The sequence below is a fragment of the Phyllostomus hastatus genome, unplaced genomic scaffold (genome assembly GCF_019186645.2).
Source record: "Phyllostomus hastatus isolate PE091 unplaced genomic scaffold, TTU_PhHast_1.1 phas_scaffold_216, whole genome shotgun sequence".
In the NCBI taxonomy this organism is placed as follows: domain Eukaryota; kingdom Metazoa; phylum Chordata; class Mammalia; order Chiroptera; family Phyllostomidae; genus Phyllostomus; species Phyllostomus hastatus.
The window spans coordinates 15,296,295-15,368,028 of record NW_025334018.1 but is presented as its reverse complement, the minus strand read 5'-3'; the positions used below and the strand labels follow the sequence as shown (position 1 = coordinate 15,368,028).

The following is a 71,734-nucleotide window of genomic DNA, read 5'->3' as shown; positions in this document are numbered from 1 at the left end:
TATCTCCTCCCTCCCTGTCATGTCCAGTCCTCTCACTGCACCCCCAAACTCATCCCTCAAGTCTTTCTTCCTTTCCACCTTCCCTCCCGATGGCTCCAGACCATGCCAGCACCTCTCCTTTGTGGTGTGTGCTTCTACTGTAGTGACCTTCCAACCAAGGGGCCATATGTAATTACTTGGCCTTTGTCTTTACATGCAAACAAGAGAGGATGTGAACATGAATGGCGGAAGGAAGGATCTTAAGTTAGACTTAAAAATCAAAACAATTTCTTGTCAAAACAGTGGTTACGTGTGTCTGTGTGTGAGGGGGGGCATTGACTGAGAAGCATGACGGGAATTCCTGGGCTGCTAGAAATGCCCCGTGTCTTGATCTGAGTGGTGGTTATGTGGGTGCATACATGCTAGCCCTCGGTTTTTAAAGTTAAAAAAAAAGAGGAAAGAAAGAAACAGGAAAGGACTTCATGCCAAAATTCTGAAGACGGCTTGGCAGCACATCAAGGGGTGTTGTGGAATCCACATCTCCTGGCTTCCTCTCAGAACGGCGTGGAGGGCTGGCTGCCCAGAGCTGAAGAGGTGTAATCGGAAATCACATTCGTTCAGCTTAATTCCACCCTTGGCCCCGTGCTAGGTGCATCGTGATGAATATTTAATGTGTCACTTAGCATTTTGTCACAGAAGAGTATCTGAGGACATGATGAATCACGGACATGCTGAGTGCAGAGGCGTTTGGGAGCAGCCAGCCCGGGCCATCCTCACTGTGGAGCCAAACGATGAGGGGACCCTGTGAGGTCACAGACAGCCATCTGTCTGTCAGGCCTTTCCTGGAGATGCGCGAATGCCACGGTGTCCTTCGGCGTCAGAAATAAACCAGCCCGAGGCAAACCAGGCTCTGGGGATAGGAGGATGTCTTGGCAAGGCCTATTTATGCGGGAACACACTTGGGGGCACCCCAAGGGAGCCAGGTTGACGTTCCCTTTCTCAGCAATGGGGCCAACTGACCAACTCGCCGGCATGCAGCCGAGCAGACATGACCCAGGTATGCCGCCAGCTGCAGGCAGGCACTGTGCTTGCCAGATTGGGTGGGATGGGCGTGCGGGAGCAGGTGTGCAGTGTGACAATGTGGCGGTGAAAGCATGCGCTGCGGAGTTCAAGGCCCACTGGGGCCACCTCCAAGGTGTGGAACTTCGGGCAAGCTTCCAAATCCCTGTGCCTAAAGTAACCACTGGCAAAAGATCCTACCTCCTGGGGCCGTTTTAATGGTTTTAGGTGTTAGTACGTGTCATTAAAACAGTCCTGGGCACATGATGTGGTTTTCACAGGTAAGGAAACTAAGGTAAGCTAAATAACCTGGAAGGCACAGGGCACAACCTCAGGCCCCTCGGATCCCAAGCCTGTGCGTGTGACCACTGCTCTGCACTCCCTCTGTGACGGCTTTGGATCCTGGGAGAGGAGGGCTGGGTGCCGAGGTCAGGGGCAGGCTGACATGTTGTCTGTAGGGAAGGAAGGAGGCCTCCTGGCATCGGTCATATGTGCATCATGTGACCCAGGTGTGGGGGTGTGGAAATGCCATCCAGAGACCTGAGTTTGTAGCCCGGCCCTGTCACACCCCAGCTGTGTGACCTTGAGCAGGACACTCGCCTCTCGGCCTCAGCTGTGCAGTGGGGACTGGCCGGGGCCTCTAAGATCCCTCTAACCCCGACACTTCACAGTCTGGAGGCCCCACTCTCAGCTCTGCCCCTGGCAGGCGCTCTGGGATGAGTCAGCGGCTGCGATGGGAAAACACGGGCTGTGTGAGTACATCTGAAGGCACCTCGAATGACAAACATGTCTGAGCAAATCTTGTCCTCGCCAACATCGATTTTTTCCAAGTGTGGGATCGATGCGCTGCTGGGATGGGCGGGGGCAGGGCACACGGTGTTCCTCCCTGAGCCTGGGGGCGGGGTGGGGGCCTTGGAGAGGTGTCTGCTGTACCACCTGCTTCGGGACCCCTCCCGGGGCCTCTGAAGGCACCGCCCTGACACGTGGTCTGGAGGAGGGGGCAGCTGAGGGGAGAGTGCAGAAGCTCGTTTTCCCTGGCGTCCACCCCAGGGACCGATGCCACCTGACCTCTAGTCACAGCCTCTCTGCTTCTCGTCTCTGGAACCCTGTGTCAGTCCCTCTCGGGGCCTTGGCCTCCTCATCTGTCAGAGAAGGTAATCATATCTTCAGCCAGTTTGCAATATGAAAGGGCGCAGTGTCAACTTCATGAGATGGATGTGGTTACCCTGTTCTTGGAGAACTTCCAGTGCTCAACAGACACCATTTACAAATACCTCCAGGCTTTGGGATGGAGACTAGAAGCTCTGGTTTCTCAAGAGTACAGGGTGGCAGGAGGAACGAGAGTATCGCCATGGCTTTTTGCTTGACATTCAGAGCAGGGTCCAGGTGAAGAGCAGGTAAATCTGTACTAACGCCCAGCAGGGGACACAGTGTGATGAGGACCAGAGCACTGTGCTTGGCTTTGGATATGCTAAGACAAGAGATGGCCCAGAAGGGAAGACAAACGGGTCAGACAATGGCAATCTGTGGTGCAGGGCAAATGGACAGTGGGCGTGTAGAACAGGGACATCGAACCCAGGGAGGCCTGGTGGGGTGCGAGTAGGGGGACCCCCTCGGACAAGGAAGTCCTGAGGGTCCGCTGGAGTTGGGGGTGGGGAGGCACATTTTAAGAAAGAGAATTCAGAGCAGGAATCGGGGCAGGAAAGAATGGCTACTCCTGTGAAGACAAGCAGTTGGGAATGGCTGGAGTGCAGAACCCTGCTGTGGGGGACCCGCGGGGAAGGAGCAAGGAGAAGGGAGAGCCAGGAGGAGAAGCGAGGGAGCAGGAGAGAACTTTCTTCTGGCTTCCAATTTAAAAACACTGTAAACACCCACTGGGTGAGTGATTTGCCCAAGATCGTATTGGGAAAAACACGGCCCAACAGTGTGCTGGGGGTGAGGTGGGCACGTCTGTGCCCAAGACGCTGCCCTCGCCTGCCAGAGACTGTCCCTGGAGACGTTGCGAAAGGTGACGATCGCAACAAGAGGCATCGCATAGCAGGTTAATAATATACTAAACGAGAGGTACTTGCAGGGTAGGCCACCGGATTCCAGATTTCGCCCCCTTTCCTGCGCCAGGAGAGACTAGTTAGACTGCAGGGGCAGGAGATGGACGTGCGTGCGTGCGTGAACAGAGGGCGAGAGCAGCTAATCTGGCATTTCACACCCTTCCCGTGACCTTGGCAGATACCTCTCATCCTTCATGCAGAGATCTTCTGAAGGCCTGAGCAGGAAGCATTTAGAAATGGAGCAGCCAAATCCCAGATTTACAAACAAACAAACAAACAAACAAACAAACAAACAAACAAACTCCTCTCCCCAGCAGTACTGCACTACAGGAGCAAGTGTTTTCAAACGAAAGAAACTAAAGCCTAATTCCCTGTTTCCTGGCCCAAGATGCTTGTCCCATGCCTCCCTGGCAGGGAGGCGCTGTCTTATACAGCCCATGTGGGAGGGAGCCAGAAAGTCCTGTCACACGGGTGGGACCACCCTGGGCCACAGAGAACCAACCCCACCTCTTAATCCCCTGTAGGGGCCCTGCCGTTCAGATGCTTCTGCCACCTTCTCCCCAAACCCCACTCTGCCCTTTGTTTTCATAATCAACAGGACTAAAAGGTAGAGTAAGACAGGGGAGTGAGGACACAGGGGTGCTGTTTTAGGAACGATGCCGCTTTCCGCAAGCTGCTAAAGGATTGCCCCAATGCGCTGCGACTCAGTCCGCCCAGGTGGGAGCGCTCGCAGAGCGCCAAGGCTTTCGGGTGCCTAAAATGGGAAAACGTGGCCGCAGCAGAGAGGGCCAAACCAGCCCCTCGTCTTGATTTCCTTTGCATCCATCGAACCGGGCTCAATATCCAGGAGGACCAGGCAGTGACACTCGTGGGCCTTTTAAGATGCCGGGCTGATAGCAGCGTCCCTCTGCCCCACCCTCACACTCTCCTCCCTCACCCCTTTCCTTTTTATCAGGCAAGTGGCGGCTGGGACAGAAACCTGGACGCCCGCATGGGCTTGGCCTGGGGTGAGGAGCCTCAGCGGGTGGAGTGTCTGTGATTATAAATTGATCTCCTGGGTCAAGCAGCGAAACTGAATTAGGAAAACCTGTAAGGGGGGGTGGGGGTGGGGGGCATTGCGACTCAAGATTTCTCATGGTGACGCTCTGCCCTCTGGTGGTGAATCTGTAGAGATGCTTGCGTCTCCTTGGGTGCCTGATTCCAACAGCGTCTGGGACTTGAACCCCAAACCAGAGCTAGGTTCTCTGGAACGCCCCCGGAGACGGGCCCTGTTCCTGCAGACAGGCCCGGAGAGGAGGAGCCTGCGGGGGAAAGAATGCTGAAGCGGGCCCCGGGGCACGCGGCCCTGCCGCATGAACCACAGCAGGCGTTCTCCAGTGAGGTGGTTTCCCCAGGCCCTGTGGTGCGCAGGGGGCAGTGAACGTCCCTAACCCATGGGGTCCATGAGGCCCTTTTTCCACCCTTCCCGCCTCCTCATTCCTCTGTTTCCCTTCATCTGTCTCCCAGGCCCACGGTGTCAGGGAACGCCATTGGTGGATTGGGAGAACACGATCATTAGCCACACTCGTGGGAGGGAGGAATGCTCCAGGCTGGTCAGGTGGAGTCCATGCTCTGTTGACCCCCTGTAAAGTTCACGGTAATAACCCCCAGCTGGTGTGGCTCAGCGGCTTGGAGCGTCGTCCTGTAGACTGGAGGGTCATGGGTTCGATCCCTGGTCAGGACACACGCCCAGGTTGCAGCTTCAGGGTCAGGGCATGTGCCCCAGTTGGGGTGCATATGAGAAGGCAACCAATAGATGTTTCTCCCTCACATCGATGTCTCTCTCTTTCTCTCCTCCTCCCCCTCTCGCTAAAAGCAATGAAAAAATGTCTTCGGTTGAGGATAAAAAATACAGTTCATAGTAATCATAAGAGCAAATTCTTCCATAGCCCCGACTCTGTGCCAGGCAATGTTCTAGTCTATTGTTATGCATTTACTCATTTAATGCTAACGACAGCCCTCTAAAGCCGTAGGAACGGCTTTATCCCCATTTTACAGATGAGGAAAGAGCTTAAGAAGCTTGTCAAGTGGAACCTAGAATGTCTTAACTATTCTACTATGATGCTTCTTGCGCTTCTCTTGCCTCAAAATAGTGGGTCACTGGAGGCAGAGAGCCTGGATGCAGAGAGGCGATTAGAGTTAGAAGCCCCCAAGGAAACAGTAGGATGCCTAACTCTCACGAAGGAAAGAAGTGGAACGTTGGGTGACCTGTCTGAGACAGATTCTGCAGAGAAAGTGTTACCTGAGATGGACCCTCCAAGAGTCCTTCTTCCAATAACATCATAATGATAGTGGCTTCCATGAGATGATTCAAGAGTTGACCAATACTAACCTGGAAACTCCTAAGCACCTTGAGAACAGGAATTGTTTTAATAGTGACCAGAGTCTAGCCATGCTTTGCACTTGGTAGGTGCATAATAAATGTTAGGGATCGAGAATGAATAACAATAATAACTAACATTCAATAAGCGATTGCAGTATGCCAGGCAACCTTAAGGTCTTTGCCTGGATTACCTCTTGTGACATTCACAACATCTCTATCATTGTCATCATTTCCATTCCCATTTCATAGATAAGGAACCGAGGCTCTGAAAGTTAAGCAACTTTCCTGTGGTTGGTCACACAGTGAGGGTTTTGATGCAGAAAATGTGTCTCCAGTGTCCGGTGTCCTAACCACTGGGTTTGCTGTCTCTCTGAGTCAGAAGATTCAGAAGAATCTAGTAGAAATAAAGAAGTCCTCAAGATGCCCACGCTGGATCTGTCTTCCCTAGAAGATCAGTGAAGGGATTCGGGCATTTGACATGTATTTTTCTAGAAAGAAAGACCTGACAATAGTGGATGCCCTTCACTTGCTTACGTGAAGTACTTTTGGACTGAGTAGTTTTAAACCTCAGAGCTCCCTTATGTAGAAGGGCCAGGTGGTTGGATCAATCCTTCTTGGGCAGATGTCACAGGAAGACTCTGAGAGGAGAGAGCTGAGGATGCTGAAGACAGAGAGTTCATTGTGATGAACTTGGAGGAGGTCTCGGGTGGAGAGAGGTGAATGCAAACGTTGGAGGGTGCTACTCACCTTTGAAGACAAGGAGGAGGCAGAGGCAAAGTGCTGGGGTGCCGTTATCAGAGGAGAGGGCTAGGTGCTCACAAGGCTTTAGTCATCAGCGCTCACCTCTTCGGAGCTGGAGGAAGTGTAACATATACGATGTGGTCAGGAATGCAAGGGCTGAAAGAAAGAGGAAGTCAAGAAATTGGGGTGCTAGGGGGTTTTGACACTGAAGTTCTCATGAAAGTTAAAATGGCACTGGTGAGTCAAGTGCCAAAGCTGGGGTCCATGTGAGGCAGACCCCACCCTGGCTGAGACGTAAGGAGGGGTCTCCTGAGGAATTCTGGGAAGAGCTTCCCTCCTGATGAGGGATGTGGAGAAACCTTGGCCTCTCCATTCCTGCTTTTGTGTATTGTTGTTCAAGGGATTGTTCTAATGCCTCAAGGCGCTGCAGAATTCTTGTGACCATTGGACAAAGAACTGTTGAGAAGGCTTCTCAGAGACTAGCATGGTTGATCTGCTGGAGAAACCCTGCCATTACCTACTTGTCCCCCATAAAGGTACAGCTCAGGAAATCATTCAGAACCTTCCTAACCCGCACTTGTAAACAAAGAAGGAACGTTGGTAAATAGAGCTTGGTTGAAGAAGAGAGCAGAGTTGACTGCTCTTAAAAATTGATAATCTTAGAAAATGCCAGCAGAAGGGAGAGGGATTAGATAATTAATGATAATGAGTTTCATGAATCATTGTTTAAAAGTTTCATACATTTCTCTTTGTTTAAATTGACCTTAAAGCCTGAGGGACTTCATTAAAAGTTGAGTGTTTAACACCAAGGGGATGGAGATTTGTTTAGACTCCCATGGTTTTAATGAGAAAATGGTCCAGTTGTGTAATTAGGATGTGGAAACCAGCTCTTCCCCTGCACATGACTGGATGTACTGGATGTAATCCTCTATGGGTAGGTTCTTTGTAGTACAATAATATGGGTCCCTGGAGGAGTGTGGATAGTGGAACAGGTCCTGTGAGGGACCTTCCTTCTTTGAAGAGATGACATATTCCTCCCATGTCAAGGGGACACACCCCCTCAGGAATATGAACTTAGACACGTGGCAGCATGCTCTGTGGTGGGTTGCTCTGGCACTAATGAGGTTGCTGCATCATGACTCTCAGGGTTGGACTCTGGTTCTCTGGGACACACATCACTCATACAACCGACAAGTCTGTTGGTGGCTAGAATGGAATGTGGCTAAGCAGGATTTGTTTAGATATCTGATGTTGACAGTCATTTGGGGAGAAACTGACTACGCATTGGCCCAATATCAGAATGGTGCTGCTGAAGCACAGCTGTTCCACGAAGTCTTTCCTGATTCACGCCATCTGTTCCCCCATCTTCCAGAACAATCCATGATTCATCTCTTCCCTAATGCATGTAGGCAGTAACCACATTTTCATGCTTATGTTCTAATAATAATAATAATAATACCTCAGAGTTTGAACACTTAGCTCACACCAGTGACACTTTTGGGTGCCTTTGGTACATTAGGACACTAATCCACACAATGGCTCTCTGAGGTAGGTACTACTCTCATTCCCATTTTACAGATGAAGAAACGGAGGTTTAGAAGGTCAACTTACTAACTCAAGGTCTTACAATTCACATGTGATAGAGCCAGAATCTGAACCTCGTATTCTGGTTCTGGAACCCATACTCCTAACCACTGTTATGCCAACTGTCTTTATTAGACCAAAGAATCCAAGGATTCTTAAAGAGTATCCTCCTCTCTTTAAATTTTCCCCCAAGCTCATAGTACCCTGCTGTTGCTCTGCAACCCTACAAAGACCGATAAGACATACAAATACCTATACCACCACAGCCTCCAAAAGTTAGAGTGGCAAGGCAGGCACACTCAGAAAACTCAGAACAACCTTCTTTGAATCTGTAGCATGTCACACAGTGCCTAGCATATAGAAGGGACATAATAAATAAATAAACACTAAGTACTTAATGAACCCAGTTCTACAATAGTGGCCATCCTACATTCTTAGAAGAATGCACTTAACTTTAATTTAGAGAAACTCTGTAAAGTGCCTTTAAAAAGTTCTAGATTTATTGTTCTAAAATACTGAGAAGTCTAGAAGTAAACAACCCAGAGATGATACTGTGGATCAGAGACAGCACAAAGGCTCAGGCTCATTTGTATCTTTTTGATCCACAAAACTTAGCATAAAGTTTCTTTCCTCCTTGCAGCATGGTTTGGGGGCTGTGTTGGCTAATATATATATAGCCTTGGAGACTTAAGATTTCTCCCTTGTAAACTATGATTAGTCAACTTATTTTATAAGGAGAAACTATTTAAATGGCTCTCTGTATCTAAAAAAATTTTTCATCTTCAAAACTCTAGTAAACACAAAACTCCATTCTTGTTTACCTTGGCCTCTTTTAGTATGATGATACCATAGCACCACCATTAGGGCAGTTATAGTACAAATCCATAAAAAGTTCAGCTTCATCAGTATTTCTTTCACAGTGACCTCAGAGAAAGGAAAGTTACTATAAAAAAAAAGACAAGGGAAAAAGGAAGGAAAGGAGGAAGAAAAAATAACTCTTTATCAAGGTTGCTACTGAAGTCTGAATAACATTCTAAGACCTTACATGTCCAGGGGTTAGACTAGCCGATGACATCTAGAATGGTTTCTAGTTAAAACAACAAATCTGAAACATTGTGTTTCAGTTAAGAGGTGCAAAAATTCCTGCAACAATTACCTTACTTTTCAAGATGCTGGTTGTTGTTTACCAACATCTTCCTTTGGTTTAATCTCCTTGCTTCTGACCTTTAATCTACAGAATTGGCCCGTTTAAAGAAAAGCTTGAAAAGATGATATTTATTTTGTATCTTCAAGGGGAAACACTGGCAAAAGCAGGCAATAATGCACTAATAATAAAGTTGCTTTAGTCGGATATAGCCAACCACGTAAATCTCACATTCTTAGGATGAAAGGATTCCACATGCCAGCCGCCATAATTTTGGTGAGCTGTCCAGGGTACTGAACTCACTCGGCCTTGAATTCTCTTTGATCCAGAAGAGCAGAATCTTTGGTCTTTGTGCCTGCCCTAGTTATGCTATGAATGCAGTATTGAATTCTATTTTTAGAAAAACTTTTAAGGTAAAGTTTCTGTTCTGATTGTAAGAGTAAAAAAGAAAGACTTCATCCACAAATGTATTACCTCCAAACCACTATAAATATCTAGTTTAATTTCTCTCTAGTCTTTTTATCTCCATATATTTTTACAAGTTTGAGACCATTCTGCATATGCAATTCAATTTTGTATATTGCTCTTTTTCATAGTGGCACATGTATTCATCGTTACTATAAACTCTTTGAATACATCTTTTTAAGAAGATGTATAACACTTTGCCAAGTTCTGTTCTATAATTGACAAGATCATGCTTATGTAATTGGACATTATTTTTACTCAAAATGTTATTTATAATAAATAACTTTATTCTCTGGATGAATCTCCAGAAAATTAATGAAACAAATCCAAAAATATTAGGTATCATATAATACCATTTATATAACATCCTTAAAATTATAAAAATAAAGATACAATTATAGAATTATAGAACATGTTAGTGGTTGCCAGGGTGGAGGTAAAAAAGGATGTGGTTATAGCTACAAAAAGGCAACATTAAGAATTCTTGTGGTTCCTAGCCAGTTAGCTCAGTTGGTTAGAGCATCATCCTGATAAGCCAAGGCTGCAAGTTCAATCCACAGTCAGGACACATATAAGAAACAACCAACAGATGCATAAATAAGTGTAACAACAAACCAATCTCTCTCTCTCTCTCTCTCTTCCTCTCTCTCTCTCAAAATCAATTAAAAAAATGCTTGTGGTGATGTAAATATTCTTTATCTTATCAAAGGCAGTATCACAGTTCTGATATTTTGCTGCAGTTTTGCAAGATGTGTTCCTTGAAGGAAACTAGAGAAAGGGTACATGGAATCTCTGTATATTACTTCTTACAAATTCATATGAATCTAGAATTATCTCAAGATAAATGAACTTTTAAAGAAGAAAAAATAAAACAAAATTTGATTTGCTCCTCTGATGAAGTATTTGCTATCTAGTGATGACCTTGGGGGTGGAAGGCCCTGCTGGGCTTCACCAACAGAGATCAAGGTCACTAAGGCAGCCATGAGCACTAGGGACTCATGGTTCTACCAGGGCACAGAACTCAAGCAGGAGGACTAGAGTGGCAAGCGTGTGAGGACCTGCCTTCTGCCTCTGGCTACCAAATAGGGGGAGAGTATTTTGTAGGCTCCCTTTGGCAAATGTTTCTACAATTTCCAGGAAGGAAACTGATGACAAGACATTTAGAAAGTACATAATCAATTATCTCGTTATGGCCATATGTTGCTTAACAATGGGGATACATTCTAAGAAATGCATTGTTAGGTGATTTCATCACTGTGTCAACATCATAGATTTCACTTATACAAACCTAGATGGCATAGCCTACTACACACCTAGGCGATGGTTCCAGCCTATTGCTCCTAGGCTACAAAATTGTAGAGCATGTTTCTGTACTGTATACTGTAGATAGTTGTAACAAAATGGTAATTATTTGTGCCCAAACATGTAAATGGTACAGTAAGATACAGTATAAATAATAAATTGTCTGTATGTGCAGGCTCATTGATGAGCAGTGGAAGATATCCTTAGAGGGATAGTAAATGTCAGAAAGAAGGAGAGAGTAAAGGAAGAGAAGGAGAGAGAAGAGACTGAGAGAGACCCAGACAGATTAGCTTGAAACAAGATACAATAAATGGGAGAGGGGGATGAGAGAGAAGGAGGGGGATTAGGGAGAGAGAGGAATGGGAGGGAAGAGAGATAAAGGGAGGCAGAGGGAAGAGAAGTGAGTCTGTGCTCAGCAGGGTGGGCATGGGCAGGTGGAGGGCAGGCATGGGCTCCCCTCTCCTCCAACTCTCTCCCCTCGCTCCCTCGCCAGCTCCTAGCCCCAGCCTCTGTCTGGCTGGCACATACGATTAGTGGACAGCATGCTGAGACTTCTTCTAGTGCTAATTTGCTGAGCAAGAGAAAGAGAGACCACACGCACAAAACTTTTATTGCTGCATATTGTTACAGTCATTCTATTTCACTATTAGTTATTGTTGTTAATCATTTATGGTGCCTCCATTAAACTTTAGATAGGTAGGTACGGGAGGGTTCAGTATTCTCTGTGGTCACAGGTGTCCACTGGGGGTCTCGGATAAGGGGGGACCACTGTACCCACAAAGTCACATTCCCAGTCATGTTGAATAACTAAAGTTAACACATTAGGCTCAACAATGTTTTTGTTTTAACCCCGTTTATTTTCTTTTTGGATTTTTTTAACCTTTTTAAGGCTTACAGTTTGTAGACATTGTAAACTAAATCTTCTCTGAAGTCAAAGAATCAGAGTTATAATTGTTCTTTGGGCTGTATTCTATAAGTTAAGAGTTGAAATACTGGTATTTAGCCAACTCTCTACCAGCTGTAGAACATATTTGCAGCTTATATTCTTGAGTAAATCTGTATCAGTGGCTTGGTTTCCAAAAAAATAAATATCTTCTCTCTTTTTTAAGAGTAACAGTGGTTTTACAGCCTCTTAGAAATTGCAGAATAGCCTGGCTGCAAAATAACTAATTGACTCAAATACTGAAGTGGGCTTCTCTCAGGTGGTCTTGCTCTAAATAAAATAACCTTTGTTGTTTTTCTTAGTGGCCTTTTGCTTTCTCATGAATAACTTGACATTAAAAAATTTAACATCAGTAGCCACTTCTACCTTGTATTCAGCTTCTACCTGGGTTCTAGAGCCCTTCCGTTTCCTCGGCAGGTAACAGTACCACTTTGTGAGTTGGAGGAAAGGCATTTGCTAAAATGCAGAGCACATTGATTTGACGTCAGACATTTGCGCACGTATTTATTCATTCCTTTTCCTTTTTAAATAAATATTTACTTAAAATCTTACTATGTGCCAGGCTCTGAGACAGACAGACTCTGTCCCCATGGAACTTCTGGTCCGACCCCAGTTCCCTCCCGTGCTCCTGCCCGAGTAATTTTGAACAAGTCACTTTATCTCTCCAAGCCTGGACTTGCTCATTTATAAGGTGGCACCATGCACAGGAATTGTGAGGGTTGCAGAGAGCAGAGGCTGCTCAGAGCCTATGCCTGGCACAGGGGCCACTTAGTGGATTTCAATCCCAACATCCTGCGCAGAGCCTCGCATATGCGAATATTTGTTGGTGAATTCAATATTGGTGAGTACCAAGGCCTAAGGAAGGTGGGTCTCTTGATCTTACAGAAAATAGTTCCATGTTAAAGAACAAACAGGGTAGTTCCAATTCACCAATATTTTATTACTGTGTCATTTGATACACTTATTGGACAGCTATATTACTGTGTTACTTTAAGTGAGTATCTCTCCAGTTCATGAGTGCCTGTCAGTTAATGAGAACTTCAATTCCATTGTGTTGTCCCTCACAAACTGACAATTCCAAGAGCAGGACAAGCCTCAGTTGCTATTTTTAATCAGTGACCACAATCCAGGAGTTCACAGGCTCTTTAGAATCCCAACTAACAGCTCTAACAATCAATGTTCACTATCACAGGTATTTGCTCCAGCTCCTTCCCAGACCTACAACTGTGAGGACACACACGATGATTTCACTTCCTGTGGATAGGAACAAATTGACTACTTCCTTCAAAATATTATTCAATCCACCCTAGAACATAATATAATAGAGCATTTTTAATCACTAAATTAAAGTTCTTTCCAAAGGTCATATAAATACAGTCACAATGAAAGTGGAGCTTAACACACAGCAAGGAGGAAAAAGAGCTTTCCTCTAAGGTGGAGGTAACTTGGTTTCATATAATTTGTGAGATAAACAGCAATTCACCACCAGAGCCATTTGGGAAATGCCCGTAAGTCCTCGTGTCAGGGGATGCTATGGCTTTGGCCACAGAGGGACACAAGTTTACAAAGAGGAAGGAGGTTGAACACTGGGACCAAAACACAACCGGCCTCCCAGGCTCATGGGTTAAGACTGCCCTAACTTAGTTTGGGGCGAGTCCACAGGGTGGTGTATCTGTGGATAAAAGCGGGATTGCAGGGTCTAGCCCAGTGCTCTGAATCCAGGAGAGATGGTCGTGCTGTTGTGTCTGCAGCCTGGCTCTCTGAAGGAGGCATGACCCTCTGTGAGGCACTGACAGGTGAAGCTCATTTGTTCTGCTCTGTTCCACTTTTTCTGTTTTAAGTCTGCCCTTTGCTAGACGAGGCCAGGGGTGCCGTTTCCTAGCACACACAATCAACTATTAGTTTCGTGACAAAGCCTGACTACTGAGATGTGTCTACTGGGTTGATCAACTGGTCACCTGACTCAACCAGCAGCTGGCAAGAGTCAACAGTCCTTGCCCATAAGCCAAATGCTGGCTGCATCGATTGGTGAACTGGGCATTTAATTCAGCCAGAGAATGGATCCATTCAGACAGCACCTAGGTCTCTTCATGTCCTTCCTTGCTTGTTGTTGCTGTTGTTGTTGTTTTTGTTGTTGTTAGTGCAAGCAACACAACCTGTGCTTATTCACTGAGTATTTATGTTTTCACTTTGCTTTGTGATAAACCTCTTTGCTTTCCTGCGTCCTCGCTCCATGTTTGTGTCCTGGGGAAATGGAGTGTTTCCCAGTTAGACAAAAATCAAGTTTAAAAGGGATGTTAAATATGACCCAATCCAGTGCTTCCGTCTCCTTTCATTGTATTTAGAAGCTATTCCTGCTGGACATGTGCAGGGAAGGGGGACAGATACCTTCCTAAGAGCCTGTCTACCTGTAACTGGGAGGAAAGGCAGGAGCAGAAGAGAAAAAGTAATAAAGAGGGGAAGAAAGAACTCTGCCATCCACTGAGCCCTCAGCCCGTGCCCATGTGACTGGCAGACATCTGCCTGGTTTGGGCTTATGGCTCTAGACTCCTGCAGCCTAGATGAGCAATGTTAACGCAGGAGCAGGTAAGCAAAGCACACACCTCTAGCTTTTTCCATACTGTGTGTGTGTGTGTGTGTGTGTGTGTGTGTGTGTGTGTGTGTGTGTGTTTGCAATTCTTCCCTTCCACTGAGAAGGCAGAGGAAGGGCAGTGGCTGCTTGCCAGGGCCGTCAGGGGAGGGTCCTCAGCCTCCCTGCTGCTGGGGAAAGACTCTCTCATACCAACCTGGAGGCCACAGGGCAGCGCTTCCCTTCAGGTGGTGAAATGAATGCCTTTGCTCCCCCGTCTCTGTGGGAGAGCAGGGGCTTGAATCCAGGCTGTGCTCCCAGGCCGGAGTCTCTGCCTGTCTGGTCCGCCTGCCTTTCACCTGCTTCCCACTCTGTCTGTCCCGCATTTCTGCACATCCCTTGGTGGAAATGCAAGGGCCTGCTGGACCGAAGCAGCCGCTCCCTGTGCGCGCTCTCAAAAAGGAACTCTTCGGTTTCTTCAAGGTAATAGGCTGAACTGTTTTTTTTTTTAAGATGCTAAAGAAAGGACACAGAAGTAGCAGTGGGAAAGCCAGTCTGCAGGAAGGCAGAGAAGGCTCTCAGAGGTGGGGAGTCTTTCAGGGTGGCTGTCTCATTGACCAGGGGAGCGAGCCTCCCTTGCCCTGAAGTTAAAACCTGGACAAGAGGCTGCCCTGTGGGACCTTCCTGCTGTCTTCCCACCACTGTGAGATAATGCAAACTAGCTGAGGTAGGTACCCAGGGTGGGGCAGCAGCATTAGTGGTTAGGAGCAATGGGTCCAGGGTGAGCCTGAATCTCGCCTCAGCCACTTCCCAGCTGATGAGCACAGGTAAGTGAATGAGCGTCTCTGTGACTCCATCAGGAAAGAAAGGACATAGCACTGTGGTGATGCTTAAGTGAGTTATACCTTTTCAGCAGTTAGCATAGTGCTTGGGATCAAGTAATATCATCATGAGCAGTGTTGGGGAGCAGGACAGGCAGCCCCCAAATATCCCACAACAGCATAGTGATTACTTTGAATCAAAATTACTTGATTAGCAGTCGGCACAAGAAAGGCACAGTGACCCTCTGTCAATGCGCTCCAGGAAACTGATCTCCCTGGGACAGGTGCCCTCCTCGCTGTGGGGGGCTTAAGAGACAGACCCCTATGGCTAGAGTTAGGGAGCCCCGAGCCTAACAGAAACATGGAACAGACTGACAGCAACCCGAAGGGTGGGGAAGGGGGATAATGCTGGAAGAAGGGGAAAGGACTAGTCAAAGAACGTGTATGAATGACCCATGGCCATGGACAGCGGTGTGGGGGCTGACTGTGGGAGCAGGAGGCGGGCTGGGCAGAAAAGGACAAAGGGGGAAAAATTGGGACAACTGTAATAAAATAACAATAAAATCTTTTTAAAAAGCATCTCAGGGCCTAAAAGCTCGCAGACATAAACCCTGTTACTCCTTCACTAAGTCACTGCACAAGCGCACTTTGTGGACATTCCCAGTAATGAGCACCGGAACCTACGGGTCTTTGTCCTGTGATTTCTTCACACAGTTCTTGTTTCTTTGTCTAAAAAATAGGAAAAGCTGGCTGCTTCGTCACTTTGGAAGAGCACATCATTTTTGATCTCCCATGCACATGTATCCCATTGCTTTCTCCCCTGGTAGTCAATCTGGTCTTGTGCCAGTTTTATGATTAGGCCATCCATAAGACCTCAAGAAGGGTCTTGGGGAGTCCTGCCCTCTGCTGCTTCCCCAGCAGCAGCAAAGAAGCAGAAGCAGCCAGGAGTGGGAACCGAAGCCCTCCCTCTGAGAGCTCAGATCCTCAGCTGTGCTTGCAGGGGGTGAAGAGGCCTCTCTCTGTGCCTTCCCCACTCGGGGAGCTCAGGGCCTGGGCATCCTCAGGGCACCGGCATGGTCGGTCAGCACAGGTTCCAGACTAGTTCCTTGAGCCACTTGGAAAGGTGAAACTAGGGCTCCCCAGAATGGTACCCAGGTCACTAGATCAATTTTTAAAGGGGATCAATGTATTGCCAAAGGCTATTAGTACAATGAGAGGAAGGAGGAAGAGCTGAATTACCCACACAATCACACACACAAACATCGCAGGATGCGGCAAAAGACACTGGGATTTGTTGCCAGTGCCCCCTTCAAAGCGAGGGCTATCAGTCCTCAGAGAACTTAAGTGATGTTGGCAGCAGGAATAGCAGTGGTTTTCCAGTTTAGTGTCTGTGGGCTTGTTGCACAGGCCAGGCACATGTGAAGTTCTTCACCCACCCTGAATCCTAAGACACAGACCAGAAACTCTGCCTCAGAGAAGTTAAACACTTGTTCAGAGTCTGACTCATGAAGCAGAGCCCCTGGCTTTGAGGGGGTTATCGGCTGCCCCTGACAACTGCCTCATCATCACACCCCATGGTGCCTTCTTTGCCTGCATGGGGGCTGTCCCATCCCCACCAGCTTACCTGCATCCATCCCGTCCCTCCGCAGGTAAGGAGGAGCAGGTCCAGCACACAGCGGGTCAGAACAGCAGTGGTTTCAGCCTCTGACTCTGAGTAGCAGTATTTTAGGGGGCAGTTTCTCCATCTGCCCTGAGCTCAGTGGAGGTGAAAATGGCTCGAACCAAGATGGAGCTAAAGAGACTTGGCCTTCCTTAGCTTTCTGAAAAGAATCGGAGGCACTTATGCTTGATTGGTCCGTTGTATGCAATGCCTTAGGCCACCTCATTCTGAATCTTCTTTTCCCATTTACTAGCGTTCTAGATAAAGTCTTTTTAAATGGTCTGATTTTACCTATTTAAAATTGTGAGAGAAAGCCCTCCTGCCCTTGGGTGACACTAGCCCGGGCTGTCACCGAAGAGGTGGAGAATCTCAAATTTCATACTCACATGATTTTCTCTTGCTAAGATGGTGGACACCAAAACAGAGGTAATAAACTTACCTCTCAAGTCACTAAGAAACTGAATACATACTAAATATGACAGGGACCATTTCCCTAAATGTAAATAGTGCCTAAAGTCGGTGGTGGAGTGGGGCGGGGGGTTCCTCCTAAGAGTTCACAAACCCTCCGGACTGGGCCCACTTTCCTTCTAGATTTCCTTCCTCTTCTCCCATGCCTCCCAGACTACCACAGTACATTCAGGAAGGGATAGAGCTGGTGCTTCTCCTTCTTCCTTTTTTCTCCCTCCTTTCTCCTCTTCATATTCCTCTTCCTGTTTTTTCCACTTCCGCTGGCATCGTTCCTGGTGAAGACAAAAACTGGTGGGAGAAGAAGATGAGGAAGTTGAAGCGGTCACAAGTTCTTCGTCCAAATTCTTTTGTTTCCCATCTCAGACCTTGAAAAAAAGATGCCACATCTGCACCCAGATAAAAGGAACTCGCAAACACCTGAGTGGGGCATGAATACTGTCGACGGTCAGGCCATGCTCTAGGGGTAAGCTAGAACTGCCTGCATTTTGCCTGCTTTGTTGCTGGGTGTTATGCTCCTCAGGAAGGAAGCCCAGGCATGGTGGTCCCGCCCTGGGCAAATCAAACAGCCGTGGTGGAGTTTGTGCTCAGAGGATTTTCTTCCATCCGGCAGCTAAATATTTTCCTCTTTATGATGTTTTTAGTTTTCTTCATCTTAATTGTTTCTGGAAACATCCTCATCATTCTGCTAGTTTTGTTCAACTACCACCTCCACACCCCCATGTACTTCTTCCTGGTGAACTTGTCCTTTCTGGAGATCTGGTATACCACCAACATCATCCCCAAGATGTTGCTGATTATCATAGCTGAACAGAACACCATCTCTGTGGCTGGGTGCCTGGCACAATTCTATTTCTTTGGGTCCCTGGCTGCCACCGAGTGTCTCTTGCTTGCTGTGATGTCCTATGACCGCTACCTGGCCATCTGTCAGCCTCTCCACTATCCCATCCTCATGACTGGCCCCCTCTGCGCTCGGCTGGTGGCCAGCTCTTGGTTCTGCTGCTTCCTCCTGACAGCAATCACGATGGCCCTGCTGTCTCGACTGCCCTTCTGTGGACCCAATGAAATCGATCACTTCTTTTGTGACTTTACTCCTCTCGTTCGTCTCTCCTGCACGGACACCTCACTGACCGAGACCATTGCTTATGCCACCTCTTCTGCAGTGACTCTGGTCCCATTTCTCCTCATCACAGCTTCTTACTCCTGCATTCTTGCTGCTGTCCTAAGAATCCCATCTGGCACAGGCCGGCAGAAGGCCTTCTCCACCTGCTCCTCCCACCTCACCTCAGTCACGGTGTTTTATGGGACACTGATGGCCACCTACCTTGTGCCCTCAGCCAATTCACCCCAACTCTTGCGCAAAGGGTCCTCTCTGCTCTACACCATCCTAACGCCCATGTTCAATCCCATCATCTACAGCCTGAGAAACAGAGACATTCACGAAGCCCTGAAGAACTGCTTAAGGAAGAGGCCAGGTTTCCTCAGATAAAGCAAAAGGGAAGAGCCCTACTTGCCTGAACAGGTGGCTCAGTTGTTTGGAGCATCGTCCCATACACCAAAAGGTTGCAGGTTCGATAACCAGTCAGAGCACATAACTAGATTGTGGGTTCAGTCCCCAGTGGGGGGTTTTTATAGGAGGCAACTGATCAATGTTTTTCTCTCTCACATTGATGATTCATTCTTTCTCCGTTTCTCTGTCTCTACCTCTCCCTTCCTCTCTCTCTCTAAAATCAGTGAATGTATCCTCGGGCGAGGATTTTTTAAAAAGGCAACCACCTAAACCAAGAGCTACCAAAGCCAGATGACCAAATGCCCCTGAACACAGCTGAGGATACTGTTGAGTTCTTGCAGCTTCAGGTGAACTGATGGCCCAGAAATGGTCTAAGTCGGTCAGGTTCTGCTCCACCACACTCAGTAGACCTGGGCCCTTGCATTAAAGCTCACATCCAGAAGAGCTGGTGAGGCTGGCTACTCACTCACTCATTCCAATAGTCGCCAGAAGTCGACTATGTCCAGAGCATCTTACCACATCTAAGTGATAAAATAAGCAAAAACAGAGGCCGCCTTTGCTCTCACTGAACTCACGGCCTACAGGGGGAAGATCATCGTATGGCAAATAACTAATGTGAAACTACATATACAAATTACACGTGTGATTCAAAATTTAAAATAATGAGACAACCACTACACACTTATTTGAATGACCAAAATCCAGAACACTGACAACAGCAAATATGTGGAGGGACAGGAACTCTCATTCATCGCTGGCGGGAATGAGAACTGATGTGGACACTTTGGAAGACAGTTTGTAAGTTTCTTACAAAGCTAAACATACTTTGACTGTATGACTCAGCAACTGCATCCCTTGGTATTTATCCAAATGAGCTAAAAACATATGCATATATCTATGCAAAAATTGCTTATCACAGCTTTATGCATAATGACCTTCCAATAAAAGAATGGAAACATAAACTGGTCCACCCAGACAAAGAAATATTATTCAGCACTGAAAAGAAATGAGCTATTAAGCCATGAAAAGGTATAGAGGAAGTTTAAATGTATATTGTTAAGTGAAAGAAGCCAATCTGAAAGGCTTCATACTCTATGATCCCAGCTGTCTGACGTTCTGGAAAGGCAAGACTCGGAAGGCGGCGAAAAGGTCAGCGGTGGCCGGAGGTCAGGGCCCCGAGGAGGATACACGGGCAGAGCACCGAGGACTCCCAGGGCAGCGAAACAACCGTGTGTGGTGCTGTGATGGTGGATACGTGTCCTTGCACGTTTGTCGAAACCCTTGGGATGTGCAACCCCAAGAGCGAAGCTTAAGGTGAGCTCTGGACTTCGGGTGGTGACTTGCCCGTGTGACTTCACTGACTGCACCCAGCGTGCCGCTCTGCTGCAGGATGTCGATCACTGGGGAGGCTGTGCGAGTGCGGGGGCAGAGGGCGCACGGAAAATCTCTGTACTTTCCACTCCATTTTGCTGAGAACCTAAACGTACTCTGAAAAAAATAAACTGACTTAAAGAGAATAACAGTGATGATAAGATGTTAATCATACCTCAAAAACATAGAGCTTCGGTTCCTTTCTCAGGACGAGATTTTGCATTTTCTTCTTGTTTTAAGATTTTATTTATTTATTTATTTTAAACAGAAAGGAAGGGAGGGAGAAAGAGAGGGAGAGAAACATCAATGTGTGGTTGCCTCTTGTGTGCCCACCGACTGGGAACCTGGCCTGCCACCCAGGCATGTGCCCTGACTGGGACAATAACCAGTGACCTCTCGGTTCACAGGCCGGCACTCAGTCCACTGAGCCGCACCGGCCAGGGCTGATTTGGCATTTTCTAACCCTTTGCACTCTGAGCCTTGGAGGCGGGCAAGGAAGATCTGGGGAAACGAGGTGAGGCCCACACCGGTGTCTGCACTGCTCTGTCTCCCAGCTGCAATGGGGTCAGCTGCGGCTTCGTTTTTATGGAGTGCCAGTGCCTCTGCCCGGCTCTCTGCCAGGATCTTACTGGAACTCGCTCCCTGCCCTACTGGCACGTGCTGTCCAGTCAGCTCTGAGGGTGTGGTGGGCCTGTGCTTGCTCTCTGGCAGCTTGGAAGGCTGAGTTGACTTCAGCCAAGAGAAGCTGAGGTCAGCACTACACAGGCGTTCTCCGCCTGCCTCCTCACCCAGCTCCTACAGACCACACTCCCCCAGAGCAGAGGAGGATGGGAGTGTCTCTTGCCTAAACATTTCTGTGGGGGCTTTCTTCTCTTGTTTGAGGTAAGCAGAGAGATTATGCTCACCACTCATGGGGGTTACTCAAAACCTTGGGAATCTGCCAACATCCTCAGGCTTTGCCTTAGGAGGAAACAATTGCCCTGTTCTTGCTCCTCTTGTAAACTAGACGAATATGGGGAGGTCATCTTAGGGTACCCCGAAGAAGGTAAAAACTCTCAATTATCCACTGATGCCTCCTCTATGGCAAGTGTTCCTGCCTGAGTAGCTCCGGGGGAGGTTGGACGGCTGGATAGGACCACAGGCTCCCATGCCACTCTCAGGTAAAATGCAGGCGCGGCCGACTCCTGGCGGTGTGCTTGGGGCTAGTGACCGTGGCTCCCCGAGCTTGGCCTTTCCCATCTGTGGGGCAGGGAAGGCCCGCCCGCCCGTCTCGCTGTGCCTAAGTGAGGTCAGGAACCTCACAGTCTGGCCCATGTAGTCAGAGTTCATTGTTTAAATCATAAAGTAATAAATATTCAGAATTTTTAAGGCCCAGAAAGAATGTATGAATTAGCTTGTCTCTCTTCTTTCACAGATAGGGAAGTGATCCCCTGGGGTACTAAGTGGACTTTCCCGAGTTAATTATAAAACAAAGACTAGAATCCAGCACTTCTGTTTCTGAGTCTGGGCCTGTCTCCCGGTGCCACACCGCTTACCCACTCAGTGGCTTTTCTCCTTGCCCAGGGATACCAGGAGCTCCCCTGTAGAGGCCAGGGTTACCCCTAGGACCACAGTTTTGTTACCCTGGGCCAGGAGGGAGTATGGCGTATGTATTGTAGCCCATGCCAGAGCTGCCAGCACCCCCTGCCAGCCCCAAGAGCCACACTGCACCTACTACAAGCTCACTGACTCCAACCAGGTGTCAGAGCGTCAGGATGTTGGTGGTCAACAGCACTGCCACTGGAGAAACACTTCCCCACATTCCTTCGTTCCTTCGGCAGGAAGCCCCCACTTCCGCCTCCCAGATGGGAAGAAGAGCTATTGGGTGCAGAACTGCCTTCTTACTTCCACCGAGACATGAAAATAAGACACACAGCCCGAGGAGTCTCTTTCCAAGTGAGTGAGGCTGCGGGACTGGAGAAGCCACAGCCCCGGTCCCACAACTGGAAATAAACCCCCACGGTGACAAAGAACTCAGGGCTCTGGCCACCGGGACCAGCAATTTTCTATTCTTAGAGTCGGGCAGAGGAGCCCGAGAAGCCACCAAAGAGGGGAAGAGGGGAGCAGCCTCGGAGCCTCACCAGTTCTGCTTTCACCCATTGTATTTATTGCTGTTCTATTTAAAACTTTATTTGAATAAAGACTTTTGCTGCTGTGTAGGCCCAAATATACATACATTTATTTTAAGTAGACCTTTCATTATAGCCTCCCTTATTTTCTGTACTGGAAAAATATACAAAAACACAGAGGTCACATTGGGGTAGATTTGTGTCCTGTAAAGTCAAGGACAGTGGATGTGCCCCAGGAGTAGAAAAAGGGAGGGGAATATTTGGAGAAGGCCGTACCTTCTGGTATGGCCAACTTCTGTAGGTGATCTTGGATGTCACGCTTACCTGCACTACATTTTGCAAGCCTCTGAGTGTCTGTAACTGACTTCTCTTCTACAAGCTGAGTCTCCAAGTCACACCGACCAGTGGCTTCCCTGGGCTTAGGAAGGACCCTGTCCTTGTCGGGCCTTGGATACCCCCAGTTAGCATGGCCACTTGTGACATATTTGTTTTTTGAGGCTCAGAAACGGGTGGCCAAAGAAAGGAGCCCCTTGTCATCCAGACTTGGTCAGACCCCTTCTGAAGAGAAGCAAGGGGAAGGCTGCACAAGGCCCTACGAGTTCCTGATTCTGTCCCAGTGCCATGCAGTCTTTTGCTGATGGACAGGAGAGGATAGAGTTGCACAGTCAAGGCTGCATGGTGGGTGGAGGAGAGGACATCACAGCCACTTCCGGCATCACAGAGAGTAGTTGTGTGAGCAGAGAGACTGGTCACCCCTCCCTTTCCGAGCTCAGGCAAGAGGATGAATGAAAAAGCCCATCTAGTCAGGGTGACAGCATCGTACGATCCTAGTGGTTTCCCACGATCCACACACACCTGAGCTCAATGAGAATGGGGCCTTAGTAAGAGTCACTTTTCCTGCAGAAATCTAGAGTCTTCAGCACAAAAGGACTGCTCTGTGTGTATCCCCCGGCGTCTGATCATCTCCCTGACCACTGAGGGAGCCAAGGGTTGTGTCCTGACCAACTGACAGGCCTGAGGCAAGTCTCTTGACTGCTTGAGGTCTCAGACTCCAAATCTGAAAAATCTGGAAGACTAGCTCGGCGCTCTCTGGGGAACCCACTGAGGATAATAACCAAAATTCATATCATACTTTAAGGCTTAGAAAGCTTTTCACATTTTCTCATTTGGCCCTTATTTTGCTATGAAGTAGAAATGATCCCCAGAGCACAGATGAAGAGACCAAGACACAAAGACATGCACAACTTCCTTGAAGTATCTGTGTGGATGCCTTCTGGTTGCCCACCTGCTATTATTTCCAGTACATCATACTCCCAGCTCAGAGATTCTATAATTCAGCTTTTTTATGGGTTTGTGCTGCAGACCATGTGTGTGTTCCCCAAATTCGCACATTGGCACATAATCCCCGATGTGCTGGTCTTGGGGAGATAAGTGGGTCATGAGGGTGGAGCCCTCCAGAGTGAGATTAGCACCCTTCTGAGAGAGACCCCAGGTGGCAGCCTCTATGTGGGGACTGTTTATGTCATGAAGGGCTGGATAAGGTTTGCTTCTATCACCTACATTGTCTTCCTTAGTCAGCTTTAAAGAATAACATGTGGTGGTGTGAGAGAGAGTAGCTTCAGAGGGTGCCAGGTTTCTGACTTGGGTACCTGGGAGGTGAGTTAGGGCTTTCCCTTCAGGGGCTATTGGGGAAGGCAGGGAAAGCAGGCTCCAGTGGGAGGAGGCTGAGTTTGCTGAGCTGATCTGGATGCTGGGCTTCGGGTGCCCGTGTGGAGCTCGAATGAGAGCAGGTGTGCACATGGGGATGTGTGAAGCTTGGGCACAGAGCTGTGGCAATCAGAGGCATGGGGGTGAAGGAGATGACGGAAAGCAGGAGCCAAGCAGGAGTCTTCCTCCCATCCTCCACAGCAGGGGCCATCAGTGTGATGTCGGAGGAGCAAAGGAGAGTCTCTACAGCGTTTGTTAAGGTGGAGTTACAGTGAAGAATGGTCCCATGGGAAAGCGACATGTGCACTCACAGGCACACACATTGTTCTATGATCAAATAAGTTCGGGGGAATCTGCCTATTTAGAGAATATCAAAGGCTGACAAGCTCTGCAGAAAAGAACCATTGCATCTTTGATAACTCAGCTCTCCCCATGAGCCAGCTGTAGTCAGAGGTTATTCCAGAATCTGAATGTCTTGGGGTGAAGGAAAAGACACAGAGCAAGGACAGTGCCCAACTCTTTATTGGTCAGATGAAACCATTGTGGCTCAACAATTGATTCTAAGTTCACAGCTGGCTACAGATACACGAGGGTCATGGTTGCCACCTAGTCCCTTGACTCAGTCTAAGAAAATTCCAGTTGATACAGCAGAATGAAAGCTGGTGCCATACTTTTCAAAATCGACTCATCATAGTGGTTCTAGAACAGCATTGTCTTTGACCTTGAATTTGCATTCTGGCTCTGTCATTTCTTAGTTGTATAATCTCGGACAAATCAGCTAACTTCTATGAGCCTCTGTTTTTTTCATCTGCAAAGGGGGCTATAACAGTAACTGTTTAATAGGATTATAATTAGATGTGACTGTTAACCTAAAAATAAAAGGCCAAAGTGAGAGGCAGTAAGAGTTTATGTGAGATCTGAAAGAACAGCTACTCGTAAAGCACTGATACAGGCAGAAATCCAGACAGTGTTCTGATTAGGAGGTGAAGGCAAGGGGCATTTATGAGAAAGGCAAGGGGAGCTTTCACATGAAAGAAGGAAGGACTTTCCATAGCTGCAGATAAGCCAACACCGTGATGCAATTTCTAGGGAATGCTTTTCAGTTTCAGTGGGTGGTCATGCTGTCCTCCTGGTTGTCACAGCAGACAGATATTTGGAATGCAATGTTGCTTCAGGCCCAGTCCAAAGATTATATTGCCCAGTTTTAACATTCCAAAGGTTTAAGGAGTAAGACCAGCTAGGCAGTTCCTCTGGGATGGCAGCTCCGGCTCCATTTTAAAGTGGTTCCCTTTTTGTTATCTTTTACATTACTCTTAAGAAACGGAAGCTTTGAGGGGGGACCTGCTTGGAACTGCACAGCTAACAGAGATAAGGCTGGGGCTGCAACCCAGATCTTTGGGCTCTAAATCTGGGGTTTCCTCCATTAACCCAATCATGTCTACCAGGATCCTTTGACTTGGGCCTTAGGGTTTACCTCCAACAATACCCTGGCATAAGGACAGCCCAACTTCCAAGATGCAGAAGGCTGGGGATGGTGGCCCAATCAAACGGGAGACTAGAGATCTTCTGGAAGGCAGCCAGAGGGAGGGTGGGCAGGGGGTGGAGTAGCTTAACAGACATTCCTAAGTCTCAGTCCTAGAAAACTTTTAAAAATACTGATTCTGAGATTGTACACCAGTCTCAGTCTACCTGAATAGCAAGTTGGGGTGATGAGGCAGACCAACTCATCTTTGAACAGATCCACAGGCAATTCTGAGGTGCCGCCTGAATCAAGAAGCTCTGTCCTTTTCTGGGCAAAGAAATCATGCCCAGATCATCCAAGAGTCCACGGTGCTTACAGATCAGTGCCTGAACCCACCTGCTCTTTGAGTTTTCCTGTGTTTCATAGAATCCAATGTAGGTATATTTGGGTGGGTCGTGGGAGCAAGCTTCTAAAAAGCCACAGGGGAAGAATTGTATCTCCGAGTGTGAAGAGGGCGGGCCCAGCTTCGCTTCCTCCTTCTCCTCCTCCTATGGACTTCCTGTCGTCACAGCGTGATGACATTTATTCCCCCTCACTTCTCCCTTTACACACACAGTCTCAGACATCCTTGTTGCCAACCTTGCCGCAGCCACCTTCTAGGATAAGCACCAATTCTGCCTAAAGGACTGAGGAAAAGCACCTGCAAAAGGTAAGATTGGTGACATTTTAACCTGGGTTGAGAGTGGAGACCTGAACCATACAACGTGGGAGAAGTTATCTACTCAGGAGTCTCCACACACTTCTCTAGTCACCCTAAAGTCGCCTGCTTCTGTTTCACAAATATTGTGCAAGAGGGTAAAAGGTCAGCACAATCCTAGTAACCCTCAGGAGGCAATCTGGCCAGGAAGACTTTTAATGAACCGGGTTCTCACTATCTGATACCACTTTGGGTCAGGGCATTCCTATGCTTAAACTGCCTCTGAACTTGTATTTCTGAGTGTGCTCATTTCTGATGCCTGGAGCCTTCTGTGAGAGATGGAGTTGAGGAGGTTTTTGTTTATGCTCTGGTCTTTCAAAGACAGGTCTTATGATTTTCAGGTGAGGAGAGAACCAGTTCTAAATGGCCAGGGCCATTCAGAAAGTCACCTGGGAGAGCAGGTCTTCTGTATGCGAGAAAATTTAAAAAGTTAGTGACTTCCTTTAGAGCCACTAAAGAAAAGGATTGCTACAAATCACGACACCCAGCCCAGCCAAGAGCACAGGATGTGCTCAGTACCTGTGTTTCACGTGCTGAAAGGTAGACATTTCTAAGGGCTACTTAGATCAGTTGTTCTCAGATGGCAGGGAGGGCATTGGGATCCTCAGAGTTCCACCAAATAAGCTTATTCTTGGTGTACAAACCATGAATATGAATAAATATGACTTGCACCAGCCAATGAAATATAATATGGAAAGGGTTCCTAACTTATGCCCTGTAACTAAAGATCAGGTCTCAAGGACACAGAAAGTCACAACCAAGCTTTGGTCCTGGCTTTCTATGACTGTCATACTGGCTGGGGGTCGGGTCACGATGGGAACTCTAGATCAGACCCTTCTCCTTCCAGGACCTGTGAGAATTTCTCCTGGAGGGGACAGGAAAGTTCCCTAGGACCACAACCAACTATGTAACAGTGGGGGATGGGAATTCAGCCAAGGGATCCAGGTCCCCAAAGCTCCTCAGGGCCTATTGAACCTTGAATTTAACAATAAAAACAAGCCTTAAAAATAAATAAAGTCATTTAATAATCAGGAGTTAAGCACCTTCTGGGGCCAGACATTGTGCTGTGGAAGATGCTGGTGGGGAGGGGGCTGGGTGGCAAGATAGGAAGCTATTTGGCCAGCAAACCGTCCCGCCCTTCAGGAACTCCCATGAGCTAAGTGATGTGAGACATGTATGCAAGTGCTTCAGAAAAACGTTGAGCAAAAGCAGAATCTTAGCTGCTGGCTAATGAAGAAGTTTCGCTTTCTCAATTTCCACCAGAATATGCACTGTTTTGAAATTGTGGTTGAATTGGAGCAGAGGCTGAGCTAAAACTTGATTTCCTGTGGTGTTTCCTGTGTGGGCGGTTAAGAATATCTAGCCTTTAAATGAGGGGACCTTTCTACCCCTGACAAGGAATGATTCAAAGCCCATCTCTTCACAACTACCACCACCTAAGGGACTCAGCTTTGACAAATGATGAGAGTTGCCACCTGGGAAGATCAGACTCTATGGTCTTAAGTTTCTGTGTCCTCAGTTTGACCTGTTACTGCTCAGAAGGCTCCAGACTTCCTCCCAGTGGCTGTGCATTGTGCTCAGTGCTGGGGGCCGAGGATAACGGATGTGGTCATCCAATTCAGGGCATGCATAGAGCCTAGCGTGGAGGACAGACACAAATACAACACACAAACACAACACAATGTCTTCTACAATAAGTGGGAGAGTGTGCACCAAACGTGGGCATTCAGGAGTGTGCCAAAGGCTCCCTGGGAGAGGAGGTAACTGCTTGAGCTCATTTTCAAAGAAGTATGAGTTTGCTGTGGAGACTGGGGTAATGGCATTCCAGACAGAAGACAGTGTACGCAAACTCAGAGACGTGTGAGCCCCCAGGTGCGTTAGAAAGGAGAGCAAGCAAGACTCAAATAGAACCAGCCATGGTTGCAGGACCACAGGAAGTGAAACTCCCTTTCTTACTTGGTTCTAGAGTCCCAGCTCCTGAAGGTGGAAAGCAAGCTCACTAAGCTGGTGGTTCCTTAGCCTGGCCTTGGAGGGGGCCACACCTGAGACATCCACAGGGCAGAACTGAGGGGATGTGAACTGAAATGAGGGTGAAGAGGCACCTATTTTCCTCCTCGACCTAGATTGTGGGCTCTAGTAGAGTGAAGGATAGGGCTTTGTGCAAGGTTACGACTTCTCTCCCTTTCTCCCTCTCTCTCGGCTTCTGTGAGAATGCTGCAGCTTCAGGAAATGCTGTGTTGATTCTGTTACAGTGGTTTGGTTTATGTTCCTATATTAGTCAGTCCACAGTACTTCCCATACCATGTGAGCATTGGATGTAGGCAGACCACTCTGGGCCTAGACACTGGGCACTTGCTCTCAGGGAGCTCCAGGACCAAGCTGCCACTGCAGGTGCAGAGCGCTGAAGCAAAGTCACCTGTGGAAACTAGTCAGCTATGTGCAGAGTGGGACTCTGGGGCGGCTGCTGGGTCACAGGAACAGAGGATGGTGGCCAGAGCTTGGGTGGTCAGCGTGGGTGGACTGTGGGAAAGAGGGAGATGATGTGTTTCTAAAGTCATAGGGTGGGCACTCAGAGCAGAGGCCACGCGTCCCTGTGTCAAGACACAGAGGCGAGGCCACTCTTCCTTCCCCATTTCTCAAGCACACCACGGACTTCCTAACCAAGCAGTAGCATTAATATATCATATGCATTGGCCAAGAATTGTGGTAAAGAAAAGATGCCACCGGGATACGTTTCTAGAATCATTTAAAATAAGAGTGTTGTATTCCAAGGGTTAGAGTTGCTCTTTAAAGAGAACTTGGAGATTGTTTCCGTTCAAATAATGCAACTCATAGCGAGAGCCCAATACATATTAGCTATTATAATATTCCAGTTGACTTTTCAGTTAAGGTGACGTGTCCAAAGTCATAAAATTGCTTAACTATTTAGAATATTTCCTAATTTTCTGTGGAATGCCCTTTCCTTCACATTACACTATACTCCCTCTTCTTATGGACTTCCTATTAAAGAGCATCACTAGACCATGTTCCTTGTTCACATAAAGAAATTTCCTGTGCATCTTAACCTAAGCCAAATAAAAATATAATTCAGTTACAAACCCAACTGATCTGAAATCCATTTATTTAATGTGTTTAATATCATATATTTAATATATATTTAATTTGTCAAACTTTGGTTTGATATTCCCCCTCTCAACTACTTGAGGAATAATGGGGAGAAAGGATTTTGACAACTTGCATCTTTTGAAAGTTGTTCAAGTAAATGTGGGCTCATGGCTTAACATTCATTCTATATCAGGAGTAAATAGAGGCATTAAAGAATTGTCCCACCCTGACTGGCGTAGCTCAGTGGATTGAGCGCAGGCTGTGAACCAAAGCATCGCAGGTTCGATTCCCAGTCAGGGCACATGCCTGGGTTGCAGGCCATGACCCCCAGCAACTGCACATTGATGTTTCTCTCTCTCTCTCTTTCTCCCTCCCTTCCCTCTCTAAAAATAAATAAATAAAATATTAAAAAAAAGAATTGTTCCATGGTGCCCTGGACTGTGTGGCTCCATTGGTTGGGCATCATACAGTAGACCAAAGGGTCATGTGTTCGATTCCCAGTCAGGGCACCTGCCTGGGTTGCAAGTTTGGCCTCTGGTAGGGCAACCAGTGGATGTTTCTCTCTCACATTAGTGTTTCTCTGTCCCTCTCTTTCTCCCTTCCCTTCTGTCTCTCTCAAAAATGAAAACAATAAGCTTGTCCTCAGTAGTCCTCGGTAGGATTATTAATCATCATCATCATCATCATCCCACAGTTTGTTCTTCTAAAAGGTTCTCTGATAGAATCTCAGTCCTTTATACTACCAGAGACTTAGGTTGTCATGATTTTGAGGTCAGAATCCCTTAGATCCTTTATTCATATTCAATTCTTAAACTTTTTATTTTGACAAAAGTTCATAGTTACAGAAAAATTGTAAAAATAGTACCAAGAATTTCCGAACTCCCTTGACCCAGATTTCCCAAATATTCACATTTCACCACACTTCCTTCACCTTTCCCTGGCTGTCCTGGTGGGCTTTCCTGGTGGGCTGTCTCCTTCCCTCTAAGTCTCTGGGTGTGTTTTTTCCACAAACAAAAACATTCTCTCACACATCCGCTTTACAGGGATCAAAACCAAGAAACCAACACACTGATATGGTACTATTAACCGTCTACAGATTTTATTCAGAGCCCACCAACTGCCCCTTTAATATTCTCTATAGAAAAAGGACATGGCTGGTCACGTGTTGTTTTTGACTGCCGCGTCTCTTTCGTTTCCTTTTATCTGCAATAGTTCCTGAGTCTTTCTTGGTATTTCATGACATTGATATCCTTGCAGAGTACAAGCACCTTATCTTCTAGAATGTTCATCTATTTGGGTTTGTCTGATGCTCCTTCATGTCTGGATTCTGGTTAGTCAAACTTTTTATGGAAATACCACCAGGGTGGCTTTTCTTATCCCAGGGAGAGCCTTGCCCACACCAGGCACAGCCTGTGCACACCATAGACAGGCCTCGCAGACAGGAACCTTCTACCACAAAGTTCTCTGTATTTTTAGGGTGAGGAAAGAGAACCTCTGGTCAACTGACTGTGTAGCAGCAGTAACCGTTCCTGATTTAGAGTGGCCTTGTTGTAAAGTCTACTGGCTCTGTAACAGCAGACTGGCCTTGTCTGAAGATCCCAGTTTCAGCTCAGTCTCTAGGGGCACTGATAATTTTCTGCTGAGCTCTTGTCTCGCTAAGCTTCCAAATGTTAGGAAATGAACCTCCAAAGTCATCTGGATTTGTCTATGTTCATTTTTTCTCTTCTCTTTGCTTCTTCTTTCATTCTTTCTTCTATGAATCACCAAAACCCCTCCCCTGAGAAGAGTACTGAAGGGAGAAAATTCCACCAGGCCACAATGTCAGGGAGGCATAAGCTGATGGTCTCATTCCATTGACAAGCGATAGAGAGAGGAGAGAAAACACATACAAGTTCATGGTTTTGTCACATTTTAGCATCACCTCTCCTCCTACAAATGCTTAGTACCCCCTGGAAGAGACACACATGCATAACCCCTGCCCTCCCCAACCCCTCAGCCCCTGCTCACAGGGGCTCCTCCTGGGGGCTCAGCACTTCATGGTGAGTAAGCTGAATCGGGAAGCAGGAGGCACAAAACCAGAAGGCGGGGCAGTAGAGGGAGCGTGGGCTTTAGGGCTGAACCACCTTGGCCTGTGCCCTGCCTTTGCTGGTCATTGGCTGCTTGATTTTGTGCCAGTCCGAACCTTGGGTTTCCTGTTTGCAAAGTGGGGCTATTGACAGCTAAGCTGCGCAGTTGATGTGAGGGTTATAAATAAGATATGTTTATGAAGAACTCAGCATTTTTCTGGGCTCAGTGAACTCTATCATCTATCTAAACTTATTCTGATGGGAGGGCCTTAATTTGGGGGCTCTCATGAACAACAGATGTTTTTCCTATTTAGGAAAAAGCTTTTCTTAATCAAGCCCCCGCTATCCTTCCCTAACAAACCAAAGACCTCCATAGGCTCTGTGTAGGAAGGGACAGGAAGCCGGTGATTACATGGCTGAATACCATGGTCTCTATATACATTGGCAAATAGATCTGTATATCAAGAGAAATGTATGTAGAGAACTGTCTGGAAAGATATTCACCCAACATACCCATGGTTATCGCTGGGAGGTGGGGTTTCAGATTTTATGCTTTCTTCTTCTTCTTCCTTAATTGTGTGAATTTTTATGTAAAGGACACACAAAACTTTTTCAAAAGGAGTTCACAAAAAATGAAACAAGCGAAGGATTATAAAATATGCCCCCGACATATTTTATTCCTGAAAATCTAGCAGGAAACTGTGTCACCCTTAGACATGAAGAGGTAAGGAAGCCCTGAACTTGATCTTGTAGTCACTGTTGACCGAACTAAGCACTCTGATGCTGAGCCATTCAGGAAATACTACCCCATTTAACCCTCAGCACACCCTTCGAGCTACACATGGATATCGCTATTTTAAAGATAAGGAAACCGCGCAAGTTAGAGAGGTTACGCAACTAACCAAGGCTTCTGGTATGTAGCACTGCTGGAGTTCAACCTAGATCTGATTCATTCCATCACTTGTGCTTATCAGACTGTGTTCCATGGAACAGCATGTTCCCGAGCGGTAATCTTCACTACAGGAATAGGTTTGTATAACTATATAAGGAGACCTTCTCTTAGAGACCCACATGTAATGACTTCCTCAGAAGTCATTCATTTAAAACACTGTGTATTGTTTTATGGGTTATTTTTATGTTACCCCACGTACTTCCAAAATTGTTTGAACACAGATTCTTCTAACTCCCTATTGTTTGTTTGTTTGTATTAACATCTCATAAATATAACAGTCTGTATAAACAACCTGCTGTCTCACTTTGAGTCCAGACTGGTCTCTAAGTTCACATCAGATAAGGCTGGAGATCAGCGACTGAAAGTTTCTTGAAGCTTCTGTCCAACCTTAGCCAGAGCTAAACTGGATTAAATTCAAGACTAGATTAGATGCAGCTGCACGTATTGGTCAAAGAAAAGCGAGGGATTGAACTAGAAATCCACAAGACACCTGCCCAAGCTCTTTGTTTGGAGGAAACTAAAGAGCAACTTCATCTGTGGCCTCCACGTTGAGCTGTGGGAGGTGGCCACAGCTGACTGCATTTCGAGCACAGATTTTTCCTGGAAGCTGATGTCAGGGGATTTCTTTACAGAGCCATGAGTCATGGGACTGGGCGTGCCAGCTTTGACTGTGGAGAGTGTCGGAGGTTCCAGGAGCCGTGGAAGGGGTTGGCAGGGGCAAAGCTGTAGGAGCTCCATAACTGACCAGTCACAGTGAAGGAAGGGAAGAGGGGAAAAGGCGGGCATTCTCTCTGGATTTACATGAAAACTGGGGCCATCATCGCATGTGGTAATAGTAGTGATAATCTTCACCAAATGGGCAGCTTTTCTCCTTCAATTTGGAGTGAGTCTGAGTAAGTGGAAAATCAGGGAAGGAGAAGGAAGAGGTTCTCCTTTCTGTCTGTGAAGGAAAGAATCAGTGGGGATATTCCCAGGTTTGTGGGCACCTTCTTAGTTGGGACTCTGTGGACAAGGAGGTTATGAGGACCTGAAGCAGTTGTCCCAGGACCCCAGGCTGTTGGGAAGGAGGTGACCCCAGGAGGCACATGGCCCTGTTCCTTCTGCATTAGTTCTTTGCCCGTGTCCAGAAGGTTAGTGTCTTCGCAGAACAGACCTCAAGCTAGAGGCTCCTGGCTCTGCAATGTCATAGTCTCTCCGCATACCAGATTATTTAGAGTCAATGAGCAAAATTCCAGTCATTTGTTCACTCAACAATCTCCTTCTTCTTCTTCTTCTTTTTTTTTTAGAGTAATCAGGTACTGTGTTAGGCTTTGAGGGTTCAAAGGTAAATAAACTAGCTTCTACCCTCAGAGCTCACATTCCAGTGATGGGAGAGGTAATTACACAGCAAAGAGCTCAGTGCAAAGATGCAGAGGCACAGTGTTACAGTCATGAAGATCAGGTGAAATCAGAGAAGGCTTCCTGGAAAAGTGACCATGCTTGACCTGAGTTTTGGGATGGTTACATAGCTAACCAAATTAAGGGGTCAGAGGGAGAGAAAGCAGAAAATTCCAGGAAAGCTCACGAGCAAGGTAAGGGAGGAGGCACAATGATAAGTATGTAATGTTGCACGTTAGATCTCAAGGTGTAAGACAGGGACTGCTGTCATGAGTTTGGAGAGATGGACAGGTGCAAATCAGGAAGGGCCTTTTGACACAGGTGCGCATGCCTAAAACAGCCCTACAGTCAAGGGAACAAACAGTCATCGTTCCCCAAAGGATATTTGTGGTCTTTTGTGACCCCATTCTCCTGCCCTCCCTCCCTCCCCGCCTAACGGCGCCTCCCCACTCTTCTTCATGCCCACCCCGAAGCAGTGATTCGTCAGCTTTCCACTGCTAAAGGTGTTAGTTTTCACTTTCTAAAATGTTATGTAATTGGATCATAGAGTATGTATGTTTTGTCTAGTTTCTTTCACTCATCATAATGAATTTTGAGACTCATCTACGCTGTAGCATGTGTCAACAGTTCACTTTTTTATTCCCAAGTAGTGTACCATTATATAGTTATATCACTGTTTATTTATCCACTCACCTGTTGATGGACGTTTGGGTTCCTTCCAGGTCTTGGCCATTACAAATAAAGCTGCTGTAAACATTTCTTTACAAGTCCTGTATAGACATATATATTTTTACTTTTATTGGGTACATGCCTTGGAGTACGATGGCTAGATCATGGCACAAGTGTTACGTTTCACTTTTTTACAAACCTGGCAAACTGTTTTGCAAAGTGGATAAACCCTTCTCCACTCTCCCCAAGAGTGTAGGAGACTTGCACATTCTCGTCAACACTTGGTGTGGTCAGTCTTTCTTTCATTTTAGTCATGCTAAGAGGTGGGCAATGGCGACTCATTGTGGTTTTAATCGACATTTCCTTGATGACTACTGAAGTAAAGTATTTTTTTTGCTTACTTACTTGCTACCTGTGTATCTTCTTTGGTGAAGCATCTGTTCAGATCTTTTGCCTATTTTTAAATGGGAATTGTTTGCTTTCTTGTCATTGAGTTTTGAGAGCTGTCTGATGTTCTGTGACTTGCAAGCCATCATTGTATACTTTGTACATTTTTTGGTTGTTTTAGGTAAGAGACTTTCCCTGGTTTTAGCTTCTCATGGTCAACCACAGCCTGCAAATATGAAATGGAAAATTCTAGAAATAAACAGTTCATAAGTTTCAAAATGTGCGCCATTGCCCTGGCTGGTGTGGCTCAGTAGATTGAGAGCCAGACTGTGAACCAAAGGGTCGCTGGTTGGATTTCCAGTGAGGGCACACACCTGGATTGCAGGCCAGGTCACCAGTAGGGGGCACACGAGAGGCAATCACACATTGATGTTTCTCTCGCTCTCTCCTTCCCGTCCCCTCTCTCTAAAAATAAATAAATAAAATCTTTTTAAAAAGTAGTTCAAAAAATAAAATAAAATGCATGCCATTCTCGTGGTGATGAACTCTTGCCTGAGATGTGACTTATCCCTTTGCCCAGGGTATTCACACTGTATATGCTACCTGCCCCTTAGTCTGTTAGTAGATCAGCTGCCACAGCATCATAGTGCTTGTGTTTAAGTGACTGTAACACTGCGTCACAAGACCTACGTCATCCGCCTCTCTACGTTTTCTCACATGTGCACTGTGTCATCTCATAGCCTCGCAGGAAGGAAAAGGGTGCAGACAGTACAATGGAGGTATTTTCAGAGAGAGAGAGGCCATTTTAACAGTACTTTTATTACAGTATATTGTTGTCATTGTTCTATTTTAGTATGTTATTGTTGTTAGTCTCTTACTGTGCCCAATTTTAAGTTAAACTTCACCATAGACATATGTATATAGAAAAAACACAGCATAGATAGGGCTCGGTATTATCTGGGGTTTCAGGCATCCACTGGGGTTCTTAGAACACAACCCCTGAGGGTAAGGGGGGGCAACTATGTATCCAAATACACCAGTAATCTACTTAACTGTATTTTAGCTTGGTTAAAGTAATGATGAGGGATTAAGAATAATTTTGAGGGTCAAGGCAAGAAGGAAAGAAAAAGAAGGACAAAGTAAAGGGAAAGGAAAACAGGAGGAAACAGATGTGAGTATTTGGCCGGCTCGATGGAGGAGAGCAGTTGGTCATGGAACGGAGGAGGCTGCTCAGACTCAGCCATGGCCCAACAAGCCACGCCTCGAGGCTGAGTTGTGGATGCTTAATGCCACAAAGAGCCCACCATGGATTGTACAAGCAACCTGCGCACCAGAAAAGGCATAGCTCTGACGGGGAAAGAAACCCAACTAACTGATTTTCTGTTTTACATATCAGTCTCATGTGTAGTTTTAAAATATGAGTCACTCTGTGAACCCCCGTACCTCTGAGAGAAATTAAAAATTGTGTATCTGGATCTCTAGAACTGAGGACCAGACTTTGGATCCTGGTGTTCTTCCTCATCAAGAACAGAATCCATTTTTTAAAAATTCAAGTTCTCAATGCCCTCTCCTTTCCTTTCTCCATTGGCAAGTTGTCGGCCATGTTCGCTCTGCTGTAAGACTGGTGCCTTCTTCTAGAGGCAGCTCAGTCATGGCTGCCCCTCCCCTAGCACTGAGCACAAAAAACTCTGTAAATGTGTGTTCAGTGAAAGAAGACCTGAGGCATAAGTATGTCCCTGCACTTCTATGGGGAGAGGTTTGTAGACCACATGTAGGTTGTCGGTGCGTCTCAGGGCACTTTAAGGTCAAGGCACTGGCCATGTCCACAACTGATGGACCAGCCTGCCCCTGCCCCTGTGGCTGCCTTCCAGAGTAGGTGCCAGGCCCCAGTCCCTGAGCACTGGCTTGGGGTGCGTCACTGTGACTCCCCCTCCCCCAAGAAGGGCTCTAGTGCTTACTGCTGGAGTGCTTAATTCAATGTTAAGCATCTTTGGCTGGCATCCTAGATGAGCCCACTGGTACCTCAGTTCAGAGACTATGAGTACAGGGAGTTTGGGGAAACTTCCCGGAGAAGAGTCACAGCTCAAAGCCAAGGTAATGCTAGAGATCCCTGAACCCTGAACATGTGCGCCCTCTGAACCACCTTGCAGAACCAGGTCACATATCCTCTATTTCCTTCTACTTTTTAGCGCAAGAATACCCCAGAATGGGCATGAGTACTTTGAAATTGCTGAAGTATGTCCTGTTTTTCTTCAACTTGCTCTTTTGGGTAAGTAAGTCTCTTCTGAATGTGACTGAGCTCACCTTCCCCCAGGTTAGCTCTACTTTTCTCCTTTCACTGAAGAGCATTGTATGAAGTGAATTCATGCATGCTTGCATTGCGGGCAGTCTTCCCAGCCTAAGAAGAAGGGAATAATGTTTGCCTCCCCTTTTCACATCCTGCCACAGTATAACCTTGCAAAATTGAAAGGTACCAGGGCAATTATTTATGGGGATACTGCTTCTCACTCTATGGGAACTGTAGGCAATTACGGCTCACAGCTGACATCTATGGGTAAGAAACCTGAGACTTGAAACTCTGTTTGTTGGGCACCTCTCTCTTCCTAGCTTTTATGTGCCCCCTGGATGTCTCGGGAGAGTAGCTGGTTGAAAGACAAGCCACATTTTCTAGGGACGTTTTACCGTACCTAATCTAGCAATTGAATTTCAGATATAGGATGAGTTGGTACTCATGTTTCTATGCAAATGTTCTTAGAAGTTGGCTCCTCCAGTTTCCTGCCCAGCAAGATGAACTTCTGAAACAGGGCACGCCCCTGCCCTCATCTGCAGTTGTGGTTTCCAAAGGCAAGGCCACGTGGAAGCAGCTGAGGTCAAGGAGTAGGGATCTGAAGCATGGAAATAGGATGCTCCTCACGGGCGGGGGCTTCCCCTCGTATCTGATATGGGTGGGATGAGGCATGAGGGACATGACGGGAGGACGCTGGGGTCACCCCTTTTCTAGGAGTGTGGGGAAGGCTGGGTAGAGAGGGTGTCCAGCAGAGTCCTGAGATAACCAATGGGGAAAAGTGATTCTGACCTCAAGGAAGCGAGAATACGAGAGGTTGAAGGACCACGCTTTACATTGCAATGTTGTGTGGTTCTTCCCTTCAGTTCTGTGGCTGCTGCATTCTGAGCTTTGGGATATACTTCCTGGTCCACAACAAATTTGGGGTACTCTTCCATAATGTGCCCTCCCTCACGCTGGGCAATGTGCTTATCATCGTGGGCTCCATTATCATGGTGGTTGCTTTCCTGGGCTGCATGGGCTCCATCAAGGAGAACAAGTGCCTGCTTATGTCGGTGAGTTTCTCGCAGACGTGGTGCCCTCTGGAGGGCCTGGGGGAGGGGCGGGGCATAAAGGCTGAAGGCCCAGGCAAGATGTGTTTCGGCAGCTCACCTGTGGGCACAGGGAAATCAGAGGAACGTAGGACTGGCATCTGCCTAAATCCCCCTCACATTAATCGACATTTTCAGAATCCCAGAGTCACTAACTAATGGAAAATCTAGTCTCTAGAGTCTTCTGAGTGCTGTGTCCCTCCTAAAGTGGCAGGGGTTGCTTCCCTGTCTCATATCTGCACGAGATACAACACTGTGTGACTGACCGGATTTGGGCGAGGGTCTAGGCTGCAGCCAGAGGTCTAAAGTGAGGGAAGCCAGAGCTTTTCGGTTGTCCCGCTCTGCTACCTGTCCTGAGGAGCACCTGGAAGCTCAGGTTGTGCCTCTAAGCTCTATGAAGGAAGAGCCCCTCGTTTCTCTAGTTGGCCCAGCAGAGAGCTTGGTATAGGTCACTAATGGCCTTGGTTCTTCCTTAAGTCATTTGGTTAATGTTCTTCCCCTTATGGGTCAACTCAGTCTGAGAGCTGAGATAGAATGAGAAAGTCCCTCTTCTCAGATAGCTCCCAGACTAATGGCAGAAGGTGGAGGATGGCAGGCGTGAGGAAAAGGTTTTAATTCACATTAGGGCAAAAAGGCAAAGGAGAGGGAATAAGTGAGAATGTGTTTTCTGTTGTGTGTGATTAACATACAGGGACTAGGCATCTAAAGGTGGAGATAAATATGAACTAGAACCATCACTTGAGGTTCTAATGCATATTCTCCCCATCTGCCCAACTTACCGTGCTCGTGCAGAAAGGACCAGGCCCCAAACTCGAAAGGCACTTGTCTTTTGCGCAATTGTTTTGGTAGGCTGATGGCCAAATCATTTCCTTGATCCAACAAATGGAATTGCATATACATGATACACATGGAGTCCAGTAGACACGTGGGGAGAAAAAACCCAAAGTTAGAAGACAGCTGGTCTACCCTCTAGAGCCTTGGGGTCCAGCTGCAGGAAAAGAATACTTATTCCTCATCAGACAAGAGAAGGCTCCCGGAGGCCCAAGCAGGCAGCAGCGAGCACCTGCTGCACTTGGGCAGAGATGTAACTGGATGCTCCCAGGATGCAGCGGGAATGGGGGAGGGCCTGGGACCCCTGCTGTGAGCATGTCTCTGCTTTGCCCCCAGTTCTTTGTCCTGCTGCTGATCATCCTCCTTGCTGAGGTGACCTTGGCCATCCTGCTCTTCGTGTATGAACAGAACGTAAGTTATACAGGACACAACTCATTGTCCTACTGTGGAGAATGGGGAGCAGGCCATGGACAATGGGGCATAAAACAGGTCTCACAATTAGAGGTAGAAGCGAAGTAGAAGGATAGAGGGAAGAGATGAATCACAATTAGGGAGGTAAACCTTTATGAAGGATGTTGCATTTCTGTGATTCTTTGAAGAATAAGTGGGAAGAACAGTAAAAGCAAGTTTATTTTACTTTTTTCCTATTTACTTTTCTCCATGTATCTGGCAATACAGAATGTATCTGTCCTGGTACCTGAAGGAGCCCAGGCTTCGACTGTCCCTTTTTCTCCTTTGTGAAACCAGAGTTCTGGAAGCCCAAGAGACCACCGTGGGCTTCTTCCCATGATGTCATCTCACCCTTAGCACTTCTACCTCTAAAGGAAAATGTCCAGAATGTCCCTCCTTCCCTTCCTTAGCTCTGATGAAACCATTTGGAAGGGAGGAGCAAATGGGACCACTCATCTATATTAGAAATTCCTTGTTCCTTGAACTCACCTGCTTTCTCCGATGTCTCCTCTGCTGGCCTGCGCCCTGTGCAGCTGGATCGCTCTGTGACTGAGGGTCTGAGCGACAGCATCCAGCGATATCACACGGACAACAGCACCAGGCAGGCATGGGACTTCATCCAGAAATATGTGAGTACAGGTGGGAGAGATTCTCCCCAGCTCAACCCTCACTTAATTTTCCAACCTCTGTCCCTGGCAGCTCAAAGGGACTTCCTTTCCTGAAAGTTTCAGAGTCTAAAGTCACCGGCCCCCAGGTCCAGAATACACCCAGCTATCACAAACAAGAGAGACAGGAACTGGTGTGATTGGCACCATGTTGCCTATGTTCCCTGTCATCCTTCACCAAATTAGATAGGCTCATTGTTGAAGCCCTACTAAGGAAGACCTAAACATGTCACCTAGAATAGTTTGTGTGTTTTCCAAAATTTTTCTGAAAACAGAAACTATGGAATACAAGGAATCTCTTGAATTCCTGAGTAGCCCAAACCCTGTTTGCTACCTAGCTCCCCAGACCCCCATACCTCATGCCTCCTCCCCACCCACAGACATATACATGACTCTGCATCCCTGTCTCGTGTGTTTGGGGATAAAGCAAGATCAGGGGACCAGCCTGGCACTGGCAGAGTCCATGCCACACACAACACTGCTGTGCCATATGGAGCCACCTGGGGCCCTGCTGTGCCTTTCAGTATGGAGAAGACACAGCACAGGAAGTAGAGCCAGACCAGGACTGGGTGGCCTTGGGACAGTCACCCAACCCCTCGGAATCCCTGATTCTTTATTTTCCAATTCAGTTTGGAAGACTTTTTACTATAGAGTTTTCCAATTCAGTTTGGAAGACTTTTTACCTATCTAAAAATAAATAGACTAATAGCAAAGTGGATCCCTAGGTACTTATCACTCAGCTTCAACAGTTAATATTTTGCCAATGTGTCAGCTAATCCCGTGTCAGTTTTTTTTTTTTTGCTAGCATGTAATAAAGTAAATACTAGATGTTATGTCATCTTGCCCACTAAATATAATAACCTCTTTTTTTAAGGAGACAATATTTTAGAGCAGTTTTAGGTTTATAACAGAACAGAGAGAGGTACGGAGACTTCCCATACACCCCCTGCCCCCACACACATGCAGTCTCCCCCTTATCAATATCATTCATCAGAACAATTCCTTTTTTTTACCAAGGATCAAGCTACATTTACACATAATTATCACCCAAAGTCTATAGTTTATATTAGAGTTCTCTCTCAGCGTTGTATATTCTATGGGTTTGGACAAATGTATGACATGTATCCATCATTATAAATTATACAAAATAGTTTCATTGCCCTAAGAATCCTCTGTGCTCTGCCTGTTTATTCCCATCCTTGTCAACCAGTGAACTTTTCACTATCTCCATAGTTTTGCCTTATTCAGAATGTCATATAGTTGGAATCATATAGTATGTAGCCTTTTTAAACTGGCTTCTTTCACTTGGTAATAATATACATTCAAGGTTCCTCCATGTCTGCCCATGGCTTGATAGTTTATTTCCTTTTAGCTCTGAATACTATTCCATTGTCTAGATATACCACAGCTTATTTATCCATTCACCTGTGTGTTGCTTCCAAGTTTTGGCAAGTATGAGTAAAGCCGCTATAAACAATCATGAGCAATTTTTTTTGTGTGGGTGTAAGTTTTCAACTCCGTTGGATAAACACCAAGGAGCATGATTGCTGGATCACATGGTAAGAATATGTTTAGTTTATAGAAGTCTCCCAAAGTGTCTGTACCATTTTGCATTCTTATCAACAATGTGTTAAAGTTCCTCTTGCTTCACATCCTCACTAGCACTTATGTCAGGGTTCCAGATTTTGACCATTCTCATAGGAGAGTAGTGATATTGCATTGTTTTAATTTGCAAATCCCAGGTGACAAAGATATTGAAAATCTTTTCATATACTTATGTGCCATCTGTGGGTGATTTTGGTGGGGTGTCTGTTAAGGTCTCTGGCTCACTGTATAATCAGTTTGTGTTCTTACTGTTGAGTTTCCAGAGGGTTTTTTTGTGTGTGTGTAATAGTCATTTTTCACTTTCTCCCAGTTGGTGGCTTGTTTTCTGATTCTCTTGATACTGGCTTTTGCAGATCAGAAGTTTTTAATTTTAATGAAGTTCAACTTGTCATTTATCTCTTTCATGAATCGTGTCTTTGGTGTTGTTTCTAAAAATGTATCTCCATAACCAAGTCATCTAGGTCTTCTCCTATATTATCTTCTAGGAGTTTTATAGTTTTTTGTACATTTAGGTCTACAATTCATCTTGAATTAATTTCTGAGAGGTATGTAAGGTCCCTGTTTAGATTCTTCTTCTTCTTTTTAACTTGTGATTGTCTGGTTGTTCTGGCACCATTTGTTGATGATACTATCTTTTTCCATTGTATTGCCTTTGCTCCTTTGTCAAAGATTGGTTCACTATATATATGTGTGTATATTTCCGGGCTCTCTGTTCTGCTCCATTGATCTGTTTGTCTATTCCTTTGCCCATACCATACTGTCACAATACCTGTAGCTTTAGAGTAGATTTTAGGTTGGGTAACATTAGTTCTCCAGCTTTGTTCTTTTCCTTTAATAATGTGTTGGTTCTCCTAGGTCTTGTGTCTCTCTATATAAACTTTAGAATCAGTTGGTCAACATCTATACAAAACTTACTGGGATTTTGATTGGGATTGCATTGAATCTATAGATCAAGATGTGAAGAACTGACATCTTCAAAATATTGACATCTTCCTATCCATGAACATGGGATATCTCTCCATTTACTTAGGTTTTTTTTTTTTATTTTGTTTATCAGAGTGCTGTAGTTTTCTTCATATAGATCTTGTGCATATTTTGTTAGATTCACACCTAAGCATTTTATTTCAGTGGGGGGTACCAATCTATTGTGTTTTTAAGGTCAAATTCTACTTATTCATTGTTGGTATACAGGAAAGCAATTGAATTTTACATATTAACCATGTATCCTATAACCTTGCTACAATTTCTTATTAGTTCCAGGAGTTTTATGTTGATTCTTTTGAATTTTATTCATAGATGATCATATCACCTGTGAACAAAACCAGTTTTATGTTTTCCTTCCGATATGTATACTTTCCTTTTTCTTGCCTTGTTTCATTAACAAGGACTTCAGGGTGGTGTTTAAAAGAAGTGCCTTGTACCTGATCTTAATGCAAAGCTTCAAGTTTTCACCATTAAAAATGATGCTAACTGTTGGCTTTTTGTAGATTGTTCTTTTAAGCAAATTCCCTTCCATTACAACTGTAAAGGTTTTTTTTCTTGAATTATGAATGGGTGTTGGGTTTTGTCAAGTGCTTTTTCTGCATCTATTGATATAATTGTGTGATTTTTCTGTTTTAGTCTTTTGATGCAACAGATTACATTAATTGATTTTCCAATGTTGAACCAGTCTTGGTTCAATTTTATTGTGATGAGAACACTTAACATGAGATCTACCTTAACATTTTTTTAACAATTCATTCTTTTTGACTATAGGTACAATGTTGTACAGATGATCTGTAGAGGTTATTTATTTTTAAATGTTGAACCAGCCTTTCAAACTTTTTAAAAATTCAATTTATTAATATTTTGTTGAGTTTTTACATCTATATATACAAGAGACATTGGTCTTTAGATTTATTTTCTTGTAATGTCTTTGTCTGATTTTGGTATTGGGGTAAAGATGGCCTCATTAAATGAGTAAAGAAGTATTTTCTCTGCTTTTATCCTCTGAAAGAGATTGCACACAATTGGTATAATTTTTTCATAAAATGTTTGGTAAAATTTGTCAGAGAATCTGTCTGGGCCGGGTTCTTTCTGGTTTGGAAGGTTATATATTATTGATTCTATTTCTTTAATAGATGTAACCCTATTTAAATACTCTATTTCTTCTTGTATGAGTTTGGCAGATTGTGTTTTACAAGGAATTGGCCCATTTCATCTAGGTTATCAAATTTTTGAGCATAGAGTTGTTCATTGTATTTCTTTATCATCCTTTTAATTTGATCAGTTGTGTTGTCCTCTCTTTCATTCTGATGTAGTCATTTGTGTCTTCTCTTTTTTTCTTATTTGGCCTAGCAAGAAGCTGATCAATTTACTGATTTTTTTTCAAAGAACCACCTTTTGGTTTTGTTTACTTTATTGATCTCTTGTTTTTAATATCGTGGATTTCTGCTGTAATTCTTGTTATTTCTTTTCTTCTACTTTAGATTTAATTTGCTCTTCTTTTTCTAGTTTCCTAAAGTGGACTTAGATGATTGATTTTAGGTGTTTCTTCTTTTCTAATATTTTCATTTGGTGTGATAAATTTCTTTCTAGCACTGCTTTTGCTGGATCCCACAAATTTTTTAATTTGTATTTTCATTTTCATTTACTCAAAATATTTTTAAATTTCTCCTGAAATTTCTTTTTTGACCATGTGTTCTTTAGAAGAATGTTGTTTAGATTTCATGTAAAATCTAAAATTTTTAAATAATTTCTTAATATCACAAATAAATGGTCTACAATTAAATTACTTTAAAACAATTGTATTCGAACATCAATAAAAATAGTAGTATGATCAGTTAAAAAATTGCTTTAAAATTTGTTTTAATTGGTTTCTACAAATCAATATCCAAACAGGGTCCACTTGTTATAGTTATATGTTATGTCTCTCTACATGTTTTAAAATTTATAATAGTATCCATCTTTGTTCATGCTATGTACTTGTGAAAGACATTAGGTTGAATGTTCTATAGAATTCCCCACATTCTGGGTCTGGGTGGTTGCTTCCTCTAGGCATTTTACTCTCAGAGAGTCTTTATCTCCATACTTGTGAATCTGGAAGCTTGATGCAGGTTCCATTTGTGATAAGATACAATAGGAAATTGCTGATATTTCCTCCTACATCATGCAAGCAGGCAGATAGATATCTGATTGCCCTCCCTGCTGTGATCTTAAGACTGGGTAGTGGGTCTAGGTGTGGTCAGCCTGATCCCTCCATGATAAAGTCCTCTTTACAGATCAGAAGAAATTCAGGTCAAATTCTTTTGATCTGTAAAGTGGGAATAAACTAAACATACCCAGTCTACTTTAGGGAGTCTTTGTGAGTGAAACAGTATAACAGGTTTGAAAGCACTTTGTTCTCAGGAGCTATAGTTGTCAGCCCAATTCTGGGTTTTCTGCTATACAGTAATGTGAGGGGCCCATCTTTCCTAAGATGCATAGTTTTCATTCTGTTGAATTTCTAATAACCACATTTTTTTTGGCTTTCAGCTGGACTGTTGTGGTATAAATGGCACGAAAAATTGGCCAAATGGCCCGCCACCTTCTTGCCCTACAGGTCCACAAGTTGAGGTAATTTTTTTTGCAACTTTTCTGTTATTGGCCTCTGTAATTGGATGTTTAATGACCATAGACACTCCAGTCATATAGGACCCATCCTCCCAGCCAGAAACAGGGAACCTTGAACAAAATATAGACCAGGGAGACAACCTGGGTAACTAGACAAATCAGGAGAAAAAAGCACAAACAACAAGGTCATTTAGACTAGAGATATCATTAAGACCATTGCTGCCCTTAAACTATTACATTTGAGGGGGAAAGATTATGTGATAGTGGCAAAGGGTTATGTCTAGATTTTTCTTGAACAAGAAGCAGGTCTTTGTGGTTGAAAGTGAAATCTGTAAGGTTGAGGTTGAAAAGTGTCTCCTGCAACCTGTTTCTCTGTCCTCCTTCCTTGGAGTTGGCAGGATCTGGCCCTTTAGTGAAATAAATGCTAAGTGAAGGAGCAAGGATTTGGGGGAGAGAGAGTTGGTGGAACTGGGGAAACAACCTGCCCACATAATGTGGACTTCCAGACCAGGCCCAGAGAAGAGTCAAAGGCATCTTCCAACTTGGCTAACTCCTTAAGGTCCTGTTACCCCATGTTACCCACTCTTGCAGTTGTTTGGAAATCTCTGAAATTTTGTAGGTGTCTGAAGAAAGAATAGGACACCTACCAACCAGCAACTGCCCTGGAGCTTAATACAAACTACCTTCCCCAATAAGCCTCTCAATAAAGTTGATAATATAGGTGTATCATTTGTACATATAATTTGTTCTAGGGTTGCTATAAGAAAGCAACAGTGTGGTTCCAGTCCAACTTCCTGTATATCGGCATCGTCACTATCTGCGTATGTGTGATCCAGGTAAGAGCTTAACTGTGGGACTAGTTTAAGGGTTAAATGATTTAAGTCATATGGGGTTTTAGAAGAGTACCAGTTACATAATACGTGCTCAATAATGTGAGCTCCCCAGTCAAGTAGTAAACAATGTCATTACCAGTTGAAGGCATAGAGAATATAATGCTGGTCACTTTATCCTTAAGAGAAAAGCTTGTGATGTACAAAAAAATTCCACTGGGAAAAATGGCTTTGTATGCTAAGCAGGAATTGGTGATGAAAATTATAATCAAGTTCCTTGTTTCTCTGCTTAGTTTGACGTATCAGGAATCAACTGTGGGTAGTTTTGTGTTCTTTTTCATAATGTGATATTGCTAATATTTTTATACCCAAGTGTTTGGGATATAGCATAGATTACCTAATACTTAATCGAGGAGCTCAGAAAAAAAAATTTGTCTGCTTGGAAACCAAGGAGGCCTGGAGCATGGGCAGAGATGAATCACTGCCTGAAGTGTTGACTTGTACAGAATGTGCCTGTACCAGCAGCAGGGCTTCTGAAGCCTTCTCAAGGATTTCTTAAGGAGATGTATCAATACTTTATACTCCACTGTCTTGCCATCATCACTCCCACTTGTCTCCCCACTGCCATTTGAAAGCTAAAAAAGACACATCTGAGAAGGAATTGAATGTGATGGCAGGAAGGGTGATTTCAGTGTGATAAATACTTTCTTTTACTTTGGGGCTGATCACAGAGGTTGTGAGAGGGATGACCACTCCTATGAAGATCTCATATTTTCCCTATTTTTTCCTCAGGTGTTGGGGATGTCCTTTGCACTGACTCTGAACTGCCAGATTGATAAAACAAGCCAGGCCCTTGGGCTGTGACCTGTTACTGCCTTTGCTGAAAACACGTGTCTCATCTCTGGAAACCAAAACCACCTATAGCATGAAAGCCTGATGATCACCTTCCAGATTGACATCTTTGTCCCCCCTCTCAACTCTTCCCTGTTTTGGTCCCTGTCTCACACAACCAGAGAAGACGGTGTTGGCCAGGCACTTCCCATCTCAGGAAGCAAGATATCATTCACCCACTGATGGTGGCAGCCGTGTCGCTCAAAGTGGTGACACTAATACCTGAACATTTTTCAGACACGAGAGACCAAGAGAACCTGTGGCACTAATAGCTCACAATCAAAGGATGGGTCTGGGGCTTAAATTTTTGCATCTTCCCGTTGGCAAACAAGTCTCTTGTCTCCGAATCAAGCAAGAGACAAGCTAAAGGGACCTCTGGAGCCTGACCTACTAGATCATTGTCATAACCCTATTTCCTTTTGACTGAGGGTCTTGGCTACAGAAATGATGGAGTACTCCTTCTCCAAACAGTGAGGTTTCATTTCAATCTCTTATTCATTTATTCTGTCTTTCCAGGGGAAACTATCCAATTATTCATATCCTGACTTCAGACAATCTCTTAGCCTCTGACTTTCATAACTGTGGAGGAACTCAGCAGGAGCACTATCTCTCCTGGTTCAGTCGATACTCACATTCAGAAGCGTCATGATGTTATTTCTTTATCACATAAGACTTTTGTAAATGTACTATTTTAGCTCTTTAATAAATAAAACAGCGTATGATCTCTATCACTATGTTCCCATTGCGATATCTCAAACACACATTTCATGACTTAGATGGATCGCCTTGCCAGCAAGGCAGGAATGTTAGTTGTCTATGGCTGATAACAAATTGCCCCAAAAGTTAGTGGCTGAGAACAACAGACATTATCTCACAGTCTCTGTGGGCCATGGATCTGGGAGAAGCTTAGCTGGCTGATCCTGGTCTGCGATCTCTCTTTTGATGACAGTCAACATGTCAGCTGTGGCTACAGTCATTTCAAGGCTCACTCAGAAGGGGGTTCGCTTTCAAGCTCTGCCACATGGCTCTTGGGAGACAACAGTTCTTTGCTGCATGCGTGTTTCCACAGGGCTGCTGTATGACATGACAGCAGGCTTTCCGCATAGCAAGACATTCAAGAGAGAATGTGAAATGCAGCACCCAAAACAAGCCGTAGTCCTTTCACAACCTAATTCAGAAGTGCCATCACTTAGCATAATGTTCTCCAGTTCCATTCACACTGTTGCAAAGGGTAGGAGTTCTTTCTTTCTTTCTGCTGCATAGTATTCCAGTGTGTAAATGTTCCATTGCGTTTTTATCCACTCATTTACTGGTGGGTACTCGAACAACAATAAAAAAATTAAAAATTAAAAAAACAGAAGTGCCATCACCACACTTCTGCCATATTCTACTCCTTACAAGTAAGTTGAAAAGTTCAACCCACCCTCAGGGAGGAGATAATCAGGGAGTGAGTAAAGGTGTGCATACTCTGGGGTGGAAATCACTGGGGCTATCCTAGAGTTGGCAGCCATACAATGTTTGTTGGATCAGGAGAAGCTGAATTGAATTGTCTATAAACTGAATTAAATTATCTATGTGATAATCACATTTTGTAAAGCAAACGCTGAGAACATATCTCATCCAGAACCAAAGGCAAGGACGAAAAGGAAAGAGATGAAAGAATTGGTTTCTATCCTGAAATGTTGTGTAGGATCTTCCTACTTCTCTTTAAGGGGAATTGGTCATTTTAGTAGTAGTTTATAGGGGAACCAACCTCATCTTTTGCACTTTCCTGAGGCAAAGAAGTTTGCATAGGAGACATTCTCATGAGTATCACAAGTGTCAAAAGTGTCTCACATGCAACATGTACAAAATGAAATGTATCTTCCAAATCTACTCCTCTTCATTGTTCCACATATAAGTGAGTGATAATGCCACCCTCCCAGCTGCCCTGGCCAGAAACCTGGGCTTTTTCCTTAACTCTAGCCTGCCTTTCACTTCCAACACCGAGAGAGTCATGAAGTTCTACAGATTTATCTACAAAAATGCATCCATTATCCTCATTTTATTTTTGACCTGTATTCCTTCAGTAGTCCACTATCTTTTCTCCTGTATCCAGTCTTGGCCCCATCTAAACTATTCTTCATACAGAAGCCAAAACAATATTGCTAAAACATAAATTTAATCAAGATATGTTTCTGCTTGAAGCTCTTCAATAACTATGTTTCTCTTAGGATAAAATTCCAGTTCCTTATTATGCCATAAAGCCTACATGATACATCCCTGCCCTTAGCTCTCCAACCTCACATCTTGCCTTTCTCACTCTTACACTATGAAAACATATAAGTTTACGTATATGTGAGACATAAAGCAAATGAACAAACAAAACAAAAAACCTCATAGACGCAGACCACTGTATGGTAGTCACCAGAGGGGCTGGGGTTGGTGGATGACAAGGAGAGTGAAGGGGGTCAAATATATGGTGAGAAAAGAAGACTAAACTTTGGGTAATGAGCACACAGTGGAATACAGAGATGATGTGTTATAAATTTGTCTAACTGAAGTTTATATATTATTATCAAACAATGACACCCCAATAAATTTAAATTAAAAATGGGGGGGATAAGGCACTATGAACCAAGAGAAAAAGCAAATGAAAGAAAAGGACCCCAAAAATATAAATAGCCAAATTTTTCTAATTACAAAAATAAACAGCTTTAAAATATAAGTAGAGAAGAAACTATAGACTCAGCATTTTTAAAACTGAAAATATAACAATTGAAATTTTACAAACTTCAATGGATATGCTAAGCAGGAGATGTGACACAACTAAAGACAGATTAATAAACAAAAATGTGAATGAGGAAATTAACCATAATGTAGCTGCAGTGTGTTGAATTATGTCCCCAAAAAGGAATACCCAAATCCTAATCCCTGGTATCTGTGAATATAACCTATTTAGAAATAGAAGTAATTTTTTTTGTAAATGTGATTAAGTAAACGATCTTGAGATGAGATCATCTTAGGTTTAGACTGGGTCTTAAATCTGGTGTCCTTACAAGAAAAAGGAGATGAAGATTTGAAATACAGACACACAGGAGAAGACCCACAGATACAGACAAGAAGCCCCCAACTCCCAGATTCTTCTCAAGGAGTTAAGGATTTAGACCTCACAAAAACTTAGACCCCAGCTTTTGAAAATCCCACCAGAGCAACAGGCTCTGAAAACACCTAACTCTGAAACCTGGTGTCCAGAAGATCCACAAGACTATGTCCTACAAAAAAGCAGTTCTTTTTCTTTAAGTATGTTTTATTGATTATGCTATTACAGTTGTCCCAATTCCCCCCCCCTTATCTCCACTCAACCATGCACCCCCTAACCCTCCAGCATTAGTTCACATCCATGGGTTGTACATGTAAGTTCTTTGAATTCTCTGTTTCCTATACAATTTTTGACCTCTTCCTATCTATATTATGCCTACCAATTATGCCTCTTCTTCCCTGTACCTTTCCCCCAACTATCCCTCCCTTCTCCCTCTCCACTGAAAGCCCTCCCCATGATGTTCATTTCTCTGATTCTGTTCCTGTTCTAGTTGTTTGCTTAGGGTTTTTTTTTTAGATTCTTTTGTTGATTGTTGTGAGTTTGTTGTCATTTTACTGTTCATAGTTTTGATCTTCTTTTTCTTAGATAACTCCCTTTAACATTTCATATAATAGGGGCTGGGTGATGATGGACTCCTTTAACTTGACCTTATCTAGGAAGCACTTTATCTGCCCTTCCATTCTAAATGATAGCTTTGCTGGATAGAGTAATTTTGGATGTAGGTCCTTGCCTTTCATGACTTCAAATACTTTTTTCCAGCCCCTTTTTGCCTGCAAGGTTTCTTTTGAGAAATCAGCTGGTAGTCTTATGGGAACTCCTTTGTAGGTAACTGTCTCCTTTTCTCTTGCTGCTTTTAGGATTCTCTCCTTATCTTTAATCTTGGATAGCTTAATTATGATGTGCCTTGGTGTGTTCCGCTTTGGGTCCAATTTCTTTGGGACTCTCTGGGCTTCCGGGACTTCTTGGAAGTCTATTTCCTTTGCCAGATTGGGAAAGTTTTCCTTCATTATTTGTTCAAGTAAGTTTTGAATTTTTTGCTCTTGTTCTCCTTCTGGCATCCCTATAATTCAGATATTGGAATGTTTAAAGTTGTCCCAGAGGTTCCTAAGCCTCTCTCCATTTTTTTTTTAAATTCTTGTTTCTTCATTCTGTTCTGGTTGGATGTTTCTTTCTTTCTTTTGTTCCAAATCATTGATTTGAGTCCTGGTTTCCTTCCTGTCACTATTGGTTCCCTGAATATTTTGCTTTATTTCACTTTGGATATCTTTCATTTTGCAACCAAGCTCAATCAGTTCTGTGAGCATTTTGATTACCAGGGCTTTGAACTCTCCATCAGATAGGTTAGCTATCTCCTCATCGCTTAGCTCTCTTTCTGGAGTTTTGATCTGTTCTTTCATTTGGGCCATATTTCCTTGTCTTGGCACACCTGATAGGTTGTAAAAGGGCAGGGCCTTAAGTATTCACCCGGAAGGGCAACCCTCCTTGCTGTACTGCCTGTGGGGGAGGGGCCAGAGAGGGAACAATGCAGCTCACCTGTTGGGCTGTAGCCCCACTCTCCAACAAACGCTCGTGTGAGACTGGGAGATTCTCCCACCATGGCAACCTGCAGCATAGTTCACAGTCAGCTCTAAGTCTCAGTTTCCTGTTCGGTCAGCTCCACCCACTCAGTACCCCGCCTCACTGAGGGTTCTCTCAATCAGCCCCACCTTACCGGTCTGGTTGGTCTGGTGGACTGTGGAGTTCCATGCAGTTTGGTTTTCTGGCACTTCTGGTTGTTTTCCTTTTGGTTGTGCAAGGAAGCAAAGGGTTTCTACCTATGCCTCCATCTTGGCCAGAACTCCAAAAAAAAAAAAAGTGGTTCTTACTGGATGCATGAGCATTCACCATGGCTCCCCCACAAGACCCAGCACAGAGGGAAGACAAAATCACCCAACTCCCAGTTTTTCCCTGAAAGAAGGATATCTGTATATTTTTAAAGCCGTATGAAGGCCAGTCTTTCAATATAGCAGGCACTAGCAGCTGGCTACAATAGTACCCCCAACACTGGGGAAGGCAGCACACATGCCTCACCTTTTCCCTCCAGCCCACTTTAAACTGCCAGTGTCTAACTGAAAGGAGCTGAAACACACATGCATGCTGCAGCTTTCACAGCTTCCACCCAAGGGATGTGTTCCCAGATCACCCGGTTTCAGTAACCAAAGGGGCTTCCATCCCCAAGTCCCACAGCACAGAAAGCAAAGAAACTATTCCTAACAGACTATGCCCCAAGGCTTAGAGCAGAGGGAGCAGGCTAAATCATACATTTCCCAGTCTTTCCCAGAAAGAGACTTATCTACATACTTTAAAAAACACTGCCTGAGGGCCAGGTTTCTAATTTAGCAGGCACCTGGGGCTGGCTGTGGTCCTCCCCAGGACTGAGAATTCCACATTCTCCCTCCACCTGATTCAGTAATAAAACTAAGTCAGCAGCACCTCCCCGAAATGAGACTGGTGCTACAGTGTTTGCAGGTCCCATCTGAGGACAGGCTCACTGGAATGCCTAGCTCTGACAGCAAATGGGCCTTGCATTTATGAGTCTCACAAGACTGTAAGAAAACAACAATAACAACAACAACAACAAAACACTTCTTAACAGGTGTAGGAACACCCTCTCCTCCATAGCTATCCACCTTGAGTCAGCACAGAGGGAGCAGGCAAAATAGCCATCTCCCACCTCTTCTCTGCAGGAACTTAAACATATACTTTACCAGGCACTACCTGAGGATCCAGCTTCTTCTACTCAGCCTAAAGGTGGATGCTGACTGCGATCCTTCCCTTTGGGACACTGACATGTCTTGCCACAACCTAAACTACTGGGTGCCACTGAAAACAAAGAAGGTCACCTAGACAATCACAGAAGTTTGAGAGAGAACTAGGAGCTTGGGCCAGGCTGATCAATGAGATTCTTCTCCTATATCAAGACTGGGATAGATGGGCTGTTTTATCTAATGCAGAGAAAACAACACAGGCAGTCAAAAAAAAATGAAGAGACAAAGAGATATGTACCAAATAAAAGAACAAGATAAATCTCTAAAAACAGAAATTAATCAAACGGAATAAGTGGTTTACCTGATTGTTGAAAATAACAGTCATAATGATGCTCAATGAGGTCAGAAGAGCAATGAAAGAACAAAGGGAGACTTTCAGTGAAGAGATATAAAATATTTAAAAGTACCAAACAGAAATCACAAAGCTAAAACTAAAATGACCATAAAAATTCAATAGAAGCATTCAACAACAGGTTAGACCAAGTGAAAGGAAAGAAAAGAAATTTGGAAGACAGGAAAGTAGAATTCTTTCTACTTTCTTTTTAAATTCCTTTGTTTTGTTTTGTTTTAAAATTTTAAATTGTTGTTCAAGTACAGTTTTCTGCCTTTTACTCCCATCCCAGCCCACCCCCAGCCCTCCCCACCTCCCTCCTGTTTCCATGCACCCACCTCCTTGTTTTTGTCCATGTGTCCTTTATACTTGTTCCTGCAAACCCTTCCCCTTTTCCCCTGAAATGTCCTCCCCTCTCCCCTCTGGTCACTGTTAAATTCTTTTTTTTTTAATTGGCTACACCAGTCTGTGTTCCCACCAACAGTGCATGAGGGTTCCTTTCTCTCCACACCTTCATCAGCACTTGTTTATTGATTTATTGATGACAGCCATTCTGGCAGATGTGAGGTGATATCTCATTGTGGTCTTAATTTGCATCTCTCTGATGATCAGTGACGTTGAGCATTTTTCATATGTCTATTGGCCATCTGCATGTCCTCTCTTGCCTATTTTTAATTGGATTGTTTGTCCTCCTGCCATTGAGTTGTATAAGTTATTTCTTTAGAGACTATTTAAAAACTCAATTAAAGACATTATAGAAGATAGAACAAACAGAGAAATGTACCATTCTTAGAGATTCTATCTATCAGCATTATATACATGTCAATTATCTCCAAGTTAATCTATTGTTTCCAGTCAAGCCCAATATTTGTCCAACAGACTGCATTATGGAATTTGACAAGATACTTCTAAAATGTATATAAAAGAATCAAAGGATAAAAAATGCCAAGATACTTTTGATGAGTAGTAAGAGGGTACTTGCCAAGATTTACAAGAAGGGCCCCTGCCCCCAAAAACTGAATTATCTTCTGGAGGGTGGTCTCCTTGTCTTATAGGCTTCCCTGGTAGGTGAGTGTTCTACGAACACATCTGTACCAGCTGGCATTATCGTAAGAGGCTGCATTTGATTTCAGTGAGTTTTTTTAGACTCTTTCGGTGCATTTTCCCATTTCATGTTGGGTGATTTATGAGCACACCTGTCCATGCTGCACTGAGTTTTCAACCATTTTTTGACTAAAAATGGTATGACCCCCATACCCCACCCTCACTATTCACCTGATCTTGCCCTGAATGACTTCTTTTGTTGTTGTTTCTTTGGATGAAAAAAGTCCTCAAAGGGAAATGCTTTGCTGATACTGAAGAGGTGAAACAAAAAATGGCAGAAGCACTGAAAGGCATCAAAATTGACAAGTTCAAAACCTGTTTTGAGCAGTGCAAGAAACATCTCAATTGGTGTATCGTATCAAATGGTGAGTACTTTGAAGGTGACTGAAATTTATACATGTAAGAATAAGTAAACAAGTTTTTATAAATAAATTCTGTTTTTGGGGTTCCCTCTTATGCATTAAAAGCTATTATAATTAATACACAAGTACTCACTGAGACATAGATATACCAACAGAACCTAAGAAAATGACCAGAATATAAACCCACATACAGGTGAACACTGGCTACATGATAAAGTGGATATTATTTTCTTTCATTCAAGAAGAGATGGACTTTCCAATAAAGAATGCTGGGGAAATTGGTTAACCATATGGAAAGAAATGAAATTGGACTCCTATTCACACCATTCACAAAAATCAATGAGAAGAATTAGAGACAAATCTTTTTCTTTTCTTTCCACTGTATTATAATTGTTTTTAGTAATTATTAAAAATCCATGCAACTATCTGTTATTTTGTAAAAATAATATCTAATTTTTGAAAGGCAAAATTCTAAAACTTTTAGAAGAAATTATCAGAGAATTTGTTTTTATAGTGTATCAGTCTAAATCCAATCAGAGAAACAAAACCACTAGAATGTGGAAAGTGTGTGTATGTGCATGTTTGTAAAAAACTGTTCCAGTAATCTGTCCATCTTGCCTCCTTGTGAGGAGCTATTGTCTTCCCATCTGATCCTAAAACTTGAAGTCCACAGGGCAGGAAGTCAGGAAGAAAAGATGAATATGGCATGAGGGAAGCAAGAACAAGCTGGAAAACACAGGGACAAGCTGAAGGCCATGGGGCAGATTTCTATCTGTGTCAGTTCTTGGTGTCTCTGACCTAGATAGGCATGTCCTCCAGAAGACAGGGTTCCTTGTCACAGAAATAAGCACAGTCACCTGACCAAGAAGTAAGAGAGGCTAAAGAAAGACCCAGGAGGAGATGTCCTTTGAGATGGGGCCATGCCTCAAGCCTATGAGATGAGCCAGTGGATCAGAGACAATGTGTGAGCTACAAAAAGCTTGCTTCATTTTTGTCCTGTAAGTCTCCCACAGGGGTCTCTATCTAAAAATATATGCAATGGGGAATTCTGGGAAATGTAGTTCAGCCTAGCCAAGCTAACATAGTACAAAGCTTCCCAGGAGTAGGAGTATTTTTTCTTAGAAAAGACAAAAAGAGCAGTTGTAATAGCACATGTTTAAGTAATTTTACTCAAGAACAAATTATAAGTAGCATATTTTCAGGGCTTTTTAATATTTGAGAATATCTTTTTCTTGGTACCATATATTATTTAAATCTTAGATATGTACAAAAGTCTTGGTTTACATTTTATCTCCCAGAACTCTATAAAAGTTGTGCTGGGTTTTTTGTTTAGTGTTACTGAAACAAAAGTAGAAATTCATGAATGTTTTTGACTCCCTTTTATAAGGTAACATTAATATTTTTGTCTGAATAGTTTATGGTTATTCATTCTTGTCTTTATATCCTAAACCTCTTGTCAAAAATATAGTAGATATGGTTTTTGCAACAGACATCACCAGTAACCTACCCAGTAACTACTCCCTTTCTTCTTTACCAAAAGACATTAAATTTTGTGTGAACAGTAATGTTATAACTAGCCAAAAAAAAAAAAAGTCTCAGCTTTTATTGCAGTTAGAGGTGGTCATGCAACAGTTTGGCCAGTAATCCAATAACACAGGAAGAGGTTCTGCTTTCCTAATATATCCCCTCTTCATTGCTACATTCTTCCTCCTGTTGAAACGAGAATGAGACATTGGAGGTGGAGCTGCCTTCATATGGCTATTCATTCTTCATTCTTGTTCACTGGCATTATGTCAGTGAATAAAACAGTCAAGGATTTCTGGCCAAGATGGAGGCATAGATAGACACACCGTGCCTCCTTGCACAACCAAAATAAGGACAACAATAATTTAAAAATAAAAAACAACGAGAACTGACAAAAAATTGAACTGTATAGAAGTCCAACAACTGAAGAGTTAAAGAAGACACATTCATCTAGACCAGTAGGAGGGGCAGAGATGGGCAGCCAGGGTGGAGAGTGCTCACTGCAAAGCAGCAGCTGGCCGACCCCCAGTGCGCAAGGCAGCAACTGTCGGACCCAGCAAGATGGCGGATTGTGGCGCACAAGGCAGCTGGCAGACCAGGCAGTCCCACATTCATGTGCAGATAAACCAGGCAAAACTGGAGAGCAAGACAGACCGCACAACCCAGGGCTCTAGCATGTAGAAATAAAGCTTCAAATCATGGAAAGAAAACACCTGTGGGGGTTGAGGAGCAGGCAGAAACTCCCAGTCTCACAGGAGAGTTCATTGGAGAGACCCACAGGGTCCCAGAACATACACAAACCCACCCTCACAAGAACCAACAAGCACCAGAAGGGCCCAATTTGATTGTGGGTAGTGGGGGAAGTGACTGAAATCCGGCAGAGAGCAGAGCAAGCACCATAGTTCCCTCTCTGACTCCTCCTCCACATACAGTGTCACAAAGCAGAGATGTGGGTTGCCCCGCCCTGGTGAACATCTAAGACTCCACCCCCACTACATAACAGGCACGTCAAGACAAAAAAAAAATGGCCCAAACTAAAGAAGAGATCAAAGATCCAGAAAAATACAACTAAGAGACAAAGAGGTAGCCAACCTATCAGATGTACAGTTCAAAACACTAGTAATCAGGATGCTCACAGAATTGGTTGAATTTGGTTGCAAATTAGATGAAAAAAAAATGAAGGCTACTCTAAGGGAAATAAAGGAAAATGCACAGGGAACCAATAGGGATGGGAAGGAAATTGGGACTCAATGGAGTAGACCAGAAGGAAGAAAGAAACATCCAACCAGAAAAGAATGAAGAAACAAGAATTCAAAAAAATGAGGAGAGCCTGAGGAACTTCCAGGACATCTTTAAATGTTCCAACACCTGAATTTTAGGGGTACCAGAAGGAGAAGAGGAAGAGCAACAAGTGGAAAAGTTATTTGAACAAATAATAAAGGAGGACGTCCCCATTCTGGCTAAGGAAATAGATTTCTAAGAAGTCCAGGAAGCTCAGAGAGTCCCAAAGAAGTTGGACCCAGGGAGGAATACCCCAAGGCACATCATAATTACATTACCCAAGATTAAAGATAAGGACAGAATCTTAAAAGCAGCAAGAGAAAAGGAGACAGTTACCTAAAATGTAGTGCCCATAAGACTGTCAGCTGATTTCTCAAAAGAGACCTTATAGGCAAGAAGGGGCTGGAAAGAAGTGTTGCAGGCCATGAAAGGCAAGGACCTACATCCAAGATTGTAGATTATGCTATTACAGCAAGTAATAGCTGTAATTATGTAATTATGTAATACATAATGTAATATGTAATACATATGTATTACATAACATATGTGTGTTACATTACAGATGTAACACATAATGTATATATGTGTTACATTACATATGTAACACATAATGTATTATGTAATACATATATGTAATAGCTATAATTATGCTAATACAGCAAGGCTTTCATTTGGAACGGAGGAGCAGATGAAGTGCTTCTCAGATAGGGTCAAGTTGAAGGAGTTCATCATCGTCAAGCCCTTATTGTATGAAATGTTGAAGGGACTTATCTAGGAAAAAGAACATAGGAAACATGTACAGTGGGACGGCGGCAAACTCACAATTATTACCGGCCACACCTGGAACAAGAACAAAGGCAAACAGGGCAGGTGGTCAGAGCAGGAGCAGAACCGAGCAAATGGAGATCAAAAGGAGGGTTATCAACAGGGGAACAGTGGCAGGGAGAGGGGGAAGAGGTGCAGAGAATGAGTAGCATGGATGGTAGGTGGAAGGTGGACAGGGGGAGGGTGGGAGTGGTGTGGGAAATGTAGAAGCCAAGGAATTATTGAGTATGACACATGGACGTGAGCTGGGGGGGGATGTGGATGGGAGGGGAGTGAAGGGGGGAAAATGGGACAACTGTAATAGCATAATCAATAATATATATGTGTATGTATGTGTGTGTGTGTAGAGAGAGAAAGAAAGAATATTATACATGCCCATAAAAAATAATAAAATAAGAGTCAAAAACCCCTCCCCTAACTTAAACTTAGGTGCAGCTTAAACTCTATTGTACATCAACATATAATAATAGAATTAAATAAGTAATATATGCATAATAATGTTAATGAGGGATATGGGAAAAATATCAGAATATGGAATTCCAGGAGGCTGTTGGGTGCCAAATTAAATAAGTGTGGTGGTGGAGAATGCTTCACTGATGAGATGACAGTGGAGTAAAGACAAAAAAAGTATGGCCATGCAGTTGATTAGAGAAGGAACAACAGCTGGTAGTGAGGAAAAACCAAAGCAAAGGCTTGAGGCAGGAATGTGCCTGCTGTATTTAGGGAACAGCAAGCTACTAGTCTAGCTGAGCTTCAGTGGTGATGGGGAGAGAGGAAACAGGAGGACAATTAATGTAGGGCTTTTAGGTCATTATATATTATTTGGCATTGACTTTGAGTGAGATAGAAAGCTACTAGAGGGTTTAAAACAGAAGAGGAAATGTTCTCATTTGCATTTTTAAAGCTTTTCTTTTTTAAAAACTTTTTGTTTTGATCTAATTTTAGGCTTACAGAAAAATTGCAATAATAGTTGTATTTCTGGCTTATATTGTTTATCCCACTTCCTCTAATGCTAACACTTTACATCAAGAACAGGAAATTATCATTGGTGCGATACTATTAACTAAAATACAGACCTTATTCAAATTTCACTTTTTTTTTCGCTTATGTTTTTTTTTTCTGTTCCAGAATCCTATTTTAGGTCCCATATTGTAATTTCTTTTCTTTCTTTCTTTCTTTCTTCTTTTTTTTTGCCCCTCTTTAGTCTCTTGCAGTCTCCAACAGTTCTTTACTCTTTTTCTTTTATGACCCTGAGACTTTGGAAGAATACTAATCAGTCATTTTGTAAAATGCTTCTCAATTTGGATTCATCTGATATTTTCTCATGCTTGGAGAATATTAGTCATTTTGGGCTGCTGTAATAAAAATACCACAAACTGGATGGGTTAAACTATGTAAATCTCTTCCTCATCATTCTGGAGGCTGGAAATCCAAGATCAAGGTTCTAGCTGATTTAGTTCCAAGTGAGAGCTCTCTTCCTGGTGTGCAGATGGCTGCATTCTATGTTCTCTCCTCTCATGGCCTTTTCTTGGTGTGAACATGCTAGCTCCTCAGTGAATTCATGAAGGTGTGGTGGTGGTGGTGGTGGTGGTGGTGGTGGTAGGGACTCTCTAATGTCTCATCTTAAAGGACACTAATCCTGCCCTGGCTGGCATAGCTCAGTGGATTGAGCTCGGGCTACGAGCCAAAGCATCTCAGGTTCGATTCCCAGTCAGGGCACATGCCTGGGTTGCAGGCGAGGTCCCCAGTGGGGGCCGTGTGAGAAGCAACCACACATTGATTCTCTCTTTCTCCCTCCCTTCTCTTCTCTAAAAATAAATAAAATCTTAAAAAAAAAAAAAGGACACTAATCCTATTAGATCAGGGCCCCATCCTTTTAACCTCATTTACTGCCTTAGAACAAAACTGCAGGATTAGGGCTTCAATGTATAAAGTTTAGGAGAGACACACAAACATTCAGTCCATAACAGAAGGGTTTTGTATTTATGGAAAGACTACCACACACAAAGTCTTTCTCTATGCATTGTATCAAGGGATTCATGATTTTGACATGTCTTATTATTGGTGATATTTACCTTGATCATTTGGATAGACTGGTGTCTGCTAGGTTTCTCCACTATGAAGTTATTATCCTTCTTTTTACAGTTAATAAGTAACTTTGGAGAGATACTTTGAGACTGCAAATCCTCTTTCTTCTCAAACTTGTGTCCACCCATTTTAGTATCCATTGGTTTATCTTGTCTGCAAAAGTTGTTACTGGGGCATTTGCAATGATGATTTTCTATTTCCCCTTTCCATTTATATTAACTGGAATTCCACTGTAAGGAAGAGCTGTCCCTTCTCCATCATTTATGTATGACTTTTATATTGTTATAGACTCACTGGGCATATTTTATTCTAAGGATTAAAGTCAAATACCATCATTATTTATTGTTCAAATTATTCCAGTTTTGGACATTAGGAGATCCTTCAGGTCAGCTCCTGGTTTTGGTGAGCCTCCATCTTTTTTAGAAGCATTTCCTTACCTTCTGACATGACAAGATGTTCTAGCCTCACCTTATATTTTCCTTGCCCCAGCCTGTCCTGGAAGCAACTTCTCCACAGAGCCCTGGTTCCTTATGTTGGATAATGGTGTTTAGAAACCAAGATCTGGTGCTAGGTGTGCTCATTGTCCTGGAGTATCACTGCTTCTAGGCCCTCTCAGCCAACAGAGTAAGGAAATATATGAATATATATTAACCTACCCATACACCCATATGTACATTTAATTGGTTTGAATGTATAATTAAAAAAACCCTGAGTTTATACTGATGTCCCTTAGTCTAATCCAGTGCTACAGGGTTTATTTTAGCCTTCCTTCTTTCCTTGTTTTCCTCCAACAGTGAGGAACCTAGCTTTCATCTATAATATATGAAAATATTTGTTCAATTCTAACATATATGTATAGTTTCAGGATTTGCTAATTCTTACTCCTGTGAGAAACACTTTTACTGAAGAGATTACAGCCCTTAAGTCTTTAGCTTTTCAATAAGTAAAGATACTGCTTTCTAAGATACTTGTTATTTTCTTTTCCATTCCCTTAATTGTGGCTATGTTATTCTTTTGTAATACAGGCACTTTCATTTGTATTTGCATTCCAGTTTGAGTTTCCCCCATTTCCTGGTGGTGTTAATCATTTATTTATTTATATGGGGGTATGTGAAGGGTATGCAAGACTTTAAAATTCAGAGAAATGTTACTCTACAACACAGGTGGCAAACACAAGTCCCGAGGGCCGAATCTGGCCCTCCACCTTGTTTTATCCGGTCTGGCACCTTGTTTCTACCCAGCAGCAGCACGGTGCTCTTGCTTAACTGTTAAGGAGTAGTTACATGTATACAGTCCTAAAACTACATTTGGCCTTTTGAAGGCAACCATGAGGCTGATGTGGCCCTCAGCTAAAATGAATTTGACACCCCTACATCATGATGCAGAGTCTACAGCATTCCTGCTAACCTATTCCCCTCTTCTCTTTCCCTTAAGTAGTCAGTCTCATTAGTTTATCCTTCCTGTAGTTCTTCTGAACAAATACACAGGTATCTATGTATTTTCTTACATCTTTTTTTCTTCTATGAATGACAGCATGCTGTGTACTCTTTTGTGCTTTGCTTTTTTCATTTTAGGGTATGTCTTGGAGATCATTACATATCAGTTCATAGAGTTCTTCCACATTCTTTTCTTACAGCTACGTAGTATTCTACTGTGTGAACATATCATGGATTGTTCAACCACTCTATGAATGGGCATTTAGGTTGTTTCCAATATTTCATAATTGAAAACAATATTGTAATTAATATACTTTTTACTATATATTTTCACATTGTTGGAGGTGTGTCTTCAGGATAGATTCTAAAATTGATTGAAAGGTAAATACATGTCACTTAGACACTGTCAAATTTCCCTCCCAAAAGAATTGTAACAAATTGCATTCCAATCAGCAATGTATGAACATACCTATTTCCTCACAGCCTTGCAAGCAGAATGTTGTCATATTCTTAAATATTTTCATCTGACCAATGAGAAGTGATATCTGGTTTTAACTTGCAGTTATCTATTTTGAATTAATTTTTGAACACTTTCGTATGTTTGAAGGTCATTTTTGTATCTTTTATGATGAATTGTCTGTTCATGTACTATTCCCATTTTTGTACTGGATTTTTGGTCCTTTCCCCTCCTTCAACTTTTAACACAAATCACTTGGCTATTGTGCCAAGTGTACTCCATAGAACATTGGTGGAAGCAGGGAGACCATTGGTTATTTCAATCCAGATAAGATAATGCAAGGTTATCATGAGAGGTGGTGAAGATATAATTTCAATGTGAACCAAGAAAACTGCCTTTCCTAACAGTCTCATTGTAAGTTATAAGGAAAAAAGAAACTAAGGTGGACTTCAATTGTTTCTACTTGAACAAGTGGAAACTTGGACTTGGATTTGTCATTAACTGAGATACAAAGATCTTGGCTGACACAAATTTGGGGTGTGGATGATAATCAGAAGCTGGGGGTGGCCTGTGTTAATTTTGAGATGCCCATTAGACTTCCAAGAGGAAATGTCAAGAAGGCAGTTAAAGATACAATGTTGGAGTTCCCAGATACAGATAGCATTTTGACCCATGAGAAATAGATGAGATGATCACATGAGTATAGATGTAAAATAAACTCCAACATTACAGAGATGGTGGAGAAGGGAAGGAATCAGCCAGAGACTGAGAAGGAGCAGCCAATAAGGAAAACAAGAATATGGTGTCAGGGAAACAGAGAATTTCAGTAACAGATGATAAAGTGGCAATGACTATAACCTAGCAATTGTTGAAGACTTTGAAAAAAACAACACAGATTTAGTAGAGTGACAAAGATTAAATCTTAAGTGAATTTCAGAATGCAGAGTAGGAGGAGTTTGAAACCATCAACATACACAGATTTTGGGAATTTTGTTCTAAAGAATTCAAGCCACATTTTGTATCATACAATGAGAAATAAGGGTGCCTGAGGATTTCATGAGCAGAAAGTTCAAAAAAAAGGAGACTAAAACAAATGTTAAAATAACAAAATGGAAGGTGGATGTATTATCTTCAGGATAGTTTTAGCTGAATTTATTTAACAAACACTGATATACTGAAGAGTGACTGTTGAAGAATTTGTCAATACAACTCAATATTTTTTCCAATCCTCAAAATTCATTTTTTCTATTTTTAAATGTCCTTACACATGAGCCAACAATTTTGTTTATACTATCCTAAGTGATGTTATCCAAACCTATGACTTTGATATTTACTGATAGTCTTTAATTATGTATCTGCTAGCCCTAACATTTAATATTAATATTTTAACTTAATAGGAATGTAAAGGTTTAATTCTTAATATTTTTAGCTTTCTGTACCCTCTAATTTTCTATAACGTAACCTGTACTGCTTCTTTAGTAGTAATAGAACATTTGAAGATTTTTCAAAGGAAGTAGTAATTCATGAAACTATGTTCCCACTCACGAATAAATTAAAATATCAATGAAGACTGACAACTGATCATTGGATCTAGCTATATGAAAGTCACTGGTGTCCTTGGCAAGATCCATATTGATCAAATAGTGGGAATACAACCTGACTGTAATAATTTGGCAGTTCCTCAAATGTTAAACAGAAAGTTAGAATATGACCTAGCAATTATACTTAGGTAGATACTCAAGAGAATGGAAAACGTATGTCCATACAAAAACTTGTACCCAAACATTCATAGCAACATAACACCTGAGGAACCAAAAGTGTAAGCAGCCCAAATGTCCATGAATGAATAAACAAAGTATGCTATATATCCATATGATGGAATATTCAGCAATTAAAAAAAAATTAAGTACTAAAACATGCTAGAGCATGGATGAACCTTGACATTAGCTAAGTGAAAGAAACAAACCAGTCACTAAATAAAATACTTTGAATGATTCATTCCATGCATTTGAATGTCCGCAACAGGCAAAGCTACAGAGACAAGAAAGTGTATTAGTAGTTGCTAAGGCTGTGGGAAGGGGGTTCTGGGGAGTGACTGCCAATTCATATGAAGCTTGGGGCGGGAGTGATGAAAAATGTTCTGAAAGTAGATGTTGATGTTGCCAACTATGAATATAATAAAAGCCACTGAATCGTATACTTTAAAAGAGTGATTTTATGATACATGAATTATCTCAATAAAGCTGTTACAAAAAAGAAAGGCAGTAGAATCAAGCTGATAATCAGTTTGTATTTGTTCTACTTCTTGATACTTGCTGTTTTCTATTTTGTTGCCAAAGTACAGGTTTAATTTGACCTTACTTCGAGATTTTTTAAAATAAACTTTTCTTCCTTCCCCTTCATCCCTCTCTCCACCACTTCCAAACTCTCCAAACCAAACATAACTAGACAAAAAAACTGTTTGTCTCTTTTAAGAAAAACCACATTTTACATTTTTAAAAGGTATTAAATGTGGCCATTGTTCACATTTATTTTTCACAGTCCAAGTCACATGTCTATAGTCATAAAAAAAGCATTTACCTAGAAATAGTAACATATCACATTAAGCAAATACTACATTATATAGCCTGAATTCTAAAACTCATTTTGGATTATATGAAACTATCATGTAAAAGTTACAAAACAAGTGTTCCTCAGTCTTTAGAAATGTTTAAATTTTTAAATAATGCTGCTTAATACCTTTCATGAAATTAAAGAAAAAATTACAATGGTGAGCAGAAGGTATCATCCCTTCATGGGTAAAGACTGAGTATATATACAAGCCCAGCAACAACGTTAAGTTTAGAGCTGGCTTCCTCTCTTAGACCATATAATTTCAATAGTATATAACAATTATCTATTGTTGGAATAATACCTGAGCAATTTAGCTAAATACATAAACAACAGCTCTGGCCGGGTGGCTCAGCTGGTTGGAGCATCATCCCGTATGCCAAAGGGTTGTAAATTCAATCCCTGGTCAGGGCATATACCCAGACTGTGGGTTCCATCCTTGGACCAGACACATACTGGAAGCAACTGATATTTCTGCCTCACTCTTTCCCTTCCTCTCTAAAATCAATAATAAAAAAAAAATGTCCTCAAGTGAGGATAAAAATAAAAAATTTAATTTAAAAAAAGGATACAAACAATAACAAAAATCATGCATAAATATTCAAACTTGGGGAATTCTAGTTAAAAATAACAAAAATAGACTATCTTTCCTTCAAAAAAAAAAAAAAGGTTAAACAAAGATTTAGATTTCACATGTAGATCATTCCAAAGATTTGGATCAGAGAGGTATGTGAGTCAACCTTTTCTGCATTCCTTAAACATTTTCTAATCAACTGATGAAAAAACAAATTTCATATTCAAAGACACTTTCAGAATGCATCTACAGTTAACTTAATGCAAAAGTATATGGTAAAGAGAAAGCAAATTCATTGAAAACATTTCATTTTATTTTTGGTGCATGTTCTTGCGCATTTCTTCAAGGGCTGCTTCTTTCTCTCTCAGCATCTGCTTAAGTCTTCTTATTTTTTCATCTCGAATGGTTTCTTCTAACTCTGGTGGTGTCATGGGAAAAATATCTTCAGTATAATTTTTACTAAAGGAATGACTTTGTTCAAAATCTGCATTTAAACTCAAGGCATCTTTCTCCTGGTTCTCACGTGCATGGTGTTGTACTTCAGTTCTCTTTTCTTCCCTGGTTTTATTGCAGCTTGTGACAATGTTATGGTGTGATACATCTGAAGGTGGTAGAATATAACTGAGTTGGGAACCGGTGACATTAGTTCCTCCATTTGCAGCTGTGTTATAATAAGCACTCTCAGTTTTCCTCTTCTTTGTGTGATCCATCTTAACAATTTTTGATTTTCTTTTCTTATCAAAACCCTGTTGCAATGTTGAGCATGATTCCAACAGAAAAGCAAAATATTAGTGCCATATAGAGTGGGCTCTGAAATTTAACAAGTTTGCAGGTACAAATATTTAGCACTTAAATTCAACTCAACAAAATACATTGAGAACTATAGCAAAAGATTAATATTTATGGTATGCACACACACACAAACAACAAAAAGCAGACAATATCTAATAATTTTCACTGAAAATAAATTGCTTAATTCATTTTCCTGCTTAAGTATTAGAATCTGCACTGATGTACCACCAAAATATAACAGCCATTTGTGAAGAACCTGAGAATTAGAATTGATTTAATTTTTCTTCCTTAGCACGGTAGCAACATACTAAAGATTTTCATTGGGAAAGATCAACTAAGCTCTGATCTGAAGTTCAGGATATTAAATGACATAACAATGAAATAAGTAGACTGACAATAGGCAAAGTTACGAAGATGTTACTTTTCATCTTTACTGACTATGTAGATTTCTTAAGATGTTGGTAATACTGCAGTGAACATGTGCATGCTTGTACTTTCCCTATTTGGATTACTTCATTTTATTTATCCTCACCCGAGGACATTTTTTCATTGCTTTTAGAGAAAAGAAGGGAGAGAAACATCAACTGGTTCCCTTCTGTATGCACATGGGATCATATGTACCCGGACTAGGGAATAAACCTGTAAACCTTTTGGTTTATGGGACTACGTTCCAACCAACTAACCCCACACCAGCCAGGGCAGATTATTTTAGATAGGGTCTTCAAAGTAGTATAATCAATGAAAAACCTACAGCCATTTTCTTACAATTTTATGACAAAAAATAAACAGTAGATAAATAAAAACACCATCATTAATTAACCAGGGATGCATTTTTACCTATGCATATATACTTCTTTTTTAACATTATTTTGACATAATACGTATATATGCAAAGTTGCATACTATTATATTAAGATGTAAGACTAGTGGTGGCCATATAACTCAGTTGGTTAGAGTGTCCTCCCTATACTCCAGGATTGTGGGTTCCATCCCTGGACAGGGCACATCCAAGAATCAACCAATGAATGCATAAACAAGTTAAACAACAAATTTATGTTTCTCTATCTAAAAAATCAGTAATTTTTAAAAAAAGACACAGGAAAATTAATACATTGATGTCTCTTTAGAGTAACTACAAAGAAGATATTAAAATCTATTACCTGTTTCCTCTCTTCCTCTTTCCCTGTAAACTTTGTTTCTTTGTCACTCTTCACCAAACTCCCAAAGGAGTCAAAACCTTCTCCAGTGCCCAAGTGGTCAGTAATCCGAGTAAGGCATACTCTCAAATCTTTAGTGAGACCAAACAGCTTTTTCAACTCAGCATCGGTCTTCAGATACGCCTTATTGCTTCTTCCTTGAGAATTTTTCTTCTCATTTCTTTCTTGAGTAACTTTTTCTAATGTTGATGCCATCTCATTCTGGATCTGGATAAGGAAAAGAAAACACACAAACAATACTGCCCATTACTTAAGCCATTTTATCAGATTGGCAACTAAGTCATTACCTCATCTTACTTCAAGCATGCTTTAAAGTCCTACATGGTTGGTTTGCATTACTCTTGCCTTACCACCCACACTTGAAAAACTGAACTGAATTGAATACACTTAAAATTTTTCCATGCAATTCCTCATTTATTTTACTTTAGTGTACTAGAAAGGTAACAAGTACTCAATTCTCAAACAACCAAAATAAGAATACAGACTAAGGACAAGTTAAAAGTTATCTATATTTTAGTCTTCCAAAAAAGTCTCATGCTTTTAACCAATGGTATAATCAGAATTTACCTCCTTGTATCTCTGGAGTTCAATAAATTCTGCACTAAAAGGGGATAAACACTAATATTATTAAGTAGACCTCTATGTAAGGAAAAGGTGGGTACAAATACTTAGCAAATAAACACATATCTTAAGTAGAACAGAAGGGTTCCTATGTGGATATGTTGGATAACTGGATGAGTAATCAGAAGGGCTAAAAAAGTGGGGGGTGGGAGGGTAAGAAAACTAGTTTACTAAAAAAAAATCCAATCAAAGATGTTGATGAATACTATTTCCACAAACGACTTGAAAGGTACTGATCGACCCTGTCCAACCCCTTCTACCATCTACCTAAAAAACTTGCCAGATAGTTATATACAACAAAACAACCCCCCCCCCCACAGGATCTCCTATATGCACAATATTGATCTCATCATATACTAAAAGTAGGCTATTAAATATATACATATACGTGTGTACAAATGTATGTGTATACACACACACCATATTTTACTGAGCTTTTAATTCACATTATCTTTCTCCAATTCTTCTAAACCCTGTTGCTCTGTGATTTTTTTTCTTTCTTTTAAAGATTTGGCATGCCAAATGATTCAAGACAAAGATACTGCTTGGACTCTCTCAATTATACTCCTCTTCAAACACTTCCTTCAGACAAAAGCTTTGACTTAATTAAGCATTCATGTGTGCGTGGTATGTGTGTGATGGAGGATGGGAGAGGAGGGAAGAAAGGTATTATAGATAACTTTGAGAATTAAAAAAGAAAAAAATTCTACATAGATAAAAAGAACACCCTGACATGGGAAAATTACCTTTGGTTCTTGATCTCTGATAACACACTGTTGTGAAGTAATACTTGTTGCATCAACAGAGGAACTTATTTTCTCTATGCTCTGGATGATATTTTCTTTTGGGGGGGCATGTGGAAAGTCTGCCTTTATGAATAAAGTCTTACTCTGTTTTAAGTAGTTTATGGATGGGTTCAGTTTATGTGGGTTTAGGATAGAAAGAGATGTTGTCTCCACTTTTTTATTCTTCTCTGCCCTTAGATTGGCCATGGAAGCAAGCTGGGTATTTGAAAGTGATTTTGTCTCCATCTGGGAAGATTTATTTTTAGCCAAAACAAAATTTACAACCTCTCTGGATATTTCTGTGACTGGACTTGAACTCACTATCTGTGATACATCTTTTCTTGGTGGAATATCAGGAGAAACCGAATTCTGTTGATCAATTTGTGATGGCAAAACATCTGTTCCCTTTATAGCCAACAGATAGATTTTCCCATTAAACATAACCAAAGCATTATCCTTAATAGGCATACTTTTGGGCTGTGTCCCACTATGACTGATGGTACTCAATGGTGGCACATTTAGAGTGTTATCTCCCAAATTTTTCTTTTCTACAAAACTTTTTAAAATCTGTGAAGCCACATTATTTGAAGACTTAACAGGAACAAGAGGTGGAGTACAAGGCTGTCGACTTTCTTGAAAAATCCATTTCACTGGAGCAGCTTGAGCATGCTGACCACCACCTTTTAATTGTGTCTCTTTAGCAACATTCACTGGAATTTGTGTGGTATTTAGTATCACTGGCCTTGCTATTTCTGTAACAGGTTTTGGATAAATGTGTTGAAAGTTCTTGGTAACTACATTTTTCACTGTTTTTACAGGAGATACGTAAATAACAGATGGTATTTGGGAGGCCTCAACTGTTCCTGAGGTGCTGGTGGTTGCAGCTGCAAGAATCTTTTGCTGAACTGAAGGAGGCAATGACGACGCTGGTACAGATTTCACTTCAGCATGGGCTGGAATTTGTAAATGATGCCCAGAAGGCAAAACTGGAGATTTCACAGTCATTGGAAGACTCTGAGGACTCACTAAAATGTAAGATGAGTCATTTTGTTTTGAGGAGGAAGAAACAGCCAATCTTTGCATGGTGAGTCCATCAATTTTCACACCATGACTCTGAACTTTAGAAACTGATGAGGTCAAATTTTCAGTTCTCACAGAAGTGACTCTAACTTTTTCTGCTGTATCTACTGTTCTTGTAAATAAATAGTTTGAAGAATTGGCTGGCTGAAAAATGGGCAATTGAGGTGATGATGCACTTGTGGAAGAGCTGGAAATCTGAGTCTGAAAAGTAACTTGAACTGGGCTTCCTGTATTCCCTTTCAATGCATCAGACATAACTGAAGATTGAACTAGTGGTATAAGATTTCCAGAGAAATTAGGAATTGGAAGTAATTGCAGAAGATTTTTTCCATCCGAGCCAACCGTCTGAACTACTTGGTACATGCAGCCTGAAACACTTAAAAGAACATGAGTAAATAAATACAACGTACTACATGGTACATACATTTTATTTAAAAGCAAATGTTTGCAAATACTTTAAATATATGTAAAATATAATAAAAGTATATTGTCTGTCCCTTGGACTTTTCAAAGTGAAATATTACAAAACAAAGATTTTGAAGAAATCGAAAAAACAATAAAAAATATGCTCAGCTTTTAGATCTCACATTGTTAGGCAATAGGTATGAGAGAAACACCTACAGCTAAAACTGTAAGTAGTTGTCCAGTGTTTTACCCTGTATAAAATTATGTCTACTGGAATATGCTCCTCTTAAACTATTAGCATCCTCCCTCCCCCTTTTCCTTGAATTCTGTCCTCCTGTCCTCCTTTTACTTTTACTGAGCAGGATTCTCATTTCACCTTTATTTATGCTTATTCTATTTCTCTCATACTTCCTGCCCGCCACCTCCACCAATCTGTTGTGTTCTTCCCACTGACAATGACTCACAAGTTCCAGTGCTAGCCATTCTGCTTTTGCTAAGGCATCTCTTATGGTGATAACTTAGTGTGCCATATTTTTTCAGACTCAACTGAATTACTCATGTAGGAACCATTTTCTTCTTCAATTTATTGTCTCAGCCAATGTGAAGTTTGGTGCTAAAGAGCCCTTGGTATGGCAATTAGGCATACTAGTTCCAATTGCCTGTCAATCCGTAGACATACTGTAATGTGCTTTCAGATGAATGGTTTTCAATGAATGTGGAACACACTGAAAGTCAGTAATTATTGTTCATTTTTTAGTAATTTTTTTAATCTAGCCAATTTTGATCTGGATACTTATGAGCTATTAGTACAGATTGTCTCATTTTTAAAAAATCCCATACTAATATCTCCACAATTATTTGTAGATTTCTTGAATGTAGGCCCCTCAAGTTATTTATACCTGAATCTGCCTTTCAGTTCCTGAAAAATACCAAGACCTCACAGGACTTAGGGCCACCACACATGCTATTTCTCTGCCTAGGTACTACTCTCCCACTCACGTAACTCAAGCCTCACCATAAATGATACTTCCCAAGTATCTGACCACCTTAACTATCCTTTCCCCTCCTTCACAGTCTAAAATATTACACCTGTTTATTTCCTTCACAGTATATATCACAAGTTATCACCATATATTAATGTGTTCGTTTACTTGTTTGTACTGTTTCTCAAGCTCAATTCTAGCAACATGAGTGCTAGAATTATCATGTAATACCAGTATGCCCTTATGTGACTAAGAGCAAATGAAGAAAAAATTTTAATGGCAAAAATTAGAAACTCGTGCATTTTACAGCATATAGGTGAATTTTAAAACTTCAGATATTAGTAAGTATCAAAGCCAAAAATTCTATGCACCCTAGGAAGCAATGGAATTCAGTCTTACCCTTCTGCAACCCTAAAGAATATAACTACACCTTACAAATATTTAAAACAGCTTTCTGGACACTTGATATTGGTTCGATGTGTTATATTTACTTTTAGTAAATGGAAAGTTAATGTCTAA

General features: G+C 42.8%; 3 protein-coding genes across 6 annotated transcripts in view; 2 read left to right on the top strand and 1 right to left on the bottom strand.

Moving 5' to 3' along the window:
- The first annotated feature begins 17,680 nt into the window (after positions 1-17,680).
- On the top strand, positions 17,681-18,631 carry LOC123833490 (olfactory receptor 11A1-like). Its single transcript, XM_045861748.1, has one exon. The coding sequence runs from the start codon at positions 17,681-17,683 to the stop codon at positions 18,629-18,631; it is 951 nt and encodes a 316-aa protein (XP_045717704.1).
- A 7,249-nt stretch (positions 18,632-25,880) lies between these two features.
- CD53 (CD53 molecule) lies at positions 25,881-47,579 on the top strand. Its single transcript, XM_045817341.1, has 8 exons — positions 25,881-26,009; positions 36,803-36,882; positions 37,764-37,952; positions 39,156-39,230; positions 39,803-39,898; positions 45,053-45,133; positions 45,883-45,966; positions 46,753-47,579. The coding sequence occupies exons 2-8, from the start codon at positions 36,820-36,822 to the stop codon at positions 46,822-46,824; spliced, it is 660 nt and encodes a 219-aa protein (XP_045673297.1). The 5' UTR covers positions 25,881-26,009; positions 36,803-36,819; the 3' UTR covers positions 46,825-47,579.
- Positions 47,580-64,633: 17,054 nt separating this feature from the next.
- The window catches only part of LRIF1 (ligand dependent nuclear receptor interacting factor 1), a 14,991-nt gene continuing 7,890 nt past the window's right edge, over positions 64,634-71,734 (bottom strand). For 2 of the 4 annotated variants that reach the window (XM_045817172.1, XM_045817173.1), the window contains 3 exons: positions 68,709-70,203; positions 67,285-67,548; positions 64,634-66,078 (listed from right to left, as the gene is read on the bottom strand). In XM_045817172.1, coding sequence (XP_045673128.1) covers positions 65,644-66,078; positions 67,285-67,548; positions 68,709-70,203 — 2,194 coding nt within the window. In that variant the 3' untranslated portion in view covers positions 64,634-65,643. The remainder of the gene's footprint in view (positions 66,079-67,284; positions 67,549-68,708; positions 70,204-71,734) is intronic. The other 2 variants (XM_045817174.1, XM_045817176.1) reach the window with 1 other exon arrangement.

Bases quoted from the DNA above. Each gene is read 5' to 3' on its own strand.
- CD53 (XM_045817341.1), top strand. From the start codon at position 36,820: ATGGGCATGAGTACTTTGAAATTGCTGAAGTATGTCCTGTTTTTCTTC. The intron at 39,231-39,802 runs GTAAGTTATACA...CGCCCTGTGCAG, and splicing joins TCTTCGTGTATGAACAGAAC to CTGGATCGCTCTGTGACTGA. The intron at 39,899-45,052 runs GTGAGTACAGGT...TTTGGCTTTCAG, and splicing joins GGGACTTCATCCAGAAATAT to CTGGACTGTTGTGGTATAAA.
- LOC123833490 (XM_045861748.1), top strand. From the start codon at position 17,681: ATGGTGGTCCCGCCCTGGGCAAATCAAACAGCCGTGGTGGAGTTTGTG.